We start from the raw sequence: 69,562 nt of genomic DNA, 5'->3' as shown, positions 1-69,562 counted from the left end.
AGACTCTCAGTCCAGTGCTCATGCCCCTGGGGAGAAGCCTCTGGCCTGGGGACAGGGGTGGGACTGAAATGAAGTGGAACTGAAGGGAAGAAATGAGTGTTCTCATCTCATGGTCTGGTGCTGGAGTGTGGGTGTTGGTGGTTTGGCTGCTGGGCAGAGTGTGAGAAGGTGAATAGAACTAGGCAGGCAGGGGTATGATGTGGTCAATCACACAGGTAGCCTTTGACCCTCACAATCACCTGCCTCTTCCCCAGAACCCCTGGCATGTGGTAGGGTCTCTGATCTGGGGTAGAGAGGTTGGGGGTGGTGGGGGTCAGGGATGCAGGGTCCTCCAGGGAACAAGGATTTGGTAAACAGAGCCTGTGCCTGACCTTATTCAGCCTAACCAGAATGGGTTTGTGACTCTGTGTGGTAGAGGATGCACAGTGGGACTGTCTCTAACTCACTTTGAAAGTGAAACCAGCCACTCACCAAACATGGGGGCCCCTGCTGGTTCTGAAAGTTCTGGCAGCCTCTTTATTCACCAGCCACCCGAAGTAGAAACCAGTTAGCAAGACAACTTCAAGGTCAGCCAGCCAACTGGTGTGTCCATGGGCCTCACCAGGCCTTCCAAGTGGGCATTTAGGTAGCCTTCCAGCAAGTCCGTGGGCTGTGAGCTCAGGGTCAGCCCTCCCCCATATTTGGGTCACCTACCCCATCAGCACCCTAGGCAGAGGATGTTTTTATCAAAGACCTCCTGTGCTGTCCTTGAGCATCCAATGCTCACACTGGCGCCAGGGCCTGTGGTACAACAGTGGTCTACTCCAAGGCCCGCAGAGAGAAAACCGTGGGGGCGGGCACATTTCCCCTCGCTGCCCTCTCACTCGATCGCCATCACCCAACGTGCTCAGTCATTGCTGTAATTAAAGATTATTTCAAATCTGACTGCTGTACTAAATGCCTGCATGCCCCTGTGCTTGGCTAAGGCACCTGTGCCAACCAGGAACTTCAGTTGGAAAAACTCTACTGGCTACTGTCATTAGAAAAGGAATCATTCAGGATATTCTGAAGCTCAGGAATCTCTGGCAGGACCCGCAAATCAGGCTTGGAGAAGCTTGGAGAGGCTTGGAGAATTGCTGTGCCCTGGACAAGATGTTCCGACATCATCCTCACCAACCTCCAGGTCCTAGAGTTGAGGCTTCTGATTGGGTGAGCCTGGTCACATGATCACATTCCCAACCTGTGGTCTGGAACCCAGGCTTCTGATTGGGGGAACCTGGTCACACGCTCTTCCACGCTGCCATCTGGAGCTGAGGCTTCTGATTGGGGGAGCCTGGTCGCATGCTCACTGTTCCAGCCTGTGGTCTGGAACTGAGGCTTCTGACTGGGGGAACCTGGTCACATGCTCTTCCAGCCTCAGGTCCTTAGCTGAGGCTTCTGATTGAAGGAACCTGGTCACGTGCTCACTTTCCCAGCCTGAGGTCTGGAATGGAGGCTTCTGATTGGGCAGCCTGGTCACATGCTCATGTCCCAGCTGCAAGGGAGGCCAGAAAAGCAGTTTCAGCTTACTGGTTAGAGTAGGAGACTCCTAAAAAAGGAGATGACTCTAACACAAGAAAGGTTTGCAGAGATGCAGCACATCCACGATGTAAACTAAATATCCAGGACAGCACCTGAGAAGAAACAGGGCTGGCAGAGGGTCCCTTTGTCAATGCCACCCTCAGCTGCACTCCTTCCTCTGAAAGTCCCCGGTCCTCACATATGGGCCAGCTGTGGTGGTGGAGTTTTGTTGCATGTTTAAGTTACAATTAATGGCGAGTATTTTAAATGGGAGATTTTCACTTTTTTTTTTTTTTTTTTTTTTTAAAGACGAAATCTTGCCTGTGCCCCAGGCTGGAGTGCGATGGCACGATCTTGGCTCACTGCAACCTCCGCCTCCTGGGGTTCAAGCAATTCTCCTGCCTCAGCCTCCCAAGTACCTGGGACTACAGGCATGCACCACCACGCCCAGCTAATTTTGTCTTTTTAGTAGAGACGGTGTTTCACCATTTTGGTCAGGCTGGTCTCAAACTCCTGACCTCAGGTGATCCACCTGCCTTGGCCTCCCAAAATGCTGGGATTACAGGTGTGAGCCACTGCGTCTGGTCTTTTTTTGTTTGTTTGTTTTGTGAGGGGGTCTTACCCTGTCACCCAGGCTGCAGTGCAGTGTCATGATCTCACTGCAACCTCTGCTTCCCAGGCTCAAGTGATCCTCCCACCTCAGCCTCCTGAGTAGCTGGGACTACAGGCATGCACCACCATGCCCGGCTAAATTTTTTTGTATTTTTGGTATAGACAGGGTTTCAACATGTTGGCCAGGTTGGCCTCGAACTCCTGGGCTCAAGCAATCCACCCACCTTGGTCTTTCACGTTTTTAAAAATACCAATTTTAGCTTCTTTTTGAAACTGAGTTTCCTGGTAGTGTGGTGCAGACATCTCCATCTGCCATTTCTCCTGTAACTGGAGTCTCCAATGTGCTATGGTCCCCACCCATCCACCTGATGTAACTTCACTTCCTACCTGGCCCCTATGGGCATCTCAGTTCCCTGCCCAAACCCTCCCTGAAGGAGAGACTAGGTTTCCTTAGTGATCATGCTGAGTGGTACTGGTTCCTTTAGCCCCCACCTTCTCCTGTGCCCACTGGGCCTACCTGGAGAAAGACCAAGGACCCGCTGAATCTCATACACTCCAGTGATGCTCCCTTAGCCACAGACAAGCTGCCATCCCTCTGCTCCCCACAGGGAGCTGCCGTCACTGCCTCAGCCAATCAGTGCCCTGGCCAGTCAGACACTGGGGTCTGTTGTCAATCAGTAAGGGTGTGCCTAGTTACCTCTGGCCATGGGTGTGAAGAGTCTTTGATGCTGGGAGGTCAACAGTAGGATATATTTTAGCTAACTGTTGATTATCCCAAAATGCTGTTTACTCCATGAGGTCTTTACAATGAGTGAGGTCTTTACAATGCAGTGGCCCTCGCAATGTGCTCACAAACCCGTATATGCAGAAATGATATCAAGAGAATCGTGTTTTAAACTTGGCTGGGAACAAGGCTGGGTACTACGTGAGCACACAGGTGGGGAAGGCTTTAGGCTGCAGATGCAGGAGCCGTGGGAATAACAATGGGTGGTCCCCACGCCAGCACCCCTGAGTGCCGCCCAAAGTGGGGGGTCCTTCTCCATGAATCCTTGTCACTAGTTGGGCACTTTTGGGGGTTGTGTCCTAGTCCAGAACTTCCCTTCTGCAGGCCCGGTTCAGCCCCATCGTTCTGGGGAGGTTTTCTCTGCATCCTCACTGTGGCGTGTTTCAGGATCTGCCAAAATGCACCTGCCTCTCTCCCCTCGGCCTCACGTTGTTTCGATTCTTGAGATGTTAACGGAACACAAATGCTAGGACTCCAAGAGGCAGAGACCAAGAGGCAGAGATTTTACAGTTTCTCTGTACATATGTTGTAGGGCCAGGTGATACCCAGATCTAGCCTGCCTTGCTCCTTCCCCCTGCCTGAAATGTGCACCTTTCCTGCTCAGGGGATTTCAGAGTCCCGTGTTCTCAACGGGCCCAGGGTGGCCGGCTCCTGGAGCCAGGCCTGACGGAGGGCATCATCACGCCTGAGTGAGAGCGTGTTTCTGACCCCATTTTTTGCTTTTCCCCAAGCAGACTTTACAGGCAATGGTGACAGCCAGGCATAACCTTCTTAGAGGGACATTTTATTTTTTTTCCGATTCTTTAATAAAAACACTAAGAAAAAAAAAAAGCAAGCAAATGTTACTTCTCGATAGAGAGGAACTTCTCACAGACACTTTGCAAATATCACACGTCCTTTTTCCTCACAGCAACACCTAGATTGTCTTCTGAGAAAGATCGCAGATTTTGGTGAAACCTGCCGAAGAATAAGAAAAAGCAAAGATAATGTTTTCACTCTACCTGTTTCCCACGGGAAAAGCGGAAACCGTTGTGGGTACTGGCTTTCCTGACTGTCCCCATCACAGGACACTGGCCTGGCTGTGAGGAGACCTGGCTTAGGAGTCTGCCTTTGTGCCAATCAGTGTTGTGGACAAAATGCTTCCCTCCCTGGGCGCTGTCAGCATAGTGAAGACGGTGGAGGATGGGTGGTTCCACAGGCCTGGTGACTCAGGGACAGTTTCAGTAGGAAATTGACTGGAGGACTTGGCTGCTAGCAGCCTCCAGGGATTCCTGCCAGAGTGGCTCAGTGCAGGTACGCGCTAGTTCACGGACACGCTCCCACGCACCTTCACAAACGCATGCCACACTCATGCCTTCGAACACAGAGCTTACCCCCTTTATGTTTACCTGAGTGGTGGTGCACTCACATGTGTTCTGAGCTTCATTTTTTGTCTCTTCTCCATACATCCTGGAGATTGCTCCATATCAGGACCCAGAGAGCCTCCCCTTGCTATTTTTTTTTTTTTTTTTTTTTGAGACGGAATCTTGCTCAGTCATCCAGGCTCGAGTGCAGTGGTACAATCTTGGCTCACTGCAACCTCTGCCTCCCAGGTTCAAGTGATTCTTCTGCCTCAGTCTTCTGAGTAGCTGGGACTACAGGTGCCCACTACCATGCCCGGCTGATTTTTTTTTTTTTTTTTTTTGTATTTTTGTTAAAGACGTGGTTTTGCCATGTTGGCCAGGCTGGTCTCGAACTCCTGACCTCGTGATCTGCCCACCTCAGCCTCCCAAAGTGCTGGGATTACAGGCGTGAGCCACCATGCCCGGCCCTCCCCTTCCTATTTTGGCACAGCTACATGGCATTCTACTGGATGGAAGTTCCCTAATTTGTTTATCACCTGTCCACTATGGATACACATTTTGTTGGCCTCAGGTCCCATGACTGCGGGAATTACTTTGTACACACATATTCCACATGGGTCACTCTGTTGATGAGTTTTAGGTGTGGAATTGCTGGGTCACGTGTCAGAGATGTTGGTAGATGTCAGATTGCCTTTCCAGGGAGGTGCTTGAAGCCCACGCCAGCAGGGTGACTCGCTTTTTCAACCTGCCTTTGATGGTAAAACTTTTGAAACTTCAAATATACTCTCCCGGCGTTGTTTTAAATGTGTATTCTCAGGACTCTTCAGGGTATTAGAGACTTAGCGCTTTTGATTATTTCTCTTCCTTTTGTCCTTCCTTCCCCTCATATTGACACTGTCTGTGTGTCAGGTAATTTTCTGGGTTCTGGAGTGGTGTGGATGAATCCCACACTGTTCCTGTTGTCCGAGAGCTCCTGGTGTAGACTCATAAGCAAGGCTATGACATGAGATATGGTGACTGGCGCGTACCCAGAATCTGCCTTGGCCGGAATGGGAGATCAGAGAAGGACTGGTTTTAAATCGGGGACCTGATTAGTCTGAATAAGTAGGGTAGGAATATGGTGACCAACTTTGTCCTAGCCATATCACTGTAAATCTCATGTTCTGGAAACCCCCCTCAGTCCCAGGCACAGTGGGACAGCTGGTCACCCTGGAGCAATCCTGATAAGGAATGTCGTGGTTTGCATGAGATAGGAGTTGCTCAGGGTGCTGGTGCTGGTGTGGCTATGAAACAGCTCCCAGATGAACAGGGGAGAACATTGGGCTTCAGGTCTGGAGCCTGGGAAGGCTGGTGTGGAGGTGGCTACTGTGGCAAAGCGGAAATGAGGGTGATGGCTTGGAATGAGAGGGTGAGGGAGGGAAGCAGTCAGGGAGAATGGCCACATTCCGTCTTGGGGACTGGTTGATGGGGTGCCTCTGAAGAAGAGCGGGTGTCAGCAGAGGGCCATGCTCAGAGGAGAGCCCTCAGGAAGTTGACCACTAGCCTGCTCCTTCTCCTTGTTCTGCTCTGGCCCCTCTGTGGACCCCTCCAGCTTTGTGATCCTCTTTTGTTGTGAGGGGTACCCCACAGTCTTATGGGGACTGGGTGGAGGGACAGACACCAAATTATGCATACCATGGTCCTCCTGACCAGGGCCCAGGACTCAAAACTAGGTCACTGCTGAGGCCCAGCACTGTGGGGGCAGGACTTTTTCCAGGTGGGGACTCGGCTACCTGCTGACTTTCCAGAAGACAGGTCACAGCACCGAGCAGGGGTGGGCAGAACACAAGGACATGAGGGTGGGTGACAGCGTCAGCTGGCTGAGCCAGGGAGGGCAGGAAGGGAGGTGGCCCTGGAGATACTGGAGGTCTTCACAGTGGCAGAGGACAGGTGGTGGCAGAGACAGTGAATGGCGCCCCCAAACCTCTGCTCTCCCTTGCCCGTGTGCCCTCTACTTGTAGCTGGCTACATCTCCCAGCCTCCTCTGCAGCTTGGTTGACCATGTGACTCAGGCATAGCCAATGGGATGTACATTAGAAGTGGCTACGGCAGCTTTGGGGAAGGGTCCTTAACAGGCAGAGGCGAGCCCTCCTTCTCTCCTTCCTCTCCCTTCCATCTGCAGGAATGCAGAGATGATGGGTGGAGCTTGAATAGCTCTCTTGGTCTATGAGGAGGTGGGAGAAGGATATTGAAGAGGTCCCAGTAGCGGGACAGATTTAGCTCAGGATCCTGACATCATAAAGCCACCCCACCTAGCCTGGGTGACCTCCCTTTGGACTTCTTTTATGTGTGAGAGAAATAAAATCCTCGCTTATTTTAGGTCACTGTTTTCTTCTTCTGTTCTTTTTGGACACACGCAGCTGAACTTCATCCTAACTGGGACACTGTTGTACAGTGGAGGGGGTGATGGCAGCAAGAGGGGTGGGCTGAGGTGGCAGTTCAAGGGGTCTGGGTTAACACAGGTCAGAAAGATGGCAGGGTGCAAGTGTCGGCCTGGGCATAGGACTGGTACACAGCAGGTCAGAGGGAACAGGAGGCTGGAGGCTGCAGCACGAACCCTGACATCTCCTGGGAGGTGGAGTGGAGAGGGAGGCTGAGTGCAAGGACCAAGCACTCCAGTGAGCAGAGGGACGAAGGGTGGGGTGTTTGGCAGATACCAGGACTGAGAAGGATACAGTCTGGCTTGGCCCAAAAAAAGACAGCCCCGTGATGGGTAGGGGAAAAATCACAGTCAGAAAAGGACATCAGGGCTGGAAGACCCCAATATGCCGTTGTCCCATGGCCCCTGTGGAACAGGGGTCTGGGTGCAGTGGTGGGGGAGCTGTGGGACTGGGTGCATGGAAACAGAGGGTATAAGGCGGTCGGTTCCCAGTGGGGTCTGTGAAGGCACACTGCAGAGGGTCAGGTGGGGATGTAGAAGATATAAGAGAAGTAGCTATAGGAGCAAGGTGTAGGGCCTCCTGGAGGAGGCTGGGTCCAAACCCCAGCACTCCTGAGACCTAGGTCTGGGTAGGCCTGAGTGGACTCTGTCAGGGCCCTGCCATCAGAGAAGCTTCTGGATTTACATCTCAGGTTGCTTCAGAGAGAATCAGATGTCCTCTGGGACAGACCTAGGTTCTAATCCTGGCTCTGCCACATTCTGGTAGGATGACTCATGAGCCCCGGTTTCCTGGCCTATAAAATGGCAAGGGAAGAGCAGGCTCAGCATGCACAAAGCCCCGACGCAGTGAGAAAGCACAGGAAGCAGAGTCAGAGATGAAGTTGGGGCAGCCCCTGTAGGACGTGTGGGTCAAGACTGAGAGTTTGTATTTTACTGTGAATGCACCGGGAAGGTTTGAGTGTGTGCGACGGAGAGTGGCTGGGGGGTGAAATGTCGTGATTTGAGTTTGGGAAAGGTTGCTCTGGCCACTGAGTGGAGAACAGACCAGAGAGTCAGGAGTATTAATAGAAACAGGGAGACCAGGGTGGAGGCCACCATGGGCCTGCTGAGGTGGGAGATGACACAGCTCTGAGCAGGGTGAGGGCTGAAGAAAGCAGGTACACCTCTCTGCACACCCCTGCTGGCCACCCATGCCTCTGGGCTTCTGCTGGCATCCCATCTCACCCCTCCTCACCTGGTTTTATGTTCAACTGTAGCACCTGGGGGACAGAACTGTATGAGTCAGGGAAAACGGAAACGGTAGTCCCCAGGTCTCAGAGGCCCAGCAATAGAGGTTTATTTTTCACTCAAGTTATAGTCCAGTTTGAATTGTCTGAGGAGGGGTAAGGGTCTGTCCTTCAGGGGACTCCAGGCTCTCTACCCAAAACTTCACTGGTTTCTGGCAGGGGAGGGGAGAGAGAGAAGGAGATAGAGGGATGGCTGGGCACGGTGGCTCACACCTATAATCCCAGCACTTAGGGAGGCTGAGGTGGGCGGATCACGAGGTCAGGAGATCAAGACCATCCTGACCAACATGGTGAAACCCCGTCTCTACTAAAAATACAAAAATTAGCTGAGTGTGGTGGTGTGTGCCTGTAATCCTGGCTACTTGGGAAGCTGAGGCAGGAGAATCGTTTGAACCAGGGAGTTGGAGGTTGCAGTGAGCCAAGATCGTGCCACTGCACTCCAGCCTGGTGACAGAGCAAGACTCCATCTAAAAAAGAGAGAGAGAGAGAGAGAGAGAGGGATTAAGAGACACAGGAGATCATAGGTGAGATTTTTTAGGCCTAGAAGTAGAACAAATCACTTCCTCCCACATCCCATTGGCCAGACTTGGTCCTGAAGCCCCAGCTCACTGCGAGGGAGGCTGGGAAGCAGAGCCTAGCTGAGCCGGGAGGAGGGTGCATGCCATGGCCTGGAGACACATTGCACCAGGTTTCCCTCCCACATGCTCCCATAGGCCATGAGGTGTTACGTAGAGGATGTGAAGCAGGATCGTTCTCTGCATAGCCCACTCCCTGCCTCTCCATCTGAGGTGTTCTGGGCTAGGACCCTTGACAAAAGAACGAACCCGCTCTATCCCCTGTCACTGGGGATGGAAGACTCTGTATGTGGGGGTTGCACCCTCCCCCATTCTGCTCCCCACTTCCCTGGTTGCTGCACATCCCAGGGGCACGAGGGTGGAGAGTGGCCTGCTTCCCTTCCCTGGCCCTACCCTGCTGGCCAGGGCTGCCCACCTCAGGCTTCCTGTGTCTGACCTGGCCTTTGGGGCATCTGGGGTGCTCAGTAAATGTTTGTTGAATAAATAAAAGAAGGAAAGCAGGATGAGGAGGAAGAAGAGTCTTGGGCAGTACGTGCCAGGAAGACTGATGCGGTCTCACGGATGAAACAGCTATACACAGCTGTTCCTTACAAGCTGGGTCTGTGACTTCTGGCTTTGGCTGGGGATGCATTTTTTTTTTCTTTATATGTGTGTGCTTTTAAAGTTTTAACTGAATTCATTTATTTGGGGGCCGGAAATATGTTCATGCCATACAAAATGGTCTATAGAGAAAAGCATCCTTCCTAATCCTTCCTCACCGGGCTCTTCTCCCCGAGAAAACCAGCGTTCCTAATTTCTTGCAAAGCTTCTGGGAATATTTGAGGCTTAACAAATGTTGGCTGTTATTCTCTTAGTTGTGGCTGTGTGTTTAGTATCCTCTCCTGCCGCCGCCTTACTCTAGGGGAGAGGGAAGGGCAGTGTGGAAGGAACTGGCCTTTACAGCAAGCCTGCAGTGCACGGTCACATTAAGTGCTTTATACACACCTTCTTGTCCAATTCACCCCTTCATCTGATAGGTGTGCATACTGAAGCACACAGAGGCCTAAGTCAGAGCCTCAATCTCCAGTCCTGCCCCTCTTGGGCAGCACTGCTCCACGCTTCTTTTCCAGTGCTAGGCTTTGCACATGGGAGTTGGGCCTGATTCTCCTTTTGGAGTCTTGAATTCCACTTTCTCACATTTGCAGAGCTGCCCTCCCTGCTCTTCTCTCTCTCCTTTCAGAAGAGGTGGCAGGCTGGGTGCAATGGCTCACGCCTGTAATCCCAGCACTTTCGGAGGCTGAGGTGGGTGGATCACCTGAGGTCAGGAGTTCGAGACCAGTCTGGCCAACATGGGGAAACCCCATCTCTACTGAAAATACAAAAATTAGCTGGGCGTAGTAGCACGTGCCTATAATCCTGGCTACTCGGGAGGCCGAGGCAGGAGAATCGCTTGAACTTTGTGGGCAGAGGTTGCGGTGAGCCGAGATTGTGCCACTGTCCTCCAGCCTGGGTGACAGAGCTAGACTCTGTCTCAAAAAAAAAAAAAAAAAAAAAAAAAAAAGAGGCCGCAGCTTTCAATAAAACCCCTCTGAAGCAAGGAATCAGGAAAGAGAAGAAGCAGAGCTGCTGCTTCTGGGCTCTGAGGATGGAACTTCACAGGGTCTATGGGGCTGTGATGCAGCACGTAAGGATGTGCAGTTTTCTAAAGACCAGTTCATAAGTTTTCATCATTAAAAAAAAAAAAAAGAGCCCTGAGCTGAGCTCACCCTTCTCCCCTGCCAAGAAAGGGGGTAAAAGGTTAGGAACCATGACTTGAGAGGAAGAGGAAGGTTCTAGAATGTTCAATAAGTGGCCGTCAAATTGTTCACAAAGACCTGATCGTCATCTCTGGGAAGTGCTAACTAGAGCAAACAGACAAGAGAAAGAAGTAAAGGGCATCCAGATTGGAAAGGAAGAAGTCAAATTATCCTTGTTTGTAGACAATATGATCTTATATTTCAAAAAGCCTACAAACTCCACCACAAAACTATGAGAACTGATAAACAAATTCAATTAAGTTGCAGAACACAAAATCAACATACAAAAATTAGCAGTATTTCTGTGTACCAACGGCAAACAATCTGAAAAAGAAATCAAGAAAATAACTCCATTTGGAATAGCTACAAATAAAATAAAATACCTAGGAATAAACATAACCAAATAAGTGAAAGATCTCTATAATGACAACTATAAAATGTTTGGTGCAAGAAACTGAAGAGGACACAAAAAATAAAAAGGTATTCCATGTTTATGGATTGGAAGAATCAATATTGTTAAAATGTCCTTACCACCCAAAGAAATATACAGATTCAATGTAATCCCTATCAAAATACTAATGACATTCTTCACAGAAATAGAAAAAATAATCGTCAAATTTATATGGAACCACAAAAGATGCAGAGTAGCCAAAGCTATCCTAAGTAAAAAGAACGAAGCTGGACAAATCACATTATCTGACTTCAAATTATACCACAGAGTTACAGCAACCAAAACAACATGGCACTAGCATAAAAACAGACACATAGACCAATGAACCATTGGTCAGAATAGGGAACCCAGAAAAAAATCCACACACTCACAGTGAACTCATTTGCAACAAAGGTGCCAAAAACATACCTTTGGGGAAAGGACAGTCTTCTCAATAAATGGTGCTGGGAAAACTGGATATCTCTCTTCATATACAAAAATCAAATCCAAATGGATTAAAGACTTAAATCTGAGACCTCAAACTATGAAACTACTAAAAAGAAACATTGGGGAAACTCTTTAGGACATGAGACTAGGCAAAGATTTCTTAAGCAATACCCCACAAGCACAGGTAACCAAAGCAAAAATGACAGATGAGATCACATCAAGTTAAAAGGCCTCTGCACAGCAAAGGATATAATCAGCAAAGTGAAGAGACAATCCACAGAATTGGAGAAAACATTTGCAAACTAATCATCTGACAAGGGATTAATAACCGGAATAGATAAGGAGCTCAAACATCTTTACAGAAAAAACATTATAGCAATTCCATCAAAAATTGGGCAAATGATCTGGATAGTTCTCAAAAGGAAACATATGAATGGCAAACAGGTCTATGAAAAGGTGCTCAACATCATTGATCATCAGAGAAATGCACCTCGAAATTACAATGAGACATCTCACCTCAGTTAAAATGACTTTTATCCAAAAGGTAGACAATAATGAATGCTGATGAGGATGGGGAGAAACGAGGACCCTCGTACACTGTTGGTGGGAATGTAAGTCGGTACAACCATTATAAAGAACAGTTTGAAGATTCCTCAAAATACCAAAAACAGAACTACCGTATGATCCAGCGATCCGACTGCTGAGTATATACCCAGAAGAAAGGAAATCAATATATGGAAGATATATCTGCATTCTCACATTTATTGCAGCACTGTTCACAATACCCAGGATTTGGACGCAACCTAAGTGTTCATCAACAGATGAATGAATAAAGAAAATGTGGCACATATACATAATGGAGTACTATTCAGCCATAAAAAAGAATGAGATCCTGTCTTTGCAACAACATGTTTGAAACTGGAGGTCATTATATTAAGTGAAACAGGCCACGCACAGAAAGACAAAGTTCACATGTTTTCACTTATTTGTGGGAGCTAAAAATTAAAACAATTGAATTCATGGAAAGGGGAAGGGCAGTGATGGGGATGGGAAGGGCAGGGGGGGTGGGGGAGGGGGGGATGGTTGTTGGATACAAAAACGTAATTAGATAGAATGAATAAGATCTAGTGTTTGACAGCATAACAGGGTGACTTCCGTCAACAATAATTTATTGTACATTTAAAAATAACTGAAAGAGTATAATTGGACTGTAACACAAAGAAAGGATAAATACTTGAGGTGATGGATACCCCATTTACTCTGATGTGATTATCACACATTGAATGCCTGTATCAAAATAGCTCGTGTGCCTCATGAATATAGACACCTACCACATGCCCACCAAATTAAAAATTAAAAAAAAATCAGTCGTCTCTGAATGCTAAACGGAGTAAGGGGCTTTCTGGAAGGCTAGGTGAAAAGGGAGTCTCTGAAAGATGGTGCGTTGCAGGCTCGTGAGACTCTGGGGTCACCTAGAGGGACCTGCTTGTGTGAAGCCTACGTGTTAGTGGGTACGTGTGTGACCGGATGGAGGCATCAGAGGTGTTGGGTAGCCCGTGTGAGTGGGCATGGGGGTGGTGTAGGAGGGGAGGGGGGGTGTCTGTGTTCCCTTGGCTCCTGTGTGCAGCTAGGCCCCTATTTGACTGTGTGTGTGTGTGTGTGTGTGTGTGTGTGTGTGTGTGTGTGCCGCCCCCAGCGTAGGAGGCAGATCTTTATCTGGCCCTGGGTGCTTGAGGAGTTTCAGGCTTTCTCATAAGCCTCGTCTCCCCGCCTCTCCACCCCAGGCCTTGCCCCTCTATTCTCTGCACAGGAAGTGGGCTGGCTCTGGGCTTTTAGTTTTTGTGGCCCCAGCAGCCGCAGCCGTCTCCTGGGCCAGAGCTGAGCAGGGCCCTGGAGAGATGGCCACGGTCCCAGCAGCGGGGAGGACTAGAGAGCGCGCGCTGCCACCGCTCCATGTCTCAGCCAGGTGATGCTCCCCTGCCTCCCTCCCAGCCCCTGTGGGACCAGCCAGGGGGCTGGGAGTGAAAGTCACAGAGAAGACTTTCAGCTCTGACTCAGTTCCCCCAGCAGTTTCTGCCGGTCCTCCCATCCCCCCAACTTTATCTTAGAATTCCCCTGGGGAGGGGGTAGGCCCAGCTCTCAGGGCTCCCGGCTAGAGGAAAAAGCGTTCCTCAGTCCCAGGTCACCCCTCCTTCCCAACCCGTTCAGGGGAGGCTAGCGGCTGCTGTGGGATGGGGGGCTTCGCTGGGCCCTGTGTGCCGGGCCCCCAACCCGGAGAGGTGGAGAAGGGGTGGGTGGATAGCCTGGGTGCCCAGAGAGGGTACGGGATACGGGGTGGGACAGGCAGGAGCCCCCTCCTGACCTCTGTGGAGTGGGGCCCCTATACTGGGGGAGGCACCTCTGTGTCGAGTGCTCATCAGGAGGCTTGTGGAGTAAATGGGGAGAGAAGGGTCCCCTTGGAGAGCCATCTGTGAAGTGAAGTGTGCTGTGAGGCCTCTGGGAGCCCCAGGCTGGAGGCAGAGCCCTGGGTTTGAGTCTGGATTTGTCTCTCCCTTGGCTGCATGACTGGACAGGTCAGTAGCATCTCCAGGCATTGGGGATGGGACCCCATCTTTGGGGCTGCCTGGAGCTCATGCTCTCTCCTCTCCTGGGGGCCGAAGCCTCCCACCCTTAACTGTGTTTGTAGCACCTTGGGGGAGGGAGGTGGAGTGAGGGGCTGAGCTATCCCCAAGGGTCCCCTTCCTTCCCCCATAGCCAGGGTCCCGCACCCAGCTGGGGAAGCCCCTGAAGTTAAATAGCAAGAGACAAACACTGTGTGTGGGAGCACAGGGGTGGCAGGTGGAGGTGGCCAGAGAGGACGAGGGGACATAGGCCCCATCGAGTTCGGAGGTCAGGTGGCACGCACCATGGGCTCCCGAACTCCTGCTTTACCGCCCTGCCCCAGCCACCACGTACCCCTGATGGCAGCAGGGGCACCAAACTGCACCTCACCACGTTCAAATTCCAGCTCTACGCCCTTCTTGCCTGGGCGAGAGGCTGACCTGTGTCTCAGTCTCCTCATCTGGCAAAAAGGAAGCAAACTAGAGCCTCCTCGTGGGGCTGTAGGGAGGGCTAAACGCCGAACTACCCCCGAGCGCTCAGGACAGCGTAGGCAGAGAGAGAGCAGGCGCCAGTCCCTGTCCCCAGCAGCATCTCTCTGGAAATCAGATGGCTGGGGTCAGTCGCTCCGGGCTTCAGTTCTGGCATGGATCAAATGGGGCAGCGAGACCCAACTTACAGGGTTGTGGTGGGGACGTAGGCATCTGTGGGTGTGACCGGTTTCAGAGTCATGAACGACAGGGCACGTATGGGTGTGCCTGTGGACCCAGGAGGGGGTGCTCAAACTTGAGGTCCCGGGCTCTACTTGCTGTCACCCGAGGCTGGGCTTCTCCTCACTGTGCGACCTTGAGTGGGTTCCGTGGCCTCCCTGAGACTCAGCTTCCCCCTTGCAGAATGAGGGTGCAGCCTCAGTGACTGTCAGGCACTCCCTCAGCTCTGTGCCCCTCTGGCACTCCCACACCGTCCTCCCCGGACTCTGTCCTCTCCAAGCATCGCCGCACCCCTGGGCTCCAGGTGGTGGGAAGCAGACTTCAGATGGCGCTTTCTCCTCCTGCTTGGCTGCCTCTAGGCTGGGCCTGTGGTTTGCCCCTAACCTTCCTTTGACCTTGCACCCCTTTGTCCCCCAGCACCTTCCTCCCACACTGGAGCTCTCTGCAGGTCCTGTCCTGGGCATGGGGTCATCCTGAGGCTGGGCCCGACCTGGGGTGACACCCACACAAAACATTGATGGTCCCCTTGCCCCAGGGCCAGGCTGACATGATTGAGCATGGAGGGGCCCAGAGGCTGTGGGAGTCCCTGGTTGGGCTGTGCACTCTTTGGAGTCCCAACCCTGTGCCTTCTGCTATTGAGGATCCCAAGAAAGAGGTAAGCAGCCCCCACCCTGGGGAGCTCGCCCTCCTGTGGAGACGGTGGGCCAGGCAAAGGTGAACCCATGGTACTCAGGAGAAGCACCTGCCGGTCTTTCTGTGAGCTGCTGGGCCCAGACTCCCAGGGCAGGGAGGGTGGCAGCCTGACCTCTGGGACCAGTGTTACCTCTGGGACCAGTGTCTGGCAGGGTGGGACAGCTTGAGAGAGTGAGCCTGGAGGCCTAGCTCCGCCTCTTGCTGTGTATATGACCCTGGGCAAGTTAGGGACTTGGCGTCTCAGTTTCCTCGTCTGTGTAATGGGATAATAAAGCCTTGGGCAGCTTAGATGAGCTGGCATATGTGAGGCCTTTGGCCCCAGGCCTGGCGTAGACTATGTGCTCAGTACACGTCATGAGTACTATTAGGTCACCAGTGCGTATTTACCGTTGTGTGAGCTGTCGTGGTGGGAAGACGCGTCTGGGGAGTTCCGGGAGGGGAGGATCCCTGCCTGGGCACTGGGCAGTCTGCCCTGATTCAGATTCCAGAAAGGCCTCTCATCCGCTGCATGACCTTAGGCAACGCACTTCACCTCTGGGTGCCTCCCGTTTCCTCATTGGAAAACGGGGATGATAAGCGTATCCCTGCCAGAGGCCCTTATTGCTGCATTTAAAGAGTTTCAAACGGAGCTTGGTTTACAGTAACCCGTCGGCCAATGGTTTTGGTGTGGTTAAGGGGGTGGCAGAGCAGTGTGGAGGGGGGTTCTGATCCCAGCTCTGTGCTGGGCTCCTGATGTGACCTTCTGCAAGGCTTTCCCACCTCTGGACCTCAGTGTCCTCAAACGTAGGATAAGGGACTGGGCTTGCTCCGAGAACCTTTGCAGCTCTGACAATGTGTGGGCCTCTGACTCTCCCTCCTGTGACATCTGCCTTAGGAGATGGAACCCATGGCTCTCAGGACCAGGGCGCGGGTCCCTGCTCCATGCTGGCTCTGATGGAAGCCACGAGACAATCCAGGGCCACCCAAAGAGCTCTGCTTTTCTTTGCAGTACTGAGGCCTCTTGACTACACTCATTCATTTCACTACATTTATTGAGCACCGACTGTGTGCTCGGCCCTGTGCTCAACAGTCCCTGGAGCAAGTATACCGGTGGGCCAGCCCCTGGCCGATGCTGGCCCTGCTGCTGCCAGCCTAGAGGGAGGAGCAAGGCGCTCAGAAGAGGAAGCCCTCGCCCTCCATCACGGAAAGCAGGGAGGGCTTCATGGAAAAAGGCATGAGGGCCCGTTTGAAAGGGGCTTGAAGGATGGCAGAATCTGTAGGGGACCCAGGGGAAAGGATAGACTTGGGAAGGACGTTTGGAGGGTGAGTGTCGGTTTCCTGGCCGCCTGGAGCCACTGGCTTGTGCAGGCAGGTAGGTGTGGTGTGTATGTGCTTTGGCCTGGGTACATGCACCTGCTCCTGTGAGGGCAGTCTGGAAGGGTTGACTGACCTCATCCTGGTCCCAGAAAGCCCTGAAAGTGGGAATTTAGGCTTTGGTTGCAACAGGGCCACTGCAGGTTCCTGGGCAGGGAGGTGGGTGGTTGGAGGTGGGCTTCAGGGAAGGCAGGTGAGAGCCTACAGAAGGGATCGTGCTGTCGTCTGGGCTGGAATGGCACGAGGCTGGCCCAGTGAGGGCAGGGAAGAGACAACAAGTAGTCATTGGACTGTCCTGCTGTCTATGGAATGTCCTGGCTGGCTAGGTATGGGGGCAAAGGTCCCCTGGAACAGGAAGGGTACAATTGTCCCAGAACTGAAAGTCAGATAGGAGAAGAGCCAGGGATGAGCTGGGTTTTTGCTGGGTCCAGGAGCACCCGCTGTGAGGGGGTCCTGCAGACCATTGGGAGGGATGTGGAGGCTTGGGGCTGAGCTGGAGAAAGACCCTTGGAAGCTGAGGGTTAGAGCCAGTGAGAGACTCAGAGAGAGAAGGGAAGGGGAGTGAGAGCTCGAGTTCGGAGCCGCTGGAGAAGGGAGAACAGAGGGGGAAAAAAGCCCAATGCCCAGGGGCCTTGGCAGCTGTGGGAATGGAAGAGCAGGAGGGAGGGAAGGACACTCCACCTCCTCCGCATGTCTCGACTCACCTGCTCCTGTCCCCTCTGCTCCTGTCCCCTCTGCTCCTGCCCCTCTGCTCCTGCCCCTCTGCTCCTGTCCCCTCTGCTCCTGTCCCCTCTGCTCCTGCCCCTCTGACTGAGGCCACCCTCATCTTTCCCTGGAAGCCCCCTCCTCATCTCCCGGCCTCCCCCTTTGCCTGCTCCAAACACCTCTCCTGGAAGCAGTCCCCTTATCTTCCCGAAGTGACCATGTGCTCACTTTCTCATTCCGCTCTGCACACTCAGTCCCTGCAGAGGGTAGGGGCAGCTGCGTTTCTTTCCCGTTTCCATTGCGACAGTCGTGGTCTTGCCTCACCTGTGTGCTGAACGGGAGCTTCCATGGTCGGCTAGAGGTTCCTTAAGAAGCAAGGCTTTGTCTCAAAAACAAAAACAAACAAACAAACAAACAGCACCAGCCAGCGGCCAGTGGCCAGTGCATAATAGGCACTCCGGGAAACCTTTTGAGCCTCCCTCTGACAGGGCTGGCTTAGATATTTCATGTCTCTTTCCTCCCTGGGGTATAATCTGGGTGACCAACCTGGCCCTGCCTCCAGGGAGAGCTTCCAGGCAGGTAGGGGAGTACGAGCGTGGACAAGGTCCTCCATAAAAGCTACTGCAGCCCTCTGTGCCTCAGTTTCCCCTGTCCTCTAGGGCTCTTCAGTGTTGAGATCAAAGCTCCTGTCTGCTTTTCTGCCTCTCCGAGTTAATGTCCTGATGCCTTCACACCAGTGCCTCACCTCCCTCGAGGAGAGTGAGGGGCAGAGGCAGGGGCTCTGGAAGCCCCTCTGCCTGCTGACTTTAGCTCTGTCTATATTTATTCCATCACTTGTTTGTTCAAGAATTCTTTTGCCCGATGCCTACTATGTGCCGGGCACTGTTCTAGGAACTGTGGACCTAGCAATGAACAAAACACAAGAATACCTGTCCTTAGTGAGCTTACGTGACTCTGTGTGTGTTTGTGAAGAGAGATAGAGGAAAACATAAATCAGTCAATAAACAACAAATAAGTAATGCTGTGATGAAAATGTCGGGGAGTCGTGACTAACAAAGGGTGCTTCTTTTATTTTTTTTGAGACGGAGTCTTACTCTGTCGTCCAGGCTGGAGTGCAGTGGCGCCATCTTGGCTCACCGCAACCTCCGCCTCCCGGGTTCAAGCAGTTCTCCTGCCTCTGCCTCCTGAGTAGCTGGGATTACAGGCGCCCACCACCACGCCCGGCTAATTTTTGTATTTTTCAGTAGAGACGGGATTTCACCATATTGGTCAGGCTGGTCTCAAACTCCTGACCTCAGGTGATTTGCCTGCTTCAGCCTCCCAAAGTGCTGGGATTAGAGGCGTGAGCCACACGCTTGGCCACGATGGATGCTTCTTTATGTATTCTAGTCAGGAAGACCTCTTGAAGGAGGCGGCAGTTGAGCAGAAACTTGAAGGAAGAGTGTGAGCATGTGTGGGGTGGTGGGACTAGCAGGTGTAAAGGCCCTGGGGCTGGACTGAGCTGGCACCGGGGAGTGCAGACCATGCACACTGAGGGGGCGGGCCCAGCCTGCCTCTAGGGGCAGTGAGACCTGGGATGTGTATTTACATGTGCTCTCTCTTTCTCCTCTCCCATCAGGGCTTCCTTCCTCGGCTCCACCCTGTGGATGTAATGGCGACCCTTGCTCTGTCCTGGCGTCTGCCCCTCCTCATCCTCCTCCTGCCCCTGGCTACCCCTTCGGCATCTGCAGCGGTGAATGGTAAGGACCCTGACATCTGGACAGCTGTGCTTTCCCTACGGGGAGATGGCTAAGGCCCTGCTAAAGCCTCTTCCCAGAAGGGGATGGGGCCAGAGACCAGGTGTCCACCTCCCGCCTCACCCTCTGTCCTGGACCCCCGCCCTGGCACGCATGCACGAATGCACACACACACACACACACACACACACACACACACACACACACACTCTCTATCTCTCTCCAAGCCACAGGCATGTGCTACTTTCTGTCCCTGCCTTGCCTTAGTTTGCCTGTGGGAACTTGCAGGCTCTGAGGCTCCATTTCCTCCTCTCTGAAGTGGGTCCATGAATCCCTTCTCTGCTTGCCAGACTTACCCACCTTCTCCTCTGGCAGGCGTGGGTGCCAGGTGCAGGGGCAGCGGGCATGCCTTGGGGGGCCGTGGGCACCTGCAGTCAGCACTCACACCTCGTCTTGTCCGGCAGGCACTTCCCAGTTCACATGCTTCTACAACTCGAGAGCCAACATCTCCTGTGTCTGGAGCCAAGATGGGGCTCTGCAGGGCACTTCCTGCCAAGTCCATGCCTGGCCGGACAGACGGTGAGCCCACTGGCCACACTGCAGAATCTTAGGATGGTGGGATCTCATATTCCGGATCCTATGCGTTGGCCTCCCTTTACAGAATCTTGGACTAATGGGACCCACAGACTGTTCGAATCACAGGAGTTGGGGCCCAGATCTGGAATCAAGGGATCGTTTAAGATAATTTGGAAGTCAGCTATTTAGACTTCTAGAACCTGGGTGGAGTCCAGGCTGCAGCGGAGGGGCTGGGGATGAACTGGACAGGGTAGTTAGGGGACACTGAGCTGCAAGCCTGCTATGCCAAGGCTGAACTCTACTCTAGAGGCAAGCAGAGAGGAAGTGGGGAGAAAGGAGGGCCCCCAAGCTTTTTGGATACTCTTGGATTTTGAGAGATCCTATAGGCAGCTGTGAGGACAGGGAACCTGGGAGTGGTTGGGGTGACGGGGCTGGGAGAGAGATGTCACTGTGATGTAAACATCCAGGTGGCCAGTGAGTGAGGGACTGACCCGGGGTAGGCTTGTTGGAGTCAGGGAGAAGGGGAAGGTCACAGAGAGGTGGCTGGGCCCTGGTGGATTCCACAGGGTGTGGGGCGGGGGAAAATGGGGAGGGACATGGAGGGGCAAAGCAGGTTCGGGCCCTGGCTTCTGGGTGGGTGGTGATCCCACAGGGCTCTGAAGACCTACTTAAGGATCTGTCTTCATCCTAAGCCTCATGGAGCTTTGGAGGGCTCTAGGTGGGGAAGACTGCCTGTCTTGAACTGGTTTGTGTTTCTAGATCACTCCAGCTGCCGTGGGAGCAGGCTGGGATGAGGGGACAGGACAAGGTACCCATGAGGTAGGAATACCGTGGAGCCAGTTGGGGAGGCAGTGCCCCTCATGGAGGTTGGCACAGGAGCCCCAGCCTGGCCTTGCTGCCTGGTGCCATCCTGGCAGCAGAGACATCTGAGAAAGGTCCCTTGGGCCAGTTGTGTGGGTCCTTCCTGTTCTTCTAAGGAGGGTCTTTTGCCATGAAAGGCGGTGGAACCAAACCTGTGAGCTGCTCCCTGTGAGTCAAGCATCCTGGGCCTGCAACCTGATACTCGGAGCCCCAAATGTGAGTAACCCACCCAGGGAGCGAGTGCAGGGAGAAGGTGGTCTCCCAGCTCCGGGCTGCGATCTCAGGGTGGGCTGGATGCCAGGGGAAGAACTGGGGCCCAATGGCCGGGGCTGTGGCCAAGCAGGATGCCCAGTGCTGAGGAGGAGGCAGAGAAAAACAGGTGACACCCCAGGGCATGGACTCAGGCCTGCCCCAGGGCTGACGCGCCCTCTGTACGTGAGGCATCTTCTGCTCCTGCCGTCTCCCCTGCGCTTCGTGGCTCCTGTGACACTTGTGTTCCTTTTCAAGTAAGACAGCACTCCAGTAACTGTAATGACCACCCCCAGCTCTTTCCGGGGTCTTGGCAGCACAGCGCAGTGTGGGGGGTGAAGGGTGTAGACTCTGGAGCTGGATGCTCCAGCTCTGGCTTGCCAGTTGGGTGACATTGGGCAACCCCTGTGCCCCAATCTCCCCTTCTGTAAAATGGGCACAATAATGGCACCTACCTCGTTGGGTCAAGGCCCAACAAGGGCCTTGTTTTTCAGGCCCTCCCCAGCCTGAAGGTGGGACCTCACCTGAGACCCGGCCCCTTCTGTCCAGGCTGCTCAGGCCAAGGGGCACCTGCAGGCCAGTGTCAAGCTGACCCCTGCGCCCCCGTGGCTTCCCACCCCCCTGTGGTCATTGGCACCTAAAGTCCAGAGGAGGCCAAGGCAGCTGGGGCCAGTGAGTCAGTGCTGCCTCGAGCGTGCCAGGCTGTGGTAGTGCCTGGGCTTGGCCCCGCTCTGAGATTGGAGCGGGCACTGGAGCAGGGGGAGGCCAGACAGTGGGAGCAGACACCCCTGAGCTTGTAGGGGGAGCAGAGATGCCTGGGTCCAGGCTTGGGAAGCTGCAGCTGCCCCAGGAGAGTTCCTGGCTACCTCAGAAGGGGCGGGGGTCCCGCTTGTCCCCAACTCGCACTGGATCCATGGAGCGTGTAGCCCCGACCGTGCCTCCAGGATCAGATCGGGTGCCAGAAGCAGGGGAGAGGCCAGGCAGTGGGAACAGACAGCTCTGAGCCTGCGGAGGCAGCGGAGACCTTCCCAGCCCCTGAGAGTGCAGGGACGCCTGGCTCTGCAGCCGTGACTTGGGTGCCTGCAGCTGCACCCAGGAGACTGGGGCTGTTGCCTGATCCCAGCCCCCAAGAGCACCAGGAGGTCTGGGCCCATGGCCAAGACTTAGGCAGCTGCTCCGTGGAGCGGGAGGCCCCAGCTACGCCTCCCCACTGCAGCCAGAGTTTCAGCAGCGGCCACTCCAGACGGGCAGCTGCTGCCATCACCTACAGCCCCATGGGTAAACATCAGCACTGTCCCCTTCTTACCAATGAAGACACTGAGGCTCAAAGAGGTATGGTCCTTGCCCAAGGTCACACAGCCAGGAATTGCAGAGCTGGGATTGAACCCAGGCCTGTGGACTCCCAGTTCGGGCTTTTCACCATTGCATTAGGCTGCCTTTTGCAGGGCACGTGGCCATGTCCATATGGGTGTACATCAAATTATTGTCTGTCAAAGCGTCCTGGGCAACAGCGGGCTCCAAGGACACCAAGACCACATCTTCCAACCACCATCAGGTTGTAAGTCTTCTTGAGGGGCAGGAGAGTGTGAAGATGGAGTCACACAGTGTAGCTGAGAGAATCACAGCCTCTGGAACCGGATGCTGTGCCCGGGCAGGGAGCTCTGTAGGTGGCCTGGTTTCTGATCCTGGTTCCACCATTTCTTTGCTGTGTGACCTCAGGCAAGTCCCTAAGGTTCTCTGTGCTTCAGTCTCCTCAGCTATAGAATGGAAATAGTGACAGTGCCTGTGTCCAAGGGTGCTGACAGAATTAAATGAGATAATACATGTAAAGGACTCTCCAGAGTGCCTGGCATAGTGTGAGTGCTCATGAGAATGTATGACTGGTGACATTTTTATAACAATAATAGTAATAATAATAACGAGACTACTATTATCTGGGGGAAATCTAGTCTGCATAGCAGCTATAAGAAGGCTAGGACAGGGTCTACGGGGTGGGGAGGAACTGGCCAGTTTGGGGAATTCTAATGATGAGGTTCAAGATTTGCTCATAGTGGGTCTTATGCAGATCAGAAGGACTGTGCCCGAGGTCCTGGCCCTGAAATCAGCATCCTGGACCCCAGATCCTAAGAGGCCTGCACTGGAGCTTCCTCCCGCAGGGCTGCCGGGCTGCAGGGTTGGCACCTGTACAGTGGGAGGCTGCTCTAAGCTGCTCACTCGGCAGCCCTCTGTCAGGCGTGACAGGCCAGGACTCAGAGATGCAGTCACGCTGTAGGGGGACACAGAGGACCTGGGTTTAAACCTGGGCCCCCCTGCTGTCCAGCTGCATGACCTGGGGCAGGTCCTTTGACCAGCCCAAGCCTCAGGCTTTCCACCCATGCCGTGGGAGGGATGCTGTGTGCATTGAGGGGCTAAGGCATCTGAGCAGTGGCTGCTCACACGAGATGCTCAATATCTGGCCGTTTTCTTCCAGAAAATTCAAGGCATAGGGATGGGAAGAGATAGGGGAAGGGAGGGCCTTTCACACTAAAAAATGTTAAACAGGTACAGGTACAGTAGCTTTATGGGGGCTTCTCAGCTTGCATGCCTCCTGTGACAGGGAGCTCACTCCCTCTCAAGCAGCTCACTTCATTTTAGATCAGGCGTTGGTGAACTACCTTGACCCACGGGCCATATTCAGCCCACTGCCTGTGTTTGTAAATAAAGTTTTATTGTAACATGGCCCTGATATTCATTTACATGTTGTCTGTGTCTGCGTCACACTACAGTGGCGGAGTTGAGTCATCGTGACACAGACCATGTGGCCTGTAAAGCCAAAAATAGTTACGATGTGGCCTTTTACAGAAAACGTTTTACAGAAAACGTTTGCTGCCCTTGCCTTGGGTGGCGGGGCATGTGGAGAGGCTCCCATCCTTCCCTCGTCATCCCTGTGGCCTCCCCCTTCCCCTGCCCCCAGCTGCTAGAACTTTCACCCCTGCCCTCCTTCCCTTGCAGTCTCAGAAACTGACCGCAGTGGACATCGTCACCCTGAGGGTGATGTGCCGTGAAGGGGTGCGATGGAGGGTGATGGCCATCCAGGACTTCAAACCCTTTGAGAACCGTGAGTGAGGAAGCCAGGGTGGGGCTGGGGCAGGGCTGGGCATCTCCTTCCTCCCACCTCATCTGGGATCCTCCCTGCTCCAGGCTCTCTCCCCGCGAAGCTTCCACACCCACATCTGACCACCTCACTGCCCGCTGTTCTCGGGTTGATGTCCTGGCTCCTTACTCTGGCATTCAAGGCCACTCAGGATCCAGCCCTGGGCCTCCTCCCTGGCACTCCTCCTCTTGAGGCCTATATTTCTGTTGCAACCAAAGGCCGGCTCTCCAAACCCACCTTGCCTATTCATGCCTCTGAGCCCTTGCGCATGCTGATCGCACTGACTGGAAGGCTCTTGACACCTGGAAAATTCCCACTCATGTTTCAAGGCTTAGTTGAGAGTCACTTCCTCCAGGAGGCCTTCCTAGACTGCCCTAGCCCTTTGTACCTCCTCTTTCTGGGAATGTATGTCCTGCGTTGTCACTGCTTGATTGCAGGCCTGTCTCTTTTACTGGGCCGTGAGCACCCTGAGGGCAGAGTCTCTACCACCCCTTTGTCTCCTTGTCACGCACCCAGCACTAGATCTCATCAGGACAGTGGTCTGGGAAGGTTTGTTGAATGCCTGAGTGCCTGCCTGCTGACCTTGGGGTCCATCTCCAGGGAAGCAGTGGGGGAGAAAGTGAGAGTCAGGCCTGACCTGGATGTGATCTGACTGGCAGACTATCAAACCTTTCTGAGCCTGAGTTTTGGGGAGAATCAGAGTTGCCTACCCACCAGGCTTGTAAGGCATCTTTGAACTGAGACACAGAAACTGCTTACCATGTAGTCAGCACTCAGCATCTGCTTATCACTTATGTGGTTCTATAGAGTCTCAGAAGTATAGAAACTGAGATTCATTTAACTTCAGAATCACACAGTGTTATATTCACACTTGAAATGAATGAGATGATCCATGGAAAGCTCTCAGGTCAATTCTAAGTGCAGAGAAAAGCTGCGGTGAATCATTCATCCAGCAGCTACTGAACCAAGTGCCAGGTAATCTTCCAGGCGCCAAGGACACGGCAGACAACCAAGTCCCTGCCCTCAAGGAGCTCACGGTCTGCTGGGGGAGGCAGAAAATGAATAAAGAAATCAAACCATATATTTCATAGGTCAGGTAATGATAAGCACTGGGAATAAGAATGAAACAGGCAAGGGGGATGCAGAGTGGTGAGTGGTCAGGGAAGGCTTCTCTGAAGAGGTGATCATTGAGAGAGGCCTGGAGGCAGGGAGGGAGGCAGGGAGGGAGCAGGGCTTTGGGTGGGGGGGTAGGGTGGGTGCCAGGAGGGAGGAGTGGCAGGTACAAAGTGGGAGGTGGAGGTCATGCCTGGCTGCTCTCCCTTCCCCCTCCTCGTCTCCAGTTCGCCTGATGGCTCCCATCTCCCTCCAAGTCGTCCACGTGGAGACCCACAGATGCAACATAAGCTGGGAAATCTCCCAAGCCTCCCACTACTTTGAAAGACACCTGGAGTTTGAGGCCCGGACGCTGTCCCCAGGCCACACCTGGGAGGTGAGAATGTGGCCCAGTCCTCACCTGCTCTGGTTCCTCCTTCCTGTCCTGGTCTCTGTCCTGTCCCTTTTTCATTGTGGCGAGGTCCCATCAGCCCCAGGTGGATGGTGGGTGGCTGAGTTCACTCCTGTGCTCTTTCTGCACTGCCTGGGGCTGCCTGCACGACTTCCACATCCTTATCTAGCCCCCTTAACCCTGGGGATCCGGCTGGCAGCAGGTTCAGGGAAAGATTCAGAAAGCCAGGAGACAGGCAGCTGCCCAGCCCTGCGGGCTTTCAGAGGCCAGGGTGACATCGTCACCCTGAGGGTGATGTGCCGTGAAGGGGTGCGATGGAGGGTGATGGCCATCCAGGACTTCAAACCCTTCATGTGTCAAAGCCCACCCGCTCCACATCCGTGTGGGTCTGTTGCTTATTCATTCACTTACACTCGTTTCTTTATTCACTCAATTGCTCACTCAACAAATATTTGCTGAGCACCTACTATGCGCTGGATGATGGGGAAAGAGTGGAGGGTGAGCTCAGCAAACTTCCACTCTCAGGAATCTCAGACTAGGGCAGGGCAGGCAGGCAGGCAGTCAGCAGACACAGCGACAGGGTCTGGGACAGTGAGGCTATGGGACAGTGATACGTTCCACCAAGAAAACCCAACGGGGCAAGGTATTTGAGAGTGACTGGCACAGGCTATTTCAGACTCAGGTGACCAGGGAAGGCCCCTTGGACACCTGGGCGTCCAGAAGGAGCTCACCTGCAAAGATCTGGGGAGAGTTTTGCAAAATTAGAAAGACCTGCCACGGCAAAGGCAGGATGCCGCTATGTGTATGGAGAGCAAGAGGAGGTGAAAAGAGCGACCCAGGGTGGTAGAGGTGTGTGGAGATGTCCTGCTTTCTGGTCCTGTGGAGACTAGACTGCAGAGGGGCATGGATGGGAACCAGAGACCAGCTGCAGGCTTGGGAGAGGGCGGCAGCTCAGGCCTGGGGTGAGAGCAGCGTGGAGAGCAGGGATGGTTCCGGAATGGCTGTGGAGGTGGAACCAGGTTCTGGAGGTGGAACCAGCTGATTAGCTGATGACTTGGGCTTTAGGGGATGACCCCGGGGTTTGAGGCCCCAGTGACTGGGTAGTGAGGGAGCTTTGGGGGGCAAGGAAGGGGGGGTGCAACTGGCGGGGGTTGAGGAGGGTGCTGTGGTGCTCAGCCTCCTGGCCCTGCCATGGGAGGTGAGGTGAGCGCTGAGAGTCCTGTCTCTGACCCAGGAGGCCCCCCTGATGACCCTCAAGCAGAAGCAGGAATGGATCTGCCTGGAGACGCTCACCCCAGACACCCAGTATGAGTTTCAGGTGCGGGTCAAGCCTCTGCAAGGCGAGTTCACGACCTGGAGCCCCTGGAGCCAGCCCCTGGCCTTCAGGACAAAGCCTGCAGGTACTGGTGGGCAGCAAGGGTGGGAGGGGCTCAGGCAGGAAGGGACGGCTGGGGGAGGAGCTGCTCCATCCTCTCCCTGACTGCAGTGAGGGTACAGCGGTCAGCTCCGTGCCTCACTTGCTGTAACCCTGCAGGGGCCCGCTTTTCAGACAGGAACAGGGTTCAGTGAGCGGACGGGGCTTGCCATGGGCCTTGTGAGTTGGGGAGGGGTAGAAAGGCTCTTTTCACTTTTCTCCACCCTGAAATCTCAAACTCCTGGTTTCTGCCGGGGCTGGGGGCAGCTGCTTTCATCTCTCGGCCTGATCTGTGAAATGGGTACACTGACTGTGAGGCAGAGCTGCTCTGAGGAAGGCATGTGACCTTCCAGCAGCCTGGCCCTCAGCGGGTCTGCTGGACATTTGTCCCTCATCGCATCACATTTTGAGTTCAAGTTCAAGCAAGACCTGGGGTCCTCTAAGTGGTGCTTGGAGGCAGGTGGAGAGAGGGGTGCAGCCAGGTGGAGCCCAGGCTGCTGTGGGGGCGGTGGGGGCTGTAGGCTCACCAGGTGGGTGGGTCCATGGGATCTGTCTGGAGCCAGAGGAGCTCTTGGAATGCCGCCGTGTCATTTCCTTTTAGCATCAAATCTGGCTTCCCAGAGAGGACGGGCTTAGCCGAACCCTGTCCCCAGCCCTCCAGACGCAGCAGTGTCTGCCAGGGCCCTGGACCGGGGTGTTGGAGTGATCCAGGGTGAGTGAGGGCACTTCTCTAACCCCTGTCCTTGCTGTTTCTCCCACGCCCGGGCAGCCCTTGGGAAGGACACCATTCCGTGGCTCGGCCACCTCCTCGTGGGCCTCAGCGGGGCCTTTGGCTTCATCATCTTAGTGTACTTGCTGATCAACTGCAGGAACACCGGGCCATGGTAAGAAGGTTCTCCTCCCCTTCCTTCATGCTCCCGCCCCTCCTACATGCACACACATGGACACACACGTACACGCACATGCACACACACACACGTACACAAGCACACATACACACAGAAACACACACACACATACACTTACAGGCGCACATGCCACCTTGCCGGATCAGATTCTGGACCGAGCCCCCTGCTCTGATACACCCGTGCTCCCTCTACCCTCCAGAGAGTCCTTCCTGTCCAAAACCTGGCCTTTCCCTGTGTCCCATCCCCACAGAGGGAACCTGTGGAACCAACCCGAGGGGAAGGTGGGAGGTGCAGCCCTCCAGGGAGAGCCCCCGCGGCCCTGTCCGGAGCACTGCTGTCAGGACTGGGGATGCCCGTGTGCCCACGTCAGCTGTCTCTGTGTCTGGGTCCCCGCTGGTCCATCTAGGTCTGTCATTCACTTATTCTTATATTCACTGAGTACCAGCTGCATGCCAGGTACAGCTCAAAGTGCTGGGAACACAGTGGCAGGCCACATGCGTGTGCCCCAGCTCCAGGCAGCTCACGGCCCAGTGCGGGAAGGCAGACAATCCTGCAGGTGTGTAACGACACACCGGGATTAGGATGGCGGAGGAGGATGTTGGTGTACGGCCATTCCTTAGGATCCATGGGGAACTTGTTCCAGGACCCCCTTCCCCACCAGTAGATACCAAAGTTGGTGGATACTCAAGTCTCTGATTTTTATTTTATTTAATTAATTTATTTTTTGTAAGACAGAGTCTCACTCTGTCACCTAGGCTGGAGTGCAGTGGTGCGATCTCGGCTCACTGCAACCTCCACCTCCAGGGTTCAAATGATTCTCCTGCCTCAGCCTCCCGAGTAGCTGGGATTACAGACACGACACCACACCCGGCTAATTTTTTGTATTTTTAGTAGAGACAGGGTTTCACCATGTTGGCTAAGCTGGTCTCGAACTCCTGACCTCAGGTGATCCACTCGCCTCGGCCTCCCAAAATGCTAAGATTACAGGTGTGAGCCCCCACACCCGGCCTCAAGTCCCTGATTTAACAGCAGTGTATTTGCACGTAACCTACGCACATCCTCCCAGAGACTTTAGGTCATCTCTAGATTACTTATAATACCTAATACAATGTAAATGCTATGTAAATAGTTGTTATGTTGTATTTTAAAAATTTGTATTATTTTTTATTGTTGTATTGCTATGAGGGTTTTTTTTTCCACTGAATATTTTTGATCAGGGATTGGCTGAATCCGTGAATGCAGAACCCACGGATACTGACTGCTGACTGTATCAGGAGCAGACAACAGGGCTGGGGCGTGGCCAGGGCTGGTTTCCCCGAGGAAGTGGTGATTCTGTTGAAATCTGAAGCAGGAGCCCATGGCGGGGGTGGGTGGAGGGCATCGGGAGAGTGTCCCAGGCAGAGGAAACAGCATGTGCAAAGGCCCTGGGCAGAGAGGAGGGAAGAACCTTCCAGGAACAGAGTGCAGGGACGCGGTGTGGCTGGAGACAGAAGCGGGTTGGGGAGGAAGCTGAACTTGAACCTGTACATGTGGCGGCAGTGAGGCTTCCCGGGACCTCAGGCCATGGTGAGGGCTTGGGCGGTGTGCCAAGCAGCCATGGAGGGTTTCCCCAGGAGTGGGACAGGATCCACTTTGCCCTCTGTGGCTCTGGCTGCTGTGCCGAGCGTGACCTGGTGGAGGGCAAAGCGGTGAGGAGGTGACACTTCTGACCAGGCTATGTGGCCCCCTGATGAGAGCCCTGCTTCTTCCAAGAGGTTTGCAAAGCGTGCCTAGCTGCGTCACCTCACGTGATTTTCCACAGCACTGGGAAGGCAGTGAGTCAGGGGCTACCACTGACTTTTAACTGATGCCAGGACTGGCCAGAGAAGTCAGTCGACTTGCCCAAGGTCACATAGCCAGTTAGTAGTGAGTGCCGTTCTCCTGACCCTCGTCCTGGAGCCATGGTTCTCGGCAGTATTTGGAGCCCCGTTTTCTCTTTCCTCCCAAGAAGACAGGTATTCCTCCCCCCACCCATCCCCTCTACCCACAGCTCCCTGCAAGCCTTCAGGGAAACCATGTCCCTGTAGGGGGAGAGGTCGTCTCCCAGGTGTGGGTTCAGTGGCCTCCAGAATGCCCTCCTCCTTGTCATTCTTGTGCCCCTTCAGTCCTTTCTCCACCATGTCATTCTCCTGTTTAACGCTCTTCAGAGACTGCCCACTGTGCTGCAATACACCCCGGCCCTTGAGGGCCTCCACCAGTCATGTGGAACCTTTGTGCAAATCAAAAATGTTGCCTCTTTCTTCAGGGTGATGTACACAGGTTCCAGGCACTCAGTTTGGCAAGCAGAACATGGGCTGGAATTCAGCCTCACTCACCACCACCTCTCCCACTTCCTGACCAAGCCTAATGCCCTTGGGCAGTGCACAACCTGAACCACCGTCCATGGCAGCCCTGACAAGGAATCCTCTCTCCTCTCTCCCTCCTCCTGGTTCACTCCACTTTTTCTAGCCATCTCCATCCCTGACTGCTCTGGCTTGTGTGTTTGCCCCCACTGACCCCCACCTCCCCGTCTCATGTAGCACTCTGCTCTCTGTCTCCGCAGAATGAATGATGATGTTGCAACATGCTTTGTGTCTGTCTCCCCATCAGAATGTCAGCTTCTTGAGAGCAGGGACCTCTTTTGTTGGCTATTCTTGTCTCCCCAGTGCCCAACACAGCGTCCTCCCACAGTGAGCACTTAGTATTGGTGGAATAAATACATGAGTAAATGTGGTGTGGCTCTGTGCCTGGCATCCACAGCGGTGGCGCTGATGGCAGGACACCATGGCCCTTCCCGTTCTCAACCTCCTCCTTCCCTTCTCTCCTCTGTCCAGGCTGAAGAAGGTCCTGAAGTGTCACACCCCAGACCCTTCGAAGTTCTTTTCCCAGCTGAGCTCAGAGCATGGAGGAGATGTCCAGGTAGGAGGCTGGGGCGGAGAGGCAGAGGTGGCCAGGGGTGTGAGTGCGATGAGGGGATAGTAGGGGAGTAGCTAATTTTGTGTCTTGTGAGAAGAGACCAAACGCTGAAGTGAGCAGCCTCCAGAGGGGGCATGGGTCTCTTCTCTAGCTCTGGCACTTTCCATCTGAGCCAGACTGCCTGGGTTTTAATCCCAGCTCCACCGCTTTCTGGTTGTGTGACCTTGGGCCTATAGAGCCTCCCTGGGCCTCAGTTTCCCCACCGGTTAGATGGGGAGAAAAACAGTGTTACTATGTGTCCTGCCCTGAGAACTTTGCCTGGTACACAGTTAGTGTTCAAAAGAACCCTATCAGGCTGGGTGCAGTGGCTCACGCCTATAATCCTAACACTTGGGGAGGCTGAAGCAGGTGGATCACGAGGTCAGGAGTTCGAGACCAGCCTGACCAACATGGTGAAACCCCGTCTGTACTAAAAATACAAAAACCATCTGGGCATGGTGGCGCGCGTCTGTAGTCTCAGCTCCTCAGGAGGCTGAGGCAGGAGAATCGCTTGAACCCAGGAGGTGGAGGTTACAGTGAGCCGAGATGGCGCCATTGCACTCCAGTCTGGGCAACAGAGTGAGACTCCATCTCAAAAAAAAAAAAAGTTCCCTATCTGGTGTTACCGTTGCCGGTGTGCTGAACAAACAGGATCTGCCAGCACAAGCTCTCTCCGCCCTACTGTCTGTGCAGACGTGCTCCATGCTTCTCCTGTCCCTGCCCAAAATTCCTGAGCAGGCTCCATAACTTAGCACAGATACTAACAAGCCTTCCAGTCACTTTGAGTCACAAAATACCGATTTATTTTTAAAGTGCCGGCCCACAGAGCAGCAATGCTCTGAACTCCATCTCAAATTCAGTCGTCTCTTCTTCCCCAGCCCATGTCCCCTTCAGGTAGGAAGCTTCGAGAATGAAGGGGGCACGTGGGGGGTACTTTTTACCACCCTAGCCCTACTCTAGGCTCCCAAGATTGGAGAGTGGGGATGAGGTAGGGGCAGAGGGAGGTCAAGAGGAGTGGCGGGTAAAGAAAGCAATGCAGGACCAGACCTGTCATGACCTGGCTTTGGAGTTCTCTATCAGGGCTGATCAAGGGCCCTTTCTGGAATTCCTTGGAAAACTCCCAAGATGAGAATATCTTAGTTGCAGTACTCTTTTTTTTTTTTTTTTTTTTTTGAGACGGAGTCTCGCTCTGTCGCCCAGGTTAGAGTGCAACGGCGCGACCTCAGCTCACTGCAACCTCCACCTCCTAGGTTCAAGCAATTCTCCTGCCTTAGCCTCCCGAGTAGCTGAGATTACAGGCACCCACCACCATGCTTGTCTAATTCTTGTACTTTTAGTAGAGACGGGGTTTTGCCATGTTGGCCACGCTGGTCTTGAACTCCTGATCTCAGGTGATCTGCCCGCCTCAGCCTCCCAAAGTGCTGGGATTACAGGCGTGAGCCAACGTGCCTGGCCATTAGTTGCAGCACTCTTAATGTGCAGGAATGCATTATCTTAAACTTCTTCCCTCAGCCTTGAGGGTAGCAAGGTTCCCATCTATAAAGGTATTCAGGCAAGCCACGGCTGCCTGTGTGTCAGAAGCATAGAGATTCCCCCATTGAACTGGTTGGAGGCTGAGCTAGATTAGCTGCATGCTCAGATACCTTCCAGCTTCAAGTCCTGATTCTATGGCCCTAGAACATTGTGAGGTGGGAGCTGCAAACCATTCCAGCTTCCCGTGAGGGCATCCTTGAGTCTAGTGTGTGGAGTGGGGTCCCGAGGAGGAAGGCATGATGTGGCTGGGGACTGGGGCTGGCTTTGCCAGCCCCACCTTTTCTGCATCTGGCTGAGAGACCTGCCCTTCTACCCTAGGACCCACAGGGGCCACAAGGCCCACCGCATTTCCCAGGGGATCCTGGAATGTGTGTGCGAGTGTGGGAGTGTGTGTGAGGGGCGTGAGCTTCTCCTGAAGCCCCTTTCAGGGCATTGTGGGCAGAGGCTCAGGCCCAGGAAGTAGCTGGCCACAGGCAGTGGGTTCCTGGCTCACCGGCACTGGCCACAGGCCCGGCCGCTCCCTCTCTGGCTGCAAACTCAGGGCTGCTGCCTGGACCCGCCCTTGCCCCGATATCATGAACCTCACCCGAACAGTGCTTTTTCCCTCTCTGCCCAGCCAGCGACCCCTCTTTGCCATCCTCAGTTTATCCTTTCTGCCTCTCTCAGCCTTTTCTTTTGTGACATAACTCCTGGTTGCGGGAAGGGGGTGGATTTAATTGAGTGGTGTGTGCACGTGTGTGCATGTGTGCATGCATGTGAGCGTGTGTGTGTGTGTCTGTGGAGCAGCTGACTCAGCCTCAGGGACTCCCCCTGGAGAGGAGAACTGGGCATTCATTGCTGGTTCATTAATTCATCTGAAATAGATCCATGAAACCCGCCAGCCCCGTGCTGGGCACAGAGGCCTGGGGAGCCCATTGGGCCTGGCCCCTGTGCTTAGGGGGCCAAGTCCAGCTGCTGAGGGTTCTGGGGACAGAGGGTTGTCAGGGCTCCCAAACTCACCCACCCGAGGGCCTGCTGTCACACCACCAGGAGGGCCTGCTGTCCCCACTCTGCTGTGCAGTCTGTGTCTTACCCTGTTTTGGGTGTTTACATCTCCATTTGCTCACCTGATGTCTCCCTGGTGACCTGATGGGTGAAAGCAAGGAAGTCAGGAGAGACGCGGCTAACTGTTGTGGAAACTGAGGCCCAGAGAGGTGCAGGAGCCTGCCCAGGGTCACACAGTTAGTGAGTGCCAGGGCCAGGGCTAGAACCCGGGTATTCCCACTCCTTGCCAGGGCTCTCTGGAATCCCAAGCAACTGAGAAGTGCTCTGATGGGCACTTTCCCCTCTCTGGGGATGGGAGGCGGAAGAGGTGGGGGTGGGGACCACAGAGAACTGGGGGAGAGGTGAATCAGGAAACCATCAGCTCCCGCAAGAGACGTTCCCACCACAGTGTAAGCGGAGACTCTGGGTCCCAGCTCTGCCGCCTGCCAGTCTGTGATCGGGGCTGGGGCGTGTCCCGTCTCTGGGCATCTGTAAGGTGAACAGGCTGTGCTCTCAGCACCCTTCTGCTTTGACATGGATGGATCGATTCACACACTTGTGCTAGTACCCACTGGACAGTCTGAGGATTCTCTGCTTTCCTGGGTCCCCAGCATCTAGAACAGTGCCAGGCTCACAGCAGGTGTCCAATAAACAGTCACTCTTCAGCAAGCAAACATTCCTGGGCACTACTGGGAGCCAGGCAGGCCAATGCTGGACTGTGGGTCAGGCAGTCTCCCTGGGCTGGTGGCCCAGAGGGCTCCCCAAGCCAGTAGGTGAGTTGGGGGAGTGCGGGGCTATAGTCAGGGAGGGCTTCCTGGAGGGGGCATCTCTGGGTCAACTGCTTCAGGAGGAGGAGTTAGGAGCTGCTGAGAGTCCAGAGGAAGGGGTGGAGGGTGAAGGAAGGTGAAGGAAGCCCCCACTCACCCACCCCCCGCCTTTCTCCCACCAGAAGTGGCTCTCCTCGCCCTTCCCCTCATCGTCCTTCAGCCCTGGCGGCCTGGCGCCTGAGATCTCACCACTGGAAGTGCTGGAGAGGGATAAGGTGACACAGCTGCTCCTGCAGCAGGACAAGGTGCCTGAGCCCTCATCCTTAAGCAGCAACCGCTCACTGACCAGCTGCTTCACCAACCAGGGGTACTTCTTCTTCCACCTCCCGGATGCCTTGGAGATAGAGGCCTGTCAGGTGTACTTTACTTATGACCCCTGCGCAGAGGAAGAGCCTGATGAGGGTGGGGCCGGCACGCCCACAGGGTCTTCCCCCGAATCCCTGTGGCCTCTGTCAGCGGAGGACGACGCCTACTGCACCTTCCCCTCCGGGGATGACCTGCTGCTCTTCTCCCCCAGTCTCCTTGGTGGCCCCAGCCCCCCAAGCACTGCCCCTGGGGGCAGCGGGGCTGGTGAAGAGAGGCTACCCCCTTCCCTGCAGGAGAGAGTCCCCAGAGACTGGGACCCCCAGCCCCTGGGGCCTCCCACCCCAGGAGTCCCAGACCTGGTGGATTTTCAGCCATGCCCTGAGCTGGTGCTGCCAGAGGCTGGGGAGGAGGTCCCCGACCCTGGCCCCAGGGAGCCGTTTGGATTCCCCTGGGCGAGGCCTCCTGGGCAGGGGGAGGTCAGGGCCCTTAATGCTCGCCTGCCCCTGAACACTGATGCTTACTTGTCCCTCCAAGAACTCCAGGATCAGGACCCAACTCACTTGGTGTAGACAGATGGCCAGGGAGGCAGGCAGCTGCCTGCTCTGTGCCGAGCCTGAGGAGGACCCTGTCGAGGGTACTCAGTGCACTGATGAGGACACTCAGTGTCCAGTTGCCGCCGGACGTCTCCACCCCAATGGCCCCCACCCAGTCCTGCACACTTGGCCCATCCATTTCCAAACCTCCATTGCTGCTCCCTGGTCCTGCTGCCCGAGCCAGGAACTGTGTGCGTTGCAGGGGGGCGGTAATTCCCCAACTCCCTCTTTAATCACAGAGTCCCACGGGTTTAGGCTCTTAAGCATCACTCCTCTCCAGCCCTGCAGCTATTCACCAGTATCAGTCCTCGCGGCTCTCCAGGGCTCCTTGCCCTGATCTCCTCACTGGGTTTTCGGCCCCAGCCTCCTCCCCTCCCCTCCAGCTCCACAGGGCAGCCTGAGTGTGCTTTCCAAAACCCAAAACCCAAATATGGCCATGCTCCTCCTCAGTTCAAAACCTTGCACGGGCCCCACTGCCCTCAGCCCCATTTCTCAGTGTGGTACTTGCACCTCCGGTGTCGTGTGGGGATAGCTCCTTCTGCAGTCCTCCTACCATCCTCCTGAGCCACTCGGAGCTCCCTCACACCCGCTCTGTTGCAGGCGCTATTCCCTGGCCCTGCTGTGCTCTCCCCCTTATCTGGGTGACAAACTTCCCTGACCCCTCAAATGCCCATTTTGCTTCCCCTGGAGGGAAGCACTGTCTCCCTTAATCTGCCAGAAACTTCTAGCATCAGTGCTGGAGGGAGAAGCTGTCAGGGACCCAGGGCGCCTGGAGAAAGAGGCCCTGTTACTCTTCCCTTGGGATCTCTGAGACCTCAGCGTGCTTGGCTGCTGCATCCTTAATGCTGGGGCCCAAGTATGGGCGCAGATGCCCCCACAAAGTGGACGCCTGCTGCATCTTCCCACAGTGGCTTCACAGACCCACAAGAGAAGCTGCTGGAGAGTAAACCCTGGAGTCCGAGGCCCAGGCAGCAGTCCCCTCCTAGTGGTGGGCCCTGATGCTGCCAGGCCTGGGACCTCCCACTCCCCCTCCACCGGAGGGTCTCCTCTGCAGCTCAGTGGCTGGCACACTGGCCTTCCAGAAGGGCAGCTTCACAGGGCAGGGCCTCATCATCTTTTCACTGCCCCAGACACAGTGCCCACTGCCCCATGATATACCCTGGATGAATGAATTAATTACCTGGCACCACCTCATCTGGGCTCCCTGCACATGACATTCACACAGAAAGGCAGAGTCCCGTGCCCATTAGGTCTGGCATGCCCCCTACTGCAAGGGGCTTACCCCCCACCTGGCAGTCCTCCCCCTCTCACACAACTGGCCCCTTCCTTCTCGTGCCCCCCACCACGACCCCTCCACTTATCTTTCCTCTGCCTCAGGCAGATCACATTGCAATGGCTCAGACAACCTTCTATCCCAGCAGGACAGTGACCCAGTCCCAGCTAACTCTGACCTGGCAGCCCTCAAGTACCTGCACTTATAGGCCCTGCTCACAGCTGATTGGGCACCTGACCACACGCCCCCACAGGCTGACCAGCAGCCTATGAGGGGACTTGGCACCAAGCTCTGTCCAATCAGGTAGCCCCGGCCTGAACTAGCCAATCAGATCATCTCTGTCTCGGGCGTTTGAACTCAGGGAGGGAGGCCCCTGGGTGCAGGTGCTTGTGGACAAGGCTCCCTGGAAAACGTAGACAAGCGTTGAGCCACTAAGCAGAGGACCTTGGGCTCCCAATACAAAAATACTTACCGCCGAGAGGGCTGCCGACCATTTGGTCAGGATTCCTGTTGCCTTTATATCCAAAATAAACTCCCTTTTCTTGGGGTTGTCTGAGTCTTGGGTCTGTGCCTTGAAAAGAGCTTAATTATGGGACAGTCTCACTTCCTGCCATAGGGTCCTGAATGTTTCAGACCCCAAGGGGCTCCACACCTTTGCTGTGTGTTCTGTGCCAGTATGGCCTGGGCGTCGTCTCTCATCATCTAGAAACAACCTTGAGAAGCAGGTGCTTTATTCCCCATTTTGCCGATTAGGAAACAGGTCCAGGGAGGTGGAGAAACACAGCTGATGGTTGGTAGCACCAGGATTCAAACTCAGGTACATACTAAACCTCTCTGCAAGTCAGTTTCCTTATCTCCCCAGATGGAAGTTGTATTTGCCTGCTCCACTCTGGGAGGCTCCCACTTCTTGGACAGGGTTATATTTTTTTAAGTCTTAATCATTTGTGATATATGTATGTATACATCCGTATCTTTCAATGGTCTGTGTGTACCATCTTTGTGATTATTTTCTTAATATTTTTTCTTTAGGTCAATTCATTTTTGTTGAAATACATTTATTTAAAGAAAAATCTTCATGTTACTGTGTAAATGAAAAAAAACTATTTTCTCTATAAATAAAAGGTAACTGTACAAAATAAGTACAATGCAGCAAAATAGTGTTGATATTCATTGCCTGCGGTAAACCTGTTGTCTCTTAAAGGAGAAATGAGAAGCTGTTGGGGGAGCTGTTAAAGATATCCCAGGGCCAAATGCAAACTTCTTCCTTGAGAGAAAGGAAAAGGATTGTAAAGGGAATATCTTCTTCACTAATAGGAGTCAGGACTGTCTGTCATATTCTGTGTCCAGGTATCAGCTCATGGTCATATCCCACAAGTCTATGCCTGGGGAAGTATTGCACTTGATGACGGATCCCTCTCTCTCTCTCTCTCTTTCTCTCTCTGTCTCTCCCTGTGTCCCTCCAGATAGATAGATAGATGATAGATAGTGTCCTGATAAAAGTTGGACCAGACTGTGGATGGCAATTCCTGGCATTCATAAATCCACACTCATGGCAGACATTGCTAATCAATTGCACCCATGCATGGCAGACATTTCTAATTGACCACAGCCCTCCTCTTGCAGAGCCTGGGTGCAGCTTCAGATTCTGCAATGCTGTACTGTAGGCAGGCCCCAGGTGGTCACAGCTGATAACTGATGACTTCTCTGGACCATATAATTCCTCAGGTTCCTAACACAAAAGGAGTTCTTATGTTTCCCAACTCTGATTTCCCAGGCAGGGAAAACTGAAGCTGAGAGGATGGAGACTGGAAAGCTGAGAGGGAGCTGTGAGAGGCAAGCCCAGGGAGCCCAGGTATCCCCACCAGGTCTGGTGAGAGACTTGAGCTGGCAGAGAGCAGAGTCAGGGTCACCTTATGCCAGGTGCAGATGGAGGGATGGGCCAGCGGTCACTGTGTGTCATGCTCAGTGTGCATCCGAGTGTGGATCTTGGGAGAGGAGACAAAGAGGAAGCAGCTGGTGGGAGGGATGGTGGTCAGATTGCAGGAGGGGCCTGGGTCAGATTCAGGAGACAGGAGCAGCACCAGCTGGGGACCAGGCAGCCGCTGGGGCCCTGGAGAACCATCAGGTGCGGAGCGGGAAGCAGGAGGCAGCCGGGAACCAGGGCAGATCTGGTGGGTAAGAGAAAAAGGAGGAGAGGTGGCGGGGGAGCCTTCCAGCCTCTCATGTTTCCTCTTTGTTGAACTAGATTTGTTCCTTTGCTTCCTGTGTTCCCCCAATTCCCATCCCTTATTTGAAGCAACTTTCAGGGCCTGTATTTCCGAAGTAAATTATGGTGGAAAGTGTAGGCCCAGATCTAGGAAGAATCAACCACCACTGTCCTCCTCATTACTGACAGCTGAAAAAAAAGATCAAGGAGGACAGTAAGAAGGGGCAAGAGAACCAATATTTTCACTCTACACATTGTGCCAGCATGGCCTGGGCGTCGTCTCTCATCATCCGGAAACAACCTTGAGAAGCAGGTGCTTTATTCCCCATTTTGCCGATTAGGAAACAGGCCCAGGGAGGTGGAGAAACGCAGCTGATGGTTGGTAGCACCAGGATTCAAACTCAGGTACATCTGACTCCAGCGCTTTCGGCCCTTAGCATATGGAAGGCTACAGAGGGGATAATTATACTGATAGGAAAATACCTAGTAAAATTTCATTCTCAGCTTCATGGCGTCAACCTAGGGGGGAAAAAGATGTCACGATCCATGACTGTGATTGTGGGAGAAAAAGCAAAGCCCTCTGATAGCTTGGCAAGTAGATGGGGCAGAACGGTGGCCAGGAGAGGAGGCTGAGGGCAACGCTTTTTGGTGAGGCCGAGGTGGTCTTATCCCCTCCTCCTCCTCTGTAACTGGGCCCCTCCTGCTGCCTCCACCCTCCAAGCTGGTCCAGTGTCCCTCTGGACCAGCATTTCACTGGTTGTTCCCACCCCCACCCTGGTGACCCCTGTGCCACAGACCTGACACCATCACTCGTATCCCTGCTCAGCCTCCTCCTCCGTCTGCCTGTTCCCACGGCCGCCTGCCCCTCTGATCCTTCCACCTCTGAGCCCTGCCAGCCTGATCTGACTAAGGGTCATATCTGGCCACACCCCATCCTTGCTAAACCTCCAGTGACCCACTGTCATTTTCAGGATAATGGCTGAGGTCCTTAATGTGATCCTCCATGACTTGGGGGACTTCGGGGAGGTCCCATTGGTTCTTATGCCTCAGTTGCCCCATCTATGAATTGGGCAGGCAGATTGGATGATTTCTAAGTGCTCTCCTAGCCCTGACATTCTGTGGGTGTCACATGGAATATGGCTTGAGGCCTGGACTACATCTATTTCATGTCAGGTGTTGGTGCTGGGGTTGGGGGGTTGGGGATGAGAGTAGGGACTGCAACTGACTCATTTGCCTGGCACCAGTTGATCCTGGGTTTGAAGTAGCCCTGCCACCCAACCAATCTGCCCTCAGGTTCCTATGCATCCCTCAGAACCCCAGTCAAGCATCTCTGCTTCTGGCAGGCCCTCTGATTTGCCCCCAAGTGGAGTAGATTACTTCCTCCTCCTGTCCCCGTCCTGAGCTACCCCGGTTATAACCAACTGTTGTGCCGTGAGTCAGACCCTGGGCTAGATTCTGGGGATCTAAGGGTGATACTAATAGCTTTGAAAGAACATCAGATAGAGCCCCATTAGCTCAAGCCTTTAGTCAGAAAAGCCAGGCACAAGAACAGTCTGAAAGGACCTTCAAATTGGGGAAGTAGGGTGGAATGTTGGGTTACGCTTTAGCAAGGCGGCTCAGCTGGAACTCAGCTAGTTTTGGTTATAGTCGATTGAGGATGGTGTTTGGAAGAGAGAGGAATTGTTCTTGCAGATTAGCAGCCACGGTTTAACAATTTGGGCTTTATCAACAGGCAGTGGGGGGTGGACAGCTTTGGGGTCAAGGATCTGTGAGAGCCACTGTGGAATGTTCTCGGTCCTTCAAAGTCTGCAGGTATTGAGTACTTAGATGCGTCAGACTCTGTTCTAAGCACATTGATCCTTCCATTTGCTAGAAGGATCCTTAACTCACTGGATCCTTAAACAAAAGCCATGAGAGAGGTACTATTCTTAGCCCATTTTATAGCTGAGCCTATGGCTCAGAGTGGTCAAGTGACTTGCCCACGATCACACAGCTAGAATGCAGTGGAGCAAGGAGCTGAACCCAGGCAATATTTAGTACCCACAGGGCACAGCTCCTGACAGCTCCAAAGTGTGTGAACCCCTGGTAGCTCATACAATCACACAGTGACCTAACAAAACAGAAATGACAGAGGTTCTGAGTCCTGTTCCTCAGTTGAGGCCCGGAGGCTCTGAGGGCATGGTGGTGCCATGTCCCGGGCCACACAGTGCATTCGGTAGTGGGGGAGGGAGTGTTGATGAAATGTGAGCGCACCACCAGCACCTGTGACGGGCCTGGGACATCCCCTAGGCTGACTTGCTTAGAGACATTTTCCACCACCAGGGCTATGACACACTTGAGGCTCCCATCACAGAGCCTGGCAGAAAGTGAGGCAGGAAGCGCTGAGTGGTGAGAGACGCAGGTCGGGTAGTGGAGGGGGAGTGCCCGGTCTGTGATTCCAGGAAGCCAGGATGCAGAGGGAGGGAGGAGCGGAGCTGGCAGACGATGTCTCATCTCCCATTCCTCTATGTGCCTGGCCTCATACCGGGCAGTTGCCACAGAGAGGAGGCCGGCTACTGCTCAGTCCACAAAGAGTCTCTAGCCTTGTCTGGGAGGGAGTGACTCTGGGGGACACACACAAGTAGACCAGCTGATCACAGCCCTGCCTCGGTGTGGAGGAATTGTGGAATGCTGTGTGGGGCTTTAGCAAGACAGGCTGAGCCAGAGTTCAGCTAGTTTTGGATAGTTGGTTGAGGATCGTTCTTAAAAGAGGAAGGAATTGTTCATTCATTCATTTATTCATTCAACAGACATTTAGGAGGGCCTAGTATGTGCAAGCCATGGTGTTGGAGATCCAGCAGTGACAAGGCCCCCTTCATTCTACCCTTTCAGACTCTGTGGCCGCTTTGGGGCAGTGTGGTGTAGTGGTGATAGCCCTAACTCTGAGGCCCCACAGCCTGGGTTAAGTACTGGCCCTGCTGCCTATCAGCTGTGACTTTGGACAAATACCTAAGCTTCTCTATGCCTCAGTTTTCTCATCTGTAAAAGGGGACAATACCAGGACTGTTGTGAGGATGAAAGAAATAATTGAACATGGCAGGGTGTGGTGGCTCGCACCCGTAATCCAGCACTTAGGGAGGTCCAGGTGGGAGGATCCCTTGAACCCAGGAGTTCAAGACCAGGCTGGCCAATATGGTGAGACCCTGTGTCTACAAAAAACATACACAAAAAATTAGCCAGGCATGGTGGTACACACCTGTAGTCCCAGCTGCTAGGGAGGCTGAGGTGGGAAGATCCCTTGAGCATGGGAGATTGAGGCAGCAGAGAGCAGTGATTGTGCCACTGCACTCCAGCCTGGGCAGCAGAGTGAGACCCTGTTACAAAAAAAGAAGTAAGTGAATGTAAAGTACTTAGGAGAGAAGAGTTAGCCATGGGAGAGACAGACAGGCACAGGGAAGTGACCAGGCAGCCCAGGGACCACAGATGTGGAAGCTGCTGACCTGCTGGCTGGCCTTTTGGATGCTCTGTTGCTGTGTCGGTGATAGCTGTTTGGGGCAGGGGATGAGCTGGACACCTGCAGGCTGGGTGTCTCTTGACACCTCCCTGCCCTTTCCAACCTCTTATCCCTGACAGCTCATTTCCCTCAAGTACCTGGGTAGATCTCGGGGGATGATGGTTTGGGATAAGGCCCAAATCTATGATGACAAGATTCTAGGAGGTGTGACAAACACTGAAGGAAATCTATGAGGTCTTCTTCCTACCTCTCAAATCCAGCCATGCTGGCTGCCACCGGCCTAGTTCAGGGCCAAGGACATTGTGTCCCTCCCAATTCTGTACCACTTGGCCCCTTTGAGCCTCAGTCTCCTCATCTAAAATGGGATGAAGTGAAATTTCAAAGGCCGGGTGCGGTAGCTCACGCCTGTAATCCCAGCACTTTGGGAGGCTGAGGCAGGTGGATCACCTGAGGTCAGGAGTTTGAGACTGCCCTGACCAACATGGTGAAACCCCGTCTCTACAAAAAATACAAAAAAATTAGCTGGGCATGGTGGCCTGCACCTGTAGCCCCATCTACTCAGGAAGCTGAGATAGGAGAATTGCTTGAACCTGGGAGGCAGAGGCTGTAGTGAGCTGAGATTGCACCACTGCACTCCAGCCTGGGCAACAGAGTGAGACTCTGTCTCAAAAAAAAAAAAAAAAGAAATGAAATTTCAACGTTTGGTAGCCTACCTTGTGCCCAGCAACTACTACTCATTCATTCTAATCTATTTATTGAGCTTCTACTATGTGCACTGGACTGTTCATATTGGACATTTCAGTTTGAGATAGCTGGGATTGCTTGGAACGGCTTGATGGGCAATCCCAGTGTTTGGGTGGGTGGCCGGCTGTTCCCGGCCAACGGTTCAGTGATTCTCGTAACAGTGGGTGTAGGAGAGCACCTGTTACAGTGTCAGTCCGAGCAATCAGCCAGGAACCGTACATGTTGGCGAGAGAATTCTATTGCTTGTAATTTATGCAAATATGAAACTAACAATGAAACCTTTGCTGCTGGGATCCCAAACTCAGATGCTGACAGGGGCTGGGGTTTGGGTAGATATTAGCTGCAGTGATGAAATGCTGACAGTGTACACTCAGTAGATGCGGGCCCCGTTCTGAGTTCCTCACACAGATTCTCTCCATCTTCACAACACTTAGGCTTATTGTCTCATTTGCTATATGAGGAAATGAAGGCCCAGTAAAATCAAATACCTTGTAACTCAAGGGCCTGTGGCTAATAACTGGTGGAGCCAGGACTCAAATCCGGACTCCTGACTCTAGTATCTGTTTTTAACCCATGCAGTGTGATACAATAGGGAGTGGTGGGGTCTGTGTCAAACCAAAATTGCTCCAGGGCAGCCACGGCTGATTATTGCCATGTTGGGTGTTGGCTAGACTGTCTACTTTTTTTTTTTTTTTTTTTTTTTGAGACAGAGTTTCACTCTTGTTGCCCAGGCTGGAGTGCAATGGCGTGATCTCAGCTCACTGCAACCTCTGCCTCCCAGGTTCAAGCGATTCTCCTGCCTCAGCCTCCCGAGTAGCTAAAAATACAGGTGTACACCACCAAGCCTGGCTAATTTTGTATTTTCAGTAGAGACGGGGTTTATTCATGTTAGTCACGCTGGTCTCGAACTCCCAACCTCAGGTGATCCGCCCACCTCCGCCTCCCAAAGTGCTGGGATTACAGGCCTGAGCCACTGCGCCCGGCCCGATCTTCTATATTTTTAAGAGAAGCTGAAAATTCAGTTTATCCTGCAAAGTGTCCTTATTTTTAAATATTACCCACTCATCTTTTAAAAACAGAAAATGGGCAAGTCAAGCAAAATGTGTGTGCACAGTAGAGAGGGAGGGAGAAAGGAAAACCATCCTGCGGGATTTGTGTAAAGATCACTTCTTCCCGACCCCGGCTGTGCTGGCTGCTCCGTGCCCCCATCCCCTGCTCTCTGAGCTCAGCTGCGACTCTCTCCAGGTCATGATCCTCGGTGACCCATCCGTTGTTGAATCCCAGCACCTGCCACAGGATGTTTGTTGAATGGATGTGTAGCTTGGTAACTGGGCAAAGGGGAGGAAGGAAAAAGGAAAAGGAGAAAGGAAGGAAGGAAAGGTGGGAGGGGCAGTTACACAGAGGCTCTGAGAACCTGGAATGACCGAGCTTCTGAGAACCCAACGTGGAGGGAAGAAGGGACAGAGCCGACAGCTATCAGGAGCTCTCTCGGGCCCACCAAGTCAACAGCTGTCTGATGACACAGATGACCGAGGAGAATAGAGGCACTCGGGGAACGTGAGTGAGTGCTGGGGTCTTCCCATGAAAGGGCAGCAGGAAACCGCCTCCTTGGGGAAGTTTGGATGCCTATGACCTTGGACAGGGCCCCACTTCAAGGGCAAGAGCTAGTTCCACAGACACGACTGTCTTTAGAGGAGGGTCTGCCTACAATGTTTTGAGCCAAAAAAAAAAAAAAAAGGAAAATTGCCATTTTGTGTCCTTTGGAAATTTTTGTTAACTCTCTGCCTAAAGCCTTACGTATATGGAAATGAGTAATATTGTTGGTTTTAGTTTTTGGAATTCATTTTTGGACAGTATACTGGGAAGAGTACAGGCTGGGAATCAGGTCACCTGGGTTCCAGTCCCAACCCTGCCTCAGCATTGTTGTGCAACCTTGGGTAGTCTCCACCCACTCTCTGGGTCTGGCTCCCTAAAATGGTTTGGCTGTGTCCACACCCAAATCTCATTTCAAATTGTAGCTTCCATCATTCCCACGTGTAGCGGGAAGGACCAGGTGGAAGGTAATTGAATCATGGGGGCAGGTTTTTCCTGTGCTGTTCTCGTGATAGTGAATAAGTCTCATGAGATCTGGTGGTTTTATAAAGGGCAGTTCCCCTGCACACACTCTTGCCTGCCACCATGTAAGATGTGCCCTTACTCTTCCTTTGCCTTCCGCCATGATTGCAAGGCCTCCACAGCCATGTGGAACTGTGAGGCCATTAAACTTCTTTTTCTTTGTGAATTACCCAGTCTTGGGTATTTTTTCATAACAGCATGAAAATGAACTAATACAGCCCCCCTGTCTGTTCTGGGAGCCCCACCTACTACAATGCCACAGTGGAAGAGAAGGTCAGGCTGAGTAATGCATGCAGAGTTTCCATTCTGTGTCCCCAAGATGGCTTGAAGCAGCCCCTCCCAAACCCCTTATCAGCATCCGTACCCCGATTGCCCATCTGGGAAAGAAGCGACCGGCCTGCCAGGGCCTGGTGGTGAGTTTGTCTCAGCGGCACTTTCAGACAGAGGCCAGAGGCCAGTACCTAGGGCAGAGACAGAGGGCGAGGGCTCAGGAGTGGTGGTGTGGGCAGTGGGGAGGAACACAGAGACAGGAGAAAGTGTCACTGGGAAGGACAACTGGCTCTGAAGCCAGAGGGTCCTGGGCTTGAATCCAGCTCCTAGCACTTCCTGACTGTGTGACCTCGAGCAAATCACTGCTCTGAACCTCCACTTTCTCACCTCTAAAATGGGGTGAAGTGACCATTTTTCTTATTGGAGATCGGGTCTATCCTGGGTCTGGTTAGCTGTATTGTAAGCCATGGAGTATTCTAAGCCTTAGAACCCCTAAATCCCTGTACGGATGGAGGAAGACAAGCCACGGAGCTGAGGACTCCTGAGAGGTCTCACACCTGTCGGTGACAGGCCATTCCGGTGGATGCTTATTCCTCCAAGCACATAGGAGCATCTCCATGTACTTCTGAGGGTCCTGTCCTCCACTGGGTGCTGTGACATGGGAAGCTGAGGACAGGAAGCACCACGGCCAAGTGCCTGCCAAGCGTCTGTCCCACTGTCTGTCTCCCTAGGCTTGGCAGCTTTCTTCAAGGGCAGCAACTGAGACTTGTTCTATTTCTTTCACATCCTTGTTCTTGTTCTTTCTTTTTTCTTTTCTTTTTCTTTTTCTTTTTCTTTTTTTTTTTTTGGAGATGGAGTCTTGCTCTGTCACCCAGGCTGGAGTGCAGTGGTGGACCTTGGCTCACTGCAACCTCTGCCTTCCAGGTTCGAGCGATTCTCCTGCCTCAGCCTCCCGAGTAGCTGGGACTGTAGGCGCCCACCACCATGCCTGGCTAATTTTTTTGTATGTTTAGTAGAGATGGAGTTTCACTGTGTTAGCCAGGATGGGCTCGATCTCCTGACCTCATGATCTACCTGCCTCGGCCTCCCAAAATGCTGGGATTACAGGCATGAGCCACCGTGCCCAGCCCCCTTCTCTTTTTATCCTTGTCTGAAATCAAAGTTTTGGCTGGCTCATTCCCTCCCTGAAGGCTCTAGAAAAAAATTCTTCCTTGCTGCTTCCTAAACTCCTTAAAGTTTTATTTATTTAGAGACAGGGTCTTGCCCAGGTTGGAGTGCAGTGGCAGGAGCATGGCTCACTGCAGCCTCAACTTCCTGGGCTCAAGTGATCCTCTCCCCTCAGCCTCCCGAGTAACTGGGACTACAGGTACATGCTGCCACACTTGGCTAATGTTTGTATTTTTGTAGAGACTGGGTCTTGCTATGTTGCCCAGGCTGGTCTTGAACTCCTGGGCTCAAATATTCCTCCCACCTTGGCCTCCCAAAGTGCTGGGATTACAGGCATGAGCCACCTTGCCCAGACTCCTTATCCTTTCTATGTTATTTTTCTTGTTCTCTTTTGTGGCTGTGTTGAGGCTCAACACCAGATCAATGAATGAACAAGTGAATTGCTGTAGGGACACCGTGCATTGGAAACAGATGGGAGAGGTGGCCTCTGGGGACCCTGCCTGGGTGGCCTCAGAAAAGTCTCATCTATTGAGCAGTTCAGGCTTTAGAGGCCTGTGGGAGGTGGAAGGAAGCAGGTCATAACTGTGATTTTGGGGGAGGAGAGTAAGGATGGTGGTAGCTCAGGTGTAGAGAGAGGACACGCTTCAGAAGTGACTTGAGGACTCAGGGTCACGTGGAACCTTTGGGACACTTGTGCACAGCATTGTCAACAGCCAGCCTGCCCCTGCCTGCCTCACCCTGCTTAGTAAGGGCTGGATCATGTCAGCCCAAAAGATAAACTGAAGGCCTAACCCCTTTACCCATGAGTGTGACCTTATTTGGAAATAGGATCTTTGCAGATGTGAAGAAGATGAGATCCTTAGGATGGACCCTAATCCAGCATGGCTGGTGTCCTTTTAAGCAGAGGAGAAGAGGCACGGAGACACACACAGGGTGAAAGCCATGAGATGGCAGAGGCAGAGTTTGGAGTGATGCTGTCACAAGCCAAGGGATACCAGGGATCGCCAGCAACCACCAAAGCTGGGAGGAGGCAAGAAAGATCCCCCCTTGGAGACTTCAGGGAGGGCATGTGGCCCTGCTGCCACCTTGAGTTTGGACTGCCTGCCTCCAGAACTGGGAGAGAATAAGTGTCTGGTTTTGTTGTTGTTGTTGTTGAGATGGAGTCTCACTCTGTCACCCAGGCTGGAGCGCAGTGGCTTGATCTCAGCTCACTGCAACCTCCACCTCCCAGGTTAAAGCGATTCTCCTACCTCAGCCTCCCAAGTAGCTGGGATTACAGGTGCCTGCCACTATGCCCAGCTAATTTTTTGTGTTTTTAGTAGAGATGGGGTTTCACAATGTTGGCCAGCCTGGTCTCAAACTCCTGACCTCGTGATTTGCCCGCCTTGGCCTTCCAAAGTGCTGGGATTACAGGCGTAAGCCACCGTGCCCAGCCGTGTGTGTTGTTTTGAGCCACCCTATTGGTGACAGTTTGTTTTGGCAGCCCTGGGAAGCTCATACCTTACCCTGGAGCCCAGAAAAGCCCCATGCTTCCAGCCACCGTCTAGACAGCGTCTGGCTGGGGCACACAGAGCCCGCCCCTCACCTCCTCACCACAGACCCTGGGCCTCCCCTGCGGGTTTCAGAGAGAGGTTCGGCTCAGCAAAGAGTGGAGAAGGTGGTGAGGTATTTCCCACAGAAGCCTCCTTGAGCTCTGAGACGTGGCTAGCCCGCAGGACAGGAGGATGAGGAGACGGTGGCCCTCCTACTATCTGATCCCTTCCTCCCACCCAGAATAGTACCGTCAGTTCTCGTACTAGGACTGAACAGTGGCCCCTCAAAATTCATGCCTACACATAACCTGTGAATATGACCTTATTTGGAAATAGAGTCTTTGCAGATGTAAGCAAGTTAAAATGGGGTCCTGCTGGTTTCGGGTGGGGTGCAAATCCATGATGACTGATGTCTTTGTAACGTGTGTGCAATTGAACACCGAGACACACACACAAGGAAGAAGCTCGTGTTATGATGGAGGCTGAGATTGGAGCGTTACACCTCCAAGCCGGGAAACACCAAGAATTGCCAGAGGACCAAAAGCTAGGAAGAGACAAGGAAGGATTTCTTTTTTTTCCCTAGAGCCTCTGGAGAGGGAATCAGCCTACCAAGACTTTGATTTCAGACATCTGGCCTCAGAGCTGTGAAGGAACAAATCCCTGTTGTTTTAAGCCACCCAGTTTGGGGTCATCTGTTATGGCAGCCCCTGGAAACAGTGACACCCCTCCATTAAAAAGACCAGGCTGGAGTCCATGTTCCACCTCCAGTGGGCTGTGGGACCCGGGGCAGGTCAACTTCTCCTCTCAGATCCTCAGTCTCCTCTTCTGCTAAGTGGAGACACATATTCCCACTCTGAAGCCTAGATTTGTGGCATCTGTGATCGACTGTGTGGAGGGCCCAGCTGCCAGAATCCTTACTGTGTTATCATCAAAGGAGTGAACAGTCATTTGTTCACTCAACAAATGTTTATTCTTCCTGTGTGCCAGGCACTGTTCTAGGCTAAGCGTGTTGAGGGAGCGGGACCGACAAGTTGCAGACTGAGAAATCTTCGTGGAACTCACAGTGAAAAGGGGGTGGGGAGAATAGGGAAAGAAACAAGTAGACCTCAAACTGCAAAATTTCGCAGAACAAGTGCTGTGACTCAGGGGTTTGTACATAAGAGCTAGGTTGTTGCGTTCTTGCTTCTAGGGCTTTCTCTGAGTTCAGACAAGGTTACCCCCAAGCCTGCCCTGCCGGAGCGTCCACTCCATGGCTTAAGGCATCACATTTCCTGAAGGCTCCTGATAAAAATACAGATATCTTGGCTCTTCAGTCTCTTCAATGGACAATGAGTGAGCACCTGCTGTGTGCAGGAGCCCGGGAGGAAGCTGGACACAGGAACAGGCTTTGCACAGCATTTACCCAGTACCAGTGCAGTGGACATCATATTCGTTGGCTAAGGCTGCCTTCACAAGACACCACACCCGGGGGGCTTGAACAACAGAAATGTGTCTCACAGTTCTGGGGGCTGGAGTCCAAGATCCAGGTGTCGGCAGGCTTGGTTCCTTCTGAAGGTGTGAGGAAGAGTGTTCTGGGCCTCTCTCTCTCAGTGTCTGGTGTCTTTCTGGCAATCACTGGGGTTCTTTGACATGTAAACATCGCCACGCTCTGCCTTTACCTTCATGGCATTCTCTCTGCATGCATGTGTCTCTGCCTCTAAATTTCCCCTTTGGATACGGACGTCAATCATATGGACAAGGAGCCCACCGTACTTTTTTTTTTTTTGGTCTACAACAGCCCTGCTTTATTACCCACAGTCCATAGGCCATGAGGTGGTAGCTTGGGGACGTCTTGTGGATCATCAACAGGTGGAGAGACTGGGACTTCGGCCGGGTCTGCCCACTCTCCAGCACTCAGCTGGATCTTGGTCACCTGAATGTGGTGGGCACTCCGAGGCCTGCTCTGCCCTGTCCTGCTGGGTCAGGTCTGTGTTCCTCGCCGTCCGGCCCCCACCATGCCCAGCCTCCAAGCCTCCCCTCATCCCCTCAGCAGCCCTCCCGGAGGCTTCTCTGTCCTTGGGGATCAAAGAGGTTGAGGCCCAGTGTTCGTTAGGAATGCAGATTCCCAGAGCAACAAGGCTTCCGTGCCATCTGTGTGAACGCGTGTCTTTGCTAAGAGAACAAGAGTGTCCCTCGTTGACAGAGGAAATCCCTGAGTCATTGGCAGGCTGTCCCCCACCCTCATGGCTCTCTGGGACCCTTGTCCGTGCTTTTCTCTTCTCTTCTTTCCTTTCCTCTTCTTTTCTCTTTCTTTTCAACTCAGGGTCTTGCTCTGTCACCCAGGCTGGAGTGCGGCAGCACAGTCATGGCTCACTGCAGCCTCCAACTCCAGGGCTCAAGTGATCCTCCCACCTCAGCCTCCCTAGTAGCTGGATCTGCAGGTGTGTACCACCACACCCAGCTAATTAAAATTTGGGTTCTTTTGTACAGATAGGGTCTCATTATGTTGAGTAGGCTGGTCTCAAACTCCTGGGCTGAAGGGATCCTCCCGCCTTGGCATCACAAAGTGCTGGAATTATAGGTGTGGGGGTAAGCCACCGCTTACAGCCACGTCTGTGCTTTCAAACACCTCTCTCAGCATTTTGCTGCTGCCTGCTTAGTGCCAGCCCCTCCCCCCAGGCCATGTCGGATCGATGGCCAGGTGGCCGCCAAGTCTAGAGGACACTGATTGTGCAAGGTCTGCTTTTCATACTGTCAGGCTAGCAGCCTGCCTGGGCTGGGGGCCTGGGCCTCTTGACCTCCCAAAGGACAGGATAGTGTACAGAGGCTGGGCTCGGGGTGTCTTCACCCCCTACACACACACACACACTATCCCTGGTCTGTCCCAAGCACCTGTCCCTCGGGAAGTTTGCAAGGTGGGGGCCAGGGCCTGGGAAGAGGGGAGGTTGTGGGGAGGAGGGAGAGTTGCTGGGGCCGGGACGAGGGACAGTGGGCAGGCTTATGGTGTTTGGTCTCAGGGTCAGGGTTAGGCCCATGGGCAGGGGCCAGGGCTCTGGGGAGGGCTACGGAGCAGGAGAAGGTGAGGAAAGGTGTCCCCTAACCCAGAATCCTAACCAGCCCTACAGTGCTCCCTACTGCCCTGGCTCAGTGCTGGCCCTGCCTGGAAATGGTGCTGTACTGAGCTCATGCCCAGCCCCCATGGGCACGGGCCTTCACACCTCAGGACACATGGGTGCCCCCCACACACATGTCAGAGAGGTCCCTGCCTACTGCCACAGGCCCCCTTAGGGAGCACATGCCAGAGAGCATGGGACATCTATGTGCTCAAGACGTGCATGAGGGGCCACACAGGTAGGCACCACACACATGCAACCTGTCTTTGCCTGGACTTCAGTGCACAAGCAGACCTGGCCCCGACACACTAGTGTGTCACCATGAGAAGAAGAGAACCCCTCTCTGGGCGCCCCCCACAGTTCTGGGCCTTTGCACACATTGTTTCTTGTTCATCAAGAATGGGCGATTTTTTTTCATTCAACAGATGGAAGAACCACAGCTTAGAAGTCAGGGAATCTGCCTAGGTTCCTGCAACTAAAAGGGGGCCAGGTAGGGCTGAAAGCCTGCGGTCATGGTAAAACCTGGGTGCGGGGCCGTGTGCCATCCCAGTCAATCCATAAGCATCTCACACTTCACACCCGCTGCACACGCCACACACATGCCTCACACTCCACACATGCCTCACGCTCCACACACACCTCACACAACACACACGCTTCACACTCCACACTCGCTGCACACTCCACACACATGCCTCACACTCCACACACATGCCTCACATTCCACACACATGCTTCACACACCTCAAACTCCACACATGCCTCACACTCCACACATGCCTCACACTCCACACACACCTGACACTACACACACACCTCACACTCCACACACGACTCACACTAAATATACCACCTCATGCTAAACACGTGCCTCACACTCCACTCACATGCCTCACACTAAATGCATGCCTCAGACTCCACACAAACCTCACATTCCACACACACTTCACACTCCACACACATGCCTCACACTAAATACACTGCCTCACACTCCACACACACCTCACACCCCACAGATGCCTTACTCTCCACACACACACCTCACACTCCACACACATGCCTCACACTCCACACACACGCCTCACACTCCACACACACCTCAGGCTAAACACATACCTCACACTCCACACATGCCTCACACTCCACACACCTCTCACTCTACCCACACACCTCACATTCCACATCCCACACATGCTTCATACTCCATGCATACTTCACATTACACACACACTTCATACTCCACACACCTCATGCTCCACACATGCCTTACATTCCTTACACACTTCACACTACACACATACTTCACACTACACACACACTTTAATTCCACACACACCTCACACTCCACATACACCTCAAACTCCACTCACACCTCACACTCCACACATTCCTTACACTCCACACACTTCACACTCCACACACATGCCTCACCCCACACACAGACCTCACATTCCACATTCCACACATGCTTCACTTCACACACACCTCACATTCCACACATGCTTCACACTCCATACACACTTCATACTCCATAAACCTCACACTCCACAACATGCCTCACACTCCACACACACACACTCCTCACACTCCACACACACACCCAACATTCCACATTCCACACATGCTTCATACTCCATACATGTTTCAAACCACATACATGCTTCACACTCCATACCCACTTCACACCCCACACACACTTCACACTCCACACATGCTTCACACTACACACACCTCACACTACATACACATCTCACACTATACACACACCTCACACTATGCACACACCTCATACTAAACACTTATCCCTCATACTCCACACATGCCTCACACTACACACACACCTCACACAACACATACACACCTCACACTATGCACACACCTCACACTAAACACATGCCTCATACTCCACACACACTGTGAGCATGCACACACACACATACACACACCTGCACATACCTCTCATGCTCCACACACACCTCACACCATACATACTTCATAGACACACACATTTTACACTGCACATTCCCAGCACCGACACTGCACACACATACACAGTCCACACACCCCCACCCCACACCATACACACTTCACAGACACACCCCTCACACAAATCTTATACTCCCACTCACAATCCCTACTCTCCACACACACACACACACACACACACACACACACACACATTCTACACATACAAATTCCAGACTCTCTTTCTCACACACACACTCTGGGACCCATATACCCACAGCACACAGCATCTCAGGTATGCACCCCGCATTCTGGCCTCAGGATGTATACTCACTGAAAGTCAGTCTTGTCTGAGACAGACACCCGCCAGCCTGCACGCACCCTAGAAAGCCCTGGCTCCCATCCAGCACTTTGGCACACATATGGCTCAAAGCCGTCTCCACAGCAACGCTGTTCCATAGAACAACAACGCAGGTCACACTTGTGAGTTAACCTCTCTAAAAGCCACATGCAACAAGGGGTGTGGTGGCCCACGCCTGTAATCCCAGCTACTCGGGAGGCCGAAGCAGGAGGATCATGTGAGCCCAGAAGCTCCAGACCAGCCTGGCAACCCAATGAGACCCTGTCTCTGGAAAAAAAAAAAAGAAAAAAACAGTGAAGAGAGGCAGATGAAAATTGATTTTAATAAATCATTTTATTTATCCCATGATCGCCAAAGTGTTATTTCAATATGCAATCAGTATAAAAATTGTTACTGTGTTGGTTGACATCCTGTTTGCACTTGGCCTTGGAAACCTTGTGTGCGTCTCCCCTATGCAGCTTTTCTCAGTTCAGACTGGCTCAGGAGCTGTGGGTGACCAGCGTCTACCGTCATGGACAGCACAGGGCTACGGAACCAGGTAGGAATTCATGCTGCGTGTAGTGGTAATCACGCCTGTAATCCTAGCATTTTGGGAGGCCGAGGTGGGTGGCATCACCTGAGGTCATGAGTTCGAGACCAGCATGGCCAACATGGTGAAACCCTGTCTCTACTAAAAATATAAAAATTAGCCAGGCATGGTGGTGGGTGCCTGTAATCCCAGTTACTCGGGAGACTGAGGCAGGAGAATCGCTTGAACCTGGGGAAGTGGAGGTTGCAGTGAGCTGAAATCGTACCACTGCACTCTAGCCTGGTTAACAGAGTGAGACTCTATCTACCCCCTCCGCAAAAAAAAAAAAAAAAAAGAACAAGGTAGGAATTCAAATAAACAGAAAATAGCATCAAACCCCACCCCTGCCTCTCCTTTCTCCTCTCCAGTCCCCAGAGTACATGGGCCTAGCCTCCTTTACTCTCTCTCACACCTGTAGCTCCTTTAGTCTCTCCCGTCCAGGTAAGCACCTGGACTTACCTGTGTGAGCCCCTGCACTCACCTACACTGGGCTCTGCATAGTCCCCAGTCCTTGACCACCCCTACCTCATGCTCTTGGGGACCAGGGGCTGTAACCAGGCAGGCATGTCACCAGGCAACAGGCCTCGGGGGAGAGCTCAGATCTCCCGCACCTGTCTGCCAGCCTCTGGGGTGCCCATGGGCGGGGGGATGGGGCGGGCCGGCCCTGCCTTCTCCTGCCTCCTGCCTGTTTACCTGTCCTCAGTTACAGTGCCGTCCTGGACCCAGCAGGAGGAGCCCCATGGAGCCTGGGGCCACAGGCCACAGGGGACAAGGGCCAGACACCCTGGCCATGGCTCTGGGCCATTGATCCAGCCTGGGCTGGCCCGGTGGGGGTGGGGAGGCCTTGGCCTGGACAAACAAAGGCTCCTGAGGCCTGCGTGCAGGCCCAGCACCTATCCGCCACTCCCAAAGGTAAGCGGGGGCCTCCAGAACAGGGGACCAGGATCTATAAATGACTTAGTGACAGTGTCCACCCTAAGAGCTGGGCCTGGGTCCCTGGGGCCTGAGTCACCTACCTGGGTCCAAGGCCAGGCCTGCAGGGCCCCATCGGCCAGAGGGTGATCAGTGAGCAGAAGGTGAGGGGCCCACAGAGCTGGGGAGGGGAGGGACCATGCAGGGTGACACCAGGTGTGTGGACAGGCACAGCATCAGTGCTGGGTGGTTGGTGGCCTGCGATTCAGGCAGCAGGGACAGGAGGAAGGCAGAGGCCACCTTACCCCTGCCTCGCAGGACTGGACGTGCTGCCCCCTCCATACCCGGTACCCCACCTGGGCCTTCTGGTGTAGGAGACAGGCCCAGAGCCCCACATTGCGCCTGTGTACTGACTTAAGCACGGGACCCTGGGTTCGAAGGCTCAGAGTTGGCGTGTATGTGTGTGTGTGTTCGTGTGTGTGTGTGTGTAGGAAGGGCGTGCATCTGTGAATTTTTGTGTCATGAATAGATGTACATATATCACTCGCGTGTCTCCATCTGTGTACATCTGTGGGTCTGTGAATGTGTTTGTATGTGTGGAAGGGAACCCCGCCCAGTCCCCCACACTCTCAGGACTCTAGGGCCTAATGACTTCACTGAAAGATGCCCCTATAGCCCTAGCCCAGACTCCCTGCTCTGCTCTGCTCTGCCCTGGCTAAGGGACCTCAGGTAAGTCATGTTACTGCTCTCTACCTCAGTTTCCCCAGCCATTAAACAGAGTCAGCAAAGCACGCACCCCAGGCTGTTGGAGGCTGCAGTGGAGTTTGCAGCGCCGCCCAGCGCAGGGCTGGCATATGGTAGGAGTTCACACGCAGTGGCTGAATACAGATCTGCATTGCTGAGGAGTGGTGGCCCCGCCCCAATGAGCTCAGCCTCCAGCAGGCAGACTCGAGACCCGCCAATGGCCAGAAGGGCAGGAGTGAAGAGCAGGTGCCAGGGTGGGGTCCAGGTGCTCAGAGCTGCGGGACTGCTTCAGGCCCCTGCGGCAATTGGAGCACAGTCCCCGCTTCCAGGAGCTCAATGTGAGGGGCAGAGAGAGTGCCTATAGGTGAACGCACATCGCGAGGGGCAGCTGCTCCTTCTAGGGCACTCTGGGAGAGCTGCAAAGAGGTGAGGTCTGAGCGGAGGTGACACGGGTTGCCTAAGAGCTGGCCAGGCTGGGAGGTGGGGGCCCAGGCAGAAGGAAGAGTGTGGGGATGCCTGGCCGTGAACAAGCACTGACAGGGCTCAAGGTCCAGTAGGGCTCTTGGTGCTGGCTGGCTGCTCTTAATCCGTAAATGTTTGCTACCATCCCATTGTTAAAATTTCTTACCAAGGGAAGGAAGTCCAGTGTCCCCGGGGTGCGACGGGGAGAAGAGAGGGTGAGAAAAAAGGAGGCAGGAGAAGGTGGCCAGGCCACATATGCACACAGCACCTTGGAGTTCCGTGGGGAGGAAGGAGCTGGGACCTTGTCATTCATTTGTTCAACAATTACTGAGTGTCCGCTGAGTACCCAACTCTGCTCTCACGCAGGTTACAGACAGGGAGGAGACAGATAAACGACGTATTTGCATATCAGGCAATTTAGGCCTCAGTAATTGCTATAAAGAAAAATGCAGGAGAGACAGGGGAATGCCCAGGGAAGGCCTCTCTGGAAAGGTGACATCTGACACCTTGAAGCAGGTAAAGGAGGGAGCCCTGAGGCAAGCAGAAAGGAAAGCATCCCAGGCTCAGCAAGGAGCAAACTCCCATTCAGCGAAGAGGACAGGAAAACCTAGTCCCTGGGCCTTTTGGGTTCTAGTTGGATGGAAGCCGTGGGAGGCTCATGGACAGGGCACATAGTGACAACACGCAGTGTTTTTTTGTATTTTTAGTAGAGACAGGGTTTCACCATGTTAGCCAGGATGGTCTCGATCTCCTGACCTGGAGATCTGCCCGCCTCGGCCTCCCAAAGTGCTGGGATTACAGGCTTGAGCCACCGTGCCCGGCCTGGGTGGGAAGTCATGACGAGCCTGGGGGAATTAATTTCCCACTACCACCATTGGCTTGGGGTTTTGCAGAGGGTTTCCTGAAAATGAGCCCCTCTGTGCTGCTCAAGTCCTCCCAGATGGATGCGAGGGGTATTTAGAGGGAGGCAAAATCTGCATAGAGAAGGAGGCCTGGCTTGGAGGATGAGAGGGGAGGGGAGGCCCACGAAGCACTTCACCCTGAGCTGCCCCTCTTCGGGGCTCCTCTAATGGACCCATGACCTTCTCCGAGCCTCAGTTTCCCTCTCTTTACACGGATTATCTGAGAGGTAGTAGGGCACCAGGGATACTGTGAACATTTGAGGAAGTGGGCAGGGATCTCCCACCCATTGCCCATTGCCGGACATTTACCATTTACCATTCCCTGGCCTTGGCCCCATAAAAGCCAGTAGGGCCCATCCCACATGTGGGAATATCCTAGCTTAGGGTGTGGAGGGGGGTGCCATGCCCAATGAGGGTCCCCTGCAGTCCCTCCCTTCCTTGTATCTGATGGCGACCGCTCAACAGAGTCACTGTGGCTGGACACCAAAGACCCTTAGCTGGGAAGGATGCCAAGGGGAGCTGGAGGGAGCCGGGAAGCTGGGAGAAGGGCCAGGACCCTTCATATCCACCTGGAAGGATTTTGAGCGTTACTAAAGAGCCGCATTTTTGGAAACCCACTTTGTAAAACCCCAAGACACAGCCCAAAGGAAGTCCCCACCTGCATCTGGGGTGCATTTTTTTTTTTTAATGGTTTGTTTGTTTTTGATCAGAGTCTTGCTCTGTCACCCAGGCTGGAGTACAATGGCATGATCTTGGCTCACTGCAACCTCCCTTGCCCGGGTTCAAGTGATTCTCCTGCCTCAGCCTCCCGAGTAGCTGGGATTACAGGCGCCCACCACCATGCCCGGCTAATGTTTGTATTTTTCGTAGTGACAGGGTTTCACCATATTGGCCAGGCTGATCTCGAACTCCTGACCTCAGGTGATCCACCCACCTCAGCCTCCCAAACTGTTGGGATTACAGGTGTGAGCCACCACACCCGGCCCTAGGGTGCATTTTAAAGCTACTCAGTATTTGTGGATATAGTAAGAGGAGATGAACTTCCCAGTAGTGTGGAGCCCTTGCTCTCCTGGTGGGTGGGTCAAAGGCTTTCTCTGTACTGTGGGGAAACCTGTCTGAAAGGCCAAATACATTGGGATATTTGCTTCAAAGCCTCTCAAAATAGAGTTGGAACCCTGGAACATGGAGAGGGGTGACATTCAGTTGCTATTTAATCATGATTTGTTAATTAACAGCTCATTTATGGGAGGCATCTTAGATTAGTGGAAAAAGCAAGGAGTCAGACATCCAGACTCAACCTCCACTTTCCTGCTGTGTGACCTTGGGCAAGTGGCTTAGCCTCTCTGGGCTTCATGGTTTTTTTTTTTTTTTAATCTGTAAAATGCATCTGGGACTGAATGCCAGGTATTCAAATCACATTGGAAAAATGGGGCTAGGAAAAGCCCTACACTGCGTTATTGCTAGAACACTCTGGGTCTCAGTTTCTTCATCTGTTCAGTGGGTGCAGGACTGGAGGTTTAAGTGAGATAATGCAGGTGAAGTACCCACGTGGTGTGGGCTTAAGGAAGAAAACATGGGACAATGGTTCCACATCCCTGGGTGACCTGAAAATTAAGTGTGAAATGTCTCATGAGGGCACGAAATGAATATTAGTTTTTATTCCCTTCCTCTGCTGCGAGAGTTTGAGAGTAGAAAGGTGAGAGAGACGGTACTCTGTGAAGGAAGGCAGGTCCCTGGCCCAGCACAGTGCCAGCTCAGGGGATTCTGGGGCAGGGGCTAAGTGCATGGGCTGTGTGGGCGTGGTGGGAAGCTCTGCGAACCAGAACCAGGAGCAAGAAACAGCATTCCTTGCGTGGAAGGGAAATGAGGGCAAGAGGTCCGATGCCTACAGAAGTCTGCACCCCATGTACTTCAGTTCTGTCTGTGGGTGCAGCCTGTAGGGAGGTGGGCGTTCAGGCACTGAGACCTCCGTCTGTCCTCTGACCATAGGGAAGCCAGTGGGAAGCAAAGGTGGGGTTCTTGAGCCACACCCAGTCCAGCTCTGGTGCCTGCCCTCTGGGGTGAGCTGCCCTGAGATGCACTTCGCTCCTCTGTGAACTGTCTCGGCACCCACTTCTGGTCACTGCCGCCTGATGTTGTTACTCTTCCACTCCAAAAGGCAGGGAAGTCCTGCTTCTGTACCCAACCAGTGCTCAGCAGAGCCTCCCTTGCAAATGCGAGGCTGATTCCAACTTCGGTCTGTTTCTCTGGCAGGATGCCCGTGGCCAAGGCCCCCCAGGTGGCTGGCGGGCAGGGGGACGGAGGTGATGGCGAGGAAGCAGAGCCGGAGGGGATGTTCAAGGCCCATGAGGACTCCAAGAGAAAAGCCCGGGGCTACCTCCGCCTGGCGCCCCTGTGGCTGACCCTGGTTGTGCTGACTTCCGTGGGGGTGCTACTCTGGTATTTCCTAGGTAACGTCGTGGGACTGCCTGGGAGAGGCACCTGGGGAGGACTTAGTAGCAGGCACAGCAGGACAGAACTGGGTTCCAGGCTCAGCCATGCTTAGCATGTTGCTGTGTGACCTTGGGCAAGTCACTTCTCCTCGCTGGGTCTCCCTCCCTGTCCTGCCAGCTGGAGATGCTGTCAGACCCTGGCTCCAGGTCCTGTGGCTCAGGCCTGCTTCCCGCTTGGGCAAAGTGCCCCAAGGCTCCCTACCAGGTGGGGAAAGTGGGCTCTCCTAGTACTCAGTTTCTTGTGAACCAACCATCCCCCAGAGCATAAACATTGCCTTCCCTCGCCTACAGTCCTCCTGGGTTGCCCCTGAGGCTTGGAGCAACCCAGTCCTGAAGAAGGAGGCCCAGAGGCACTCATGGTGCCTGGTACCAATTAGTGCCTCTGCGCACTTGAGCCCAGCCTGGGTTCTCTTCTAGGGTGGGGACCACAGCTTTAGCCCCTCTGGGTCTCCAGGGTCCAGCATGAATGGGAGAATGGAGCGGGCAGCTGGAGAGCAGCTAGCCTTGGGGGCCTCTCCCATGTCCTTAATTATGGCCGGCCCCTCCCTGATCTCACAGCCCTCAGTCAGTACCCTGGTGCTTGGGGAGCAACTGGCCTGTGCTCCGGGCCCATTCATCCAGGCTTCTATTCATTCATTCATTGAATAAATGCTCTTGAGCATCTATTATCTTTCTCTAAGATTGATGGAGTCTATCCTCTTCCTTCTGCCTTTGACAGTGGGAAGTAATGGAGAAACCAAACTAAACTGTGCCTATACACTGTACACTGTAGAAGACCCATTCATTCGTTCATCTATTCAGTGTCAAGCACCTCCTGTGTGCCAGGTACTGGGGTCAGCCCCTGTCCTTGTGATTTAGCCAAGGCGTCAGACCTGACACTTCCACTAAAGCACAGCATGTGCTGGGACAGAGAAAGCTGAGGGCTGGGAGGCCACGGCAGGGACAATCCAGCTGCCTGCATGATCAGAGGCATCCCATTAAACATCCTGCAAAGGTTAGCTAGTGCTTTTACTGGCCAAATCTCCTGGTGGAATTCCAGGCCTATTGAAAGCAATCTGAGGACCAACCTTGCAGCAGTGGAGAGAAATCCACGTAGGCCTAGATCCAAGGGGGTCAGGGTTGGTGGTATCTGGAACCAGCCTCTGGGAGTGACGCTGTTGGGAACCCCAGGTCTGACATGGGCCTGCTCGCAGTGACTTACAGTGATTCTACCCAGAGTTGAGCAACGCAGGCTGTAGACGCTGTGTGCATTTCACCACCGGCAAGAAGCCAGTGCCCCAGATAGCACAGAGCTGTGGGGGCCTCCTCAGGTATCGGGCTAATTGGTCTTCAGGGTAAACCGGGGGGCACTGGGCTGGAAGGGCAGGAACTCACCTGCCAATTATTTCTCTTTGCAGAGGAGTTTAATTCCCCCGATTATGCTCCTGGGGTAAATCATCGAGGTTTAGTAGAAACCTCGTTTCTACTAAAAATACAAAAATTAGTCAGGCATGGTGGCGTGCACCTGTAATCCCAGCTACTCAGGAGGCTGAGGCAGGAGAATTGCTTGAATCTGGGAGGCGGAGGTTGCAGTAAGCTGAGATCGCACCATTGCACTCCAGCCTGGGCAACAAGAGCAAAACTCCGTCTCAAAAACAAACAAAACAAAACACCTCCCATTCCTCCCATCTTACCCAGCCCGAGTCCTCCCCGGCCTGGCAAGCCCTACCCGGCCTCTCCCCTTCCCAATCTCATACCCTCCTGCTGTCCCGTTGCTCACCCTTTGCTGCTCCTGAAACACACCAGGCCTTTGCACTTGCCCCTGCCTGTGACACTCTTTCCACAGATGTACATCACGTTCTTCCCTGACCTCCATACTGCAGCCCGCCCCATGCCCTGGTTTCCACCGCACTGATCACCTCTAACCTGTTATACACTATGTGTGGTTTACTGTGTGATTCCTTGCTAGTCTGCAAACTATTAAGGGCAGTTTTTTCTTGATTGTTCTGTTCGTTGTTTTGCTCATATAGTCCCAAGTGCTTTGGCTCAGTTCCTACACATAGCAGGCTCTCAGGAAGTATTTGTTGAGTGGATAAATAGGGGTGTAAACCAGGGCTATGAGTCTACCCTCTTCACTTCAGCCAAAATAGTCTTTGCAAAACAGAAGTATGATGACATCATTCCTGATTTTAAACCTTTCACGGTTTCCCTTGTTCTTCGGGTAAAGACCCAGTGGGCCCTGCCCTGAGGAGGTCCCAGCTCCTTGCCACCCCTCCCCATCTCTGATTGCTCCAGTCAAACAGGCTTTCAGCCCGGGTCCTCACCATGGACCCCGTGCCACCAGCCCTGTGCCCCATGCTGCTCCCTCTGCTTGAAGGTACTTCTCTCCCTCTTCTCTTACCAATTTACGGTTTCCCCATCCCTACATACCAGCTGGAGGGTCACTCCACTGTGGCCCAGGCTGAGTGTCCTCGTCACGTCCCCTCAACAGCACCGAGTGGCACTGCTCCCTGATGGTACTGTTCACAGATGGGTGCCGCGTGCTGTGTGTTTGCCAGCGCCACGCCTCTCTTACCCACCACTGTCAGCTTCACGAGGGGAGACACATCTGTCTTGGTTAACTAGCGTACCCCATGTAGTCGGTGCTTAGCGCACACCTGTGAGATCCCTGGATGACCTCACGAGTGGAAGGATGCCTAGTGGTGCTGACCCACAGCCTTGGCCTCCTGGGCCTATGTGCATTTCCTGGCCTTCCTGTCACTGGTGTCCTGGACTGCTCGCTGTGTCAGCCTCTCCCTGGGAACCTGTAGGACACCATTCATCTGGGAGCCTCTCACCTTCCTGGCACCGTGCAGCCAGTTTGTCATCCAATAAGCTTTGGATGACCATGATGACAATGGCAGTAACAAAGATGATGATGATGACGATGATGGTGCTGTGGAGACCCAAGACACTGAGGCTGAGCGGAGGGTGTGGGTGGCAGGAGAAGGCATGGAAGAGACAGGAGGCTTTCCCATCTGCTTCCTCCGTTAACCCTGCTGGTTCCTTCCTGGGCAGGGTACAAGGCGGAGGTGACGGTCAGCCAGGTGTACTCAGGCAGCCTGCGCGTGCTCAATCGCCACTTCTCCCAGGATCTTACCCGCCGGGAATCTAGTGCCTTCCGCAGTGAAACCGCCAAAGCCCAGAAGATGGTAGGAAAGGATCTGGGGGATGAGAGGGAGGGAATGTGGGGGTGAAAAGAGAACGGTGGGGTCTGATCAATGGAGCCAGTTGGTCAACCCATCTGGAGCACTCACGGGGACCACAGCCCTGCTCCAGGCACCATGGAAGCAGATGAGGTTGAGGGTGATGGGAAAGTTAGCGGACGCTTGAGTCAATCGCACTCGGATTGGATCCTGATCATGCCTCTTACCAGGGGTGGAGCATGACCTTGGCAAAGCTCCCGCAGTGCAGCTGACACTGTTGAGGGCCCAATCCTGCCCTTCCATTACAGGACGGTGGCCTGCTCCTGCCCCTCCGTTACAGGACGATGGCCCGCTTCTGCCCCTCCGTTACAGGATGGTGGCTCACTGCACAGAGGCTGGTCTACTGCCTGCCACTCTCAGGCTGCAGGATCACTGCCCAGCAAGGCAGGCCAGAAGTGCCGGGGAGTTATTCCCAGGAACAGCCCTGAGCCGTGAGCGCTGGAGTGGGTGGATCAATACCACAGCTTCTTTGGCCCTGGCTGGGGGAACGGTTCAGAGAGTGTTCCAGGCTGCCTCCCAGAGATGCCCTACTGGGCTAAGCTCAGATGCTCTTAGCTCTACACTGCACATTCACGGCCCTGTGTTGGTTACCCACTTTCCAGTCTCTCCCTCCCAACTACTGTTTCCCAGAATCACCTCCACATAAACCACTTGCTCCACCTTGTCAATGGAGGGTCTGCTTCTGAGGGACCCAGCCTGAGGCTGCCTGTTTCCTCCTCCATGAAGTGGGAGTGATAACAACAGGACCCGGCTGCAGATTTGTTGTGGGTTGCAGTGAAGTTGAGATAACACGAACACTATTCCCACGCCACGCAAATGCTTGAGAGCCTGTAAGCCTGCCAGCAGCACTGTAGTTGGACATGTGCAAAAAATCCAGCCAGCTGTGCTACCCATCAGAGCTGCTGGCTTGTCCCAGGCCATGGGAGGAGGTGCAGAGGGGTCCCAGGAGCTGAGTGGGGTTTTTCAGAGTTGAGGAGTGACTTTTGGCGAGGCGCAGAGAGTCATCGGCAGTGCAGGTGGAGGTGAGAGTCAGGTATAGGGGAAAGGGAAAGAAGCGGACGGGGTGTGAGGTTCATGCATGCCCCGGCCTGGGCACTCAGCACTGTGTGACTGTGATCAAGCCTGTCCACCTTGGAGGCTCCTGCATGGAGCGGGGCTGCCGGGAGGAGCAAAGGGCACCCTGAAGTAGGAAGTGGCCCTCCCAGCAGAGGGTCCCAGGAGCTTTTGTCTTCCCTTCTTACAGCTCAAGGAGCTCATCGCCAGCACCCGCCTGGGAACTTATTACAACTCCAGCTCCGTCTATTCCTTTGGGTGAGTTGTCCTTGCCCCTGACAAGCTCCTGCAGGAAGCTGAGATTCAAAGAATGGGAGGGGACTCCGTAGGCTTCTGATGCAATGCCTTCATGTTTCAAACGGGAAAACTAAGGCACGGAGAGGGAACTCGGCTTCCTGCATGTCACCCTCCCTTCACTGGGCTCATGTGTAGAATGGAAACATGAGTGTGATAGGTTTGCACCAGGCAATGACTGTGATGGCTGATCAAGGGCTTGACATCATCAGGCAAGGCTATGTTGGAGGGCGATGGGGTTACGAGCATTGGCTCCAGGGCCTGGCCGCCCCGTTCGCATCTGGTTCTGCTACTTGCGGCATAGTCTATGAGGCACAAGTTCACCTCTCGTGCCTCAGTTTTCTCATTCGTAAAATAAGGATGATGAGAGCGCCTCCTTCAGAGGTTGCTAGGAGGCTTCTGCGTGAAGACGGACAGCAATGGCTGGGGTGCGGAAAGCGCTCAACGTGCATGAGCAGGGGCGGGGCTGGGGCCAGACCTCAGAATCCTTCCCTGGCCCCTCTCATTTCTGCCTGCCTTAGGGAGGGGCCGCTCACCTGCTTCTTCTGGTTCATTCTCCAAATCCCCGAGCACCGCCGGCCGATGCTGAGCCCCGAGGCGGTGCAGGCACTGCTGGTGGAGGAGCTGCTGTCCACGGTCAACAGCTCGGCTGCCGTTCCCTACAGGGCCGAGTACGAAGTGGACCCCGAGGGCCTAGTGATCCTAGGTCGGTACTGGGAGCGGAAACGTGGGGTTGGCCTCATGAGGTTGGGGGAACCAAGCTGTGATATGGCCTGGGGAGGCTGCCTGCCAGGGTTGGAGTGCCCTCAGGGTGGGCCCCCCAAGAGAGCCCCCCAGGTGAAGTAGCAGAGCCGTTGCATTCAAGGAGCCAGGATGGAAGGGTGGGGTGGGGGTGCTTAGGGTAAATCTCAGACAAGGCTGGCTCCAAGAGTCTCCTCTAATTTTATTTTCATTGTATTTTCTTTTATTTATCTTGTCCTTGTTTATTTGTTTGTTCATTTCCTTTTATCAGAAGCCAGTGTGAAAGACATAGCTGCACTGAATTCCACGCTGGGTACGCTACTTTTTTTCCCCTCCCCACTTCCCTTTTGAGTTGGTGTTTGTCTTGACTTTGTTGTGTGTCAGGGGGACACATGGCCTCTGTTGTGGGTGCAGGGAGCCCTGGCCCAGAGTCACCCAGGGGATGCCATGGTGGACTCAGTGATGTGTCCCCAGCAAGTCTTGGAGCCTGTAGGTGGAGAGGAGGTGGCTTTGTGCACGCGTGTATTTTGTGCGTGTCTTGTAGACAGGTGTGCGTGCGTTCCTGTGTGGGTGTGAGGATGAGTCAGATTTAGTGGTCCACAAACGTGACTCTCCTTCTCTATCGTAGACTTCAACCTGCCCACAAGCCATTTTTCCACTGACGGTAGAAAATCACCTTGCCAATTCATGGTGTATCAGGTCTTTTGGAGGTAGCGGTGCCATTGCATTCAGGAACACTCCTTCCACCTTTTCCTTTCCTTCCCAGTCCGGCTCATCAGCCCTCCCTCCCTACCAGGTGCCATATTGCTAGAGTCACCTTGCGTTTCTCCAGGTGGACCCACAATCTTTCAGCTGACCAGCAGGGTCACCACGCTGCACAAGGCAGGAGGTGCTGTCCAAGTTGTAGTTTGTGTGAGCTGTGCAGTGCACCAACTGGGCTGCCGGACTGTACGGCCCGCAAATTCTCAGATGCCTCCTATACTATCTAGCATTGTCACCCAGAGCCAAGGTCGGGGTGAGCGTCTCAACCCCTTCTCAGGGAGGGAGGCTGAGTTTAAATCCTTGTTATACCTTTCCTTACCTTCCCCTCTTCCCATCCTGCTGGTCAAATGTTTGCTTCTTTGTTGGATGGAAGTGATGAGCTCAAAGTACAGTTTTCGAAGAGGTGAAATCATGATTCTCATACAAAGATAGAGTAACCATGTGTCAAATATGTATTTAGCTGATTAACGGGGGAACCAGCGGAATGGTAAAGAATGCAAGAAACTGATCAATCTGTCTGTCTATCTATCTATCTATCTATCTATCTATCTATCTATCTATCTATCTATCTTTCTATCTATCATCTCTCTCTTGATATCTGTCTGTCTACAGTTGTTCTGTAACTATCTGTGCTCAGTGGGTGTTCGTTTCATGAGTGAATGATTTAACAAATGAGTGAAAGCATGAATGAGGAGACTGGTTCCGTGCGCGTCCAGAGCAGAGTCTCAGGGTGTAGAGGTAGCAACTTAAATCCTTGAAGTGGACTTTCTGAGCACTTCCTTTATGCCAGGCCCCATTCCTGTGCTGAGGACACCAGGACGACCGTGTCCTCACCCCTGCCCTCGGAGGAGCTTCAAGCCCCATGAGGGAGACAGACACATAAACAGATTCTCATAACATCAAGTGCCAGTGTGAGAATAGAGGCCCCAGAGGCAGTGGAGAGAGGGAATTGTTTGTTCCAAAGCAGAGGAGGAGGTAAATCAAGAGCCTCATGCAGAGTCCCAGATCTACAGGAGGAAGGGGGTGCTCCTGACTGGGGGATCCTGGAAGACTTCATGGAGGGGGCATCAGATTTGGGCATGGGCCGGGCGTGGTGGCACACGCCTGTAATCCTGGCACTTTGGGAGGCCGAGTTGAGCAGATCACCTGAGGTCAAGAGTTCGAGGCCAGCCTGGCCAACATGACAAAATCCCGTCTCTACTAAAAATATAAAACTAGCTGGGCATGGTGGCCCATGCCTGTAATTCCAGCTACTTAGGAGGCTGAGGCAGGAGAATTTCTTGAACCCAGGAAGTGTTAGGTTGCAGTGAGCTGAGATTACACCATTGCACTCCAGCCTGGGCGACAAGAGCAAACTCCATTAAAAAAAAAAAAAAAAATTAGCCGGGCATGGTGGTGTGTACCCGCAGTCCTAGCTACTCAGGGGTGGAGGAGGGGAGGCTAAGGTGGGAGGATCACCGGAGCTCAGGAGGTTGAGGCTGCAATGAGCTGTTGTGATCACATCACTGCACTCCAGCCTGGGTGACAGGCTGTCTCAACAATAAAATAAAATAATTTCTAAAAGAAAAAGAAATTCGGGCGTGGGGGTAGGCAGGGACTTGTCAGGGTGAGAAGGAGAAAGGGATCCCGGGGCAGAGAGAATGGCAGGGGCAAAGGCCAGGGGAGAGCAACACCAAGGCATGTTCAGTTACTTCCTCCCAGCCCCGAGAGGTGCCAGGTTCTCTGAAGGGGCTTCTGATTAACAAGAGGTTAGCACACACCTCTCCACTGAATTCACCTCAAAAAAAAAAAAAAAAAAAAAAAGACTAATTATTAAAGTGACAATAGCAAAGAATCTGCTTAGAGCAAGATTTAAAGAACACAAAACCCTAGGAAGAGCCAGGCATCTTTCCCCAGCTGCTGGTGGAGGCTCTGTCCCTTCCCTAGGCAGATACTGTTGGTCTCTCCCTGGGGAGCTCAGCTCCTCACTGCAGTCAGCACGGCCAAGGGTCAGGGAGAAGGGACTGAGCCACAGGCGGCAGCATCAGAGCAAAGTGTATTCACCTTCATTCCCTTCCTGGTCCTCAGCATTGCCCAGAGGAGGTCGTAGGACGGGGATTATTATCACATCCATTTGACAGAACTCGGAATGGCTAAGCCACTGGCCGAGGCTCAGTTAACTACCCAGAGGTAGTGAACATATACCTCTACAGAGTCCGAGGTTGATTAGCTACAATCAATAGTAAGTCAGAGTTATTATTCCTGAGAGCCTCAGGGGGACTTAATCAGACGACGCTTGGGGACAGAGACTGGCTCACTGCAGCCTGGACACTGAACCTGGTCCACTGCTGCCTGATTTGGTATGGCCCATGAGCCAAGAATGACATCATCACACAGCTGATGAGTGTTGGTGCTAGGTGGGGAGGGTAGTGCCCCTCCCTCCTTCTCTCCAGTTCCTTCCCCCTTCCCCCTCCCCTGGAGGCCCAGCAGATGGCTAGCCTGGGGGGCTGCTCTCAGGCTGACCAAGCTGACAGGGGGACCTTTGTTTGTCGGCGGCCTTCCAAATAAGACGGTTTAAAGCAGAGAAAATAGACTGAAAACTCAGGTTTTATAATTTCATGTCACCAGGCTGCCTCCCTCATCCCAGGTTCATTCCTAAATCCCCACTGGCTCCTGGAAGAGCACCAGGCTTCTGGTGAGGTTTAAATGAGATACTAGATGCTCCATGGGAGAGAATATGTTCACTGCCAGAGCCTGGTGCCTAGATGGAACACACAGTAGGTGCACAGTCACTGTTTTGAATGAATGAATGAATGAATGAATGAGTGATGCAGGTGGTACTGCTTTGTAAGTTCTAGCCGTGCATCAGAGCTTATGGATTAGATGGAAGAGCAGAGGCTCACTTGTGTGTGGGGTAGGGGTGTAGGGTGTGATGGTGAAGGAGTTGTGAAGCGAGGCAGCCATGAGATGGGCTAGGTCTGAGCCTCAGGCGGGGCCAGCGGCAGGATGACGAGCCACAGGCCTTTCTTCCCAGCCCTACCTGCTCCGTCTCCCTCACGCCCACCTGAGGAACAGGTAATGTCTTTACTGAGCCCCTACTGTGCAAGGCGCTGTGCTGGGCACTCAAACGTGCGTCATGCCACAACCTGCTGGCGACCCTGCAAGGGTGGTGTTATCGTCCCATTCTACAGATGAGGAAACCAAGGCCCAGGAAAGATTAGGTGGTGGCTGGGCAAACCCAGATGTGTCTGGCCCAGGTCTGTGCAATGGGCACAATCATTGAAAGTATCTCATAGAGCAGTTGTGGGCATTCAGTGAGACACTGGGGGAAGGCATTCAGCTCGGTTTCTGGCCTGTAGCAAATGCTTGATAAACACCTGTTTTATTCTGACGACTTCGCCATCATTAGCTCAAAGCTCATGTCCTCCCCGCAAGGCAGCCTCCCAGACTCCTCCTTAGGGCAGTCCCTTCTCTCTACCGGAAGTGAAGCCCTCCTCCCCTCTCCTCCTCATTGCGTGTGGCCTCGCTGTTCTCCACAGTGTTGCTCACAGCAGCCAGAGGAGTGTGTGGTCCAAGGCAGCCCATGTCCAGCCTTGCTCAACCTTCTGTGGCTCCCTGTGGCTGCAGGAGAAAGCAGCATCGGTCCTGGGAGTGGCCTGGGCCGGGCCTCCCTGCCTTCAGCTTCTCCTCTAGACACATGTGCCCTGTGTGCACTTTTCTCAAAGCTGCCCGGCTCGCCCCAGCCTCTTTGCTCACGCGGGGACCCCCCAGGACGCCCCCAGCCCGTAGGCTGGGTTTGGAACCATCACCTCCTGAGCTATTCTTGCCTGTTCTGTGTCTGTGTGTCCCCGCTGTCATCCATGTCCCCAGGCAGTGACTGTATCTTTACCTGGGCACTGAGAAAGCATGAAGCTCAGTGGGTGTCTATTCCTTGAGTGAATGACTGAACCAATGAACAAATGCGTGAATGAGGATTCCGGCAGGGAAAGAGAAGGATCGGGTAGAGCGTGTCTGGCTGTCCCCACCTGGCTCCCCTGCCCGCCCCATCCTGCCTCGGGGAGGACCTTGAGGAACCTGGCTCCCCAGGGTCCCCTCCTTCTGGGTCACAGGAATCAGGGGCTGTGTCCCTCTTCCCGCTCCAGGTTGTTACCGCTACAGCTACGTGGGCCAGGGTCAGGTCCTCCGGCTGAAGGGACCCGACCACCTGGCCTCCAGCTGCCTGTGGCACCTGCAGGGCCCCGAAGACCTCATGCTCAAACTCCGGCTGGAGTGGACGCTGGCCGAGTGCCGGGACCGACTGGCAATG

The 69,562-nt window shown here is 53.7% G+C and overlaps 2 protein-coding genes across 7 annotated transcripts in view; both read left to right on the top strand.

Moving 5' to 3' along the window:
- Positions 1–12,997: 12,997 nt before the first annotated feature.
- Positions 12,998–36,734, top strand: IL2RB (interleukin 2 receptor subunit beta). 3 transcript variants are annotated; one of them, XM_023222067.1, is made up of 10 exons: positions 12,998–13,176; positions 18,888–19,008; positions 19,470–19,584; positions 20,580–20,658; positions 23,683–23,788; positions 25,165–25,313; positions 26,563–26,728; positions 27,512–27,626; positions 30,503–30,587; positions 34,129–36,734. In XM_023222067.1, the coding sequence occupies exons 2-10, from the start codon at positions 18,921–18,923 to the stop codon at positions 34,879–34,881; spliced, it is 1,656 nt and encodes a 551-aa protein (XP_023077835.1). In that variant the 5' UTR covers positions 12,998–13,176; positions 18,888–18,920; the 3' UTR covers positions 34,882–36,734. The 3 variants fall into 3 exon arrangements, with proteins under 3 accessions (XP_023077835.1, XP_023077836.1, XP_023077837.1); XM_023222068.1 differs by lacking the exon at positions 20,580–20,658 and having other exon boundaries at positions 13,027–13,176; XM_023222069.1 differs by lacking the exons at positions 12,998–13,176; positions 18,888–19,008 and having other exon boundaries at positions 19,489–19,584; positions 20,341–20,658.
- A 17,658-nt stretch (positions 36,735–54,392) lies between these two features.
- Positions 54,393–69,562, top strand: part of TMPRSS6 (transmembrane serine protease 6) — a 38,216-nt gene continuing 23,046 nt past the window's right edge. For 2 of the 4 annotated variants that reach the window (XR_002733600.2, XM_031934610.1), the window contains exons 1-7: positions 54,393–54,603; positions 58,965–59,161; positions 62,240–62,373; positions 63,671–63,738; positions 64,296–64,480; positions 64,787–64,828; positions 69,399–69,562. The exon at positions 69,399–69,562 is cut by the window's right edge and continues 41 nt beyond it. Coding sequence is in view for 3 of the 4 variants with exons in the window: in XM_031934610.1 (XP_031790470.1) it covers positions 58,966–59,161; positions 62,240–62,373; positions 63,671–63,738; positions 64,296–64,480; positions 64,787–64,828; positions 69,399–69,562 (789 nt within the window). In the remaining variant the exon portion in view is untranslated. Of the gene's footprint in view, positions 54,604–54,668; positions 54,768–55,387; positions 55,461–58,700; positions 58,870–58,964; positions 59,162–62,239; positions 62,374–63,670; positions 63,739–64,295; positions 64,481–64,786; positions 64,829–69,398 lie in introns of those variants that run through there. The other 2 variants (XM_023222143.1, XM_023222144.2) reach the window with 2 other exon arrangements.

The sequence above is a fragment of the Piliocolobus tephrosceles genome, chromosome 19 (assembly GCF_002776525.5).
Source record: "Piliocolobus tephrosceles isolate RC106 chromosome 19, ASM277652v3, whole genome shotgun sequence".
Taxonomy (NCBI): Eukaryota; Metazoa; Chordata; class Mammalia; order Primates; family Cercopithecidae; genus Piliocolobus; species Piliocolobus tephrosceles.
Note: the sequence above shows the minus strand (reverse complement) of the source record. Positions and strands in the feature narration are given on the sequence as shown.

Excerpts from the sequence above, each read along its gene's own strand:
- IL2RB (XM_023222067.1), top strand. The coding sequence starts at position 18,921 with ATGGCGACCCTTGCTCTGTCCTGGCGTCTGCCCCTCCTCATCCTCCTC. Across the intron at positions 19,009-19,469 it reads GGCATCTGCAGCGGTGAATG|GCACTTCCCAGTTCACATGC; the intron begins GTAAGGACCCTG and ends CTTGTCCGGCAG. Across the intron at positions 23,789-25,164 it reads CTTCAAACCCTTTGAGAACC|TTCGCCTGATGGCTCCCATC; the intron begins GTGAGTGAGGAA and ends CCTCGTCTCCAG.